The sequence below is a fragment of the Telmatherina bonti genome (genome assembly GCF_933228915.1).
Source record: "Telmatherina bonti genome assembly, chromosome: 2".
In the NCBI taxonomy this organism is placed as follows: Eukaryota; Metazoa; Chordata; class Actinopteri; order Atheriniformes; family Telmatherinidae; genus Telmatherina; species Telmatherina bonti.
The window spans coordinates 26,859,701-26,931,789 of record NC_136620.1 but is presented as its reverse complement, the minus strand read 5'-3'; the positions used below and the strand labels follow the sequence as shown (position 1 = coordinate 26,931,789).

At 36.8% G+C, this 72,089-nt stretch overlaps 2 protein-coding genes across 2 annotated transcripts in view; both read right to left on the bottom strand.

Annotated features, from left to right (window-relative positions):
- The window catches only part of cd82b (CD82 molecule b), a 22,185-nt gene extending 8,521 nt beyond the window's left edge, over positions 1 to 13,664 (bottom strand). Inside the window, exons 1-5 of the mRNA XM_079255591.1 lie at positions 13,575 to 13,664; positions 8,562 to 8,634; positions 7,395 to 7,467; positions 2,732 to 2,856; positions 1,629 to 1,703 (exon numbers count right to left, since the gene is read on the bottom strand). Of these exons, the coding sequence (XP_079111717.1) occupies positions 1,629 to 1,703; positions 2,732 to 2,856; positions 7,395 to 7,467; positions 8,562 to 8,624 (336 nt within the window). The 5' untranslated portion in view covers positions 8,625 to 8,634; positions 13,575 to 13,664. The remainder of the gene's footprint in view (positions 1 to 1,628; positions 1,704 to 2,731; positions 2,857 to 7,394; positions 7,468 to 8,561; positions 8,635 to 13,574) is intronic.
- Positions 13,665 to 19,825: 6,161 nt separating this feature from the next.
- tp53i11b (tumor protein p53 inducible protein 11b) lies at positions 19,826 to 63,711 on the bottom strand (the record flags this gene model as incomplete). Its single annotated transcript, XM_079259292.1, has 7 exons — positions 63,596 to 63,711; positions 27,539 to 27,676; positions 23,108 to 23,166; positions 22,872 to 22,920; positions 22,434 to 22,530; positions 20,758 to 20,859; positions 19,826 to 19,959 (listed from the first exon to the last, which is right to left on the bottom strand). The coding sequence occupies exons 2-7, from the start codon at positions 27,665 to 27,667 to the stop codon at positions 19,826 to 19,828; spliced, it is 570 nt and encodes a 189-aa protein (XP_079115418.1). The 5' UTR covers positions 27,668 to 27,676; positions 63,596 to 63,711.
- Positions 63,712 to 72,089: the final 8,378 nt, after the last annotated feature.

Below are 72,089 nucleotides of genomic sequence, written 5' to 3'. Positions count from 1 at the left end.
ACGAGCTTGCTTCCCTATCATTGATCTGACCTGTAATTGAAAAGAATCGGTTCAACAGTGTGAACCTACGTCAGACCTACAGTCTGCTACAGACTGCATGTTAACTCACCATACAGAGAGATGAACATCTTTACAGAACATAGGTGATGCTTCATGAAAAGCTCCTAGAGTTGTGTTCCTTATGTGCAACCAGGAAGTCTAAAATAGTAAAACAATGTTGTATCCTTTTTTTTTTTTTACTCTGGGTGAAGTGATTCCTTGTTCTGATAGTAGTCTAGACATTTTGTAATCATGAACAAAAAGAAATATAGTTAGACCCCTCAGTTTACTGTAAATAAGTAAAACTCTGACTAATCCAAGTGTTCGGCCCGAAATGGCGTTCATTTCTTATAAAAAAAAAGCCTTGGATCGTGTAAGGAGCTAAACCAGAGAGGGAGGAGTCGAGACAGGCCACTTTCAAGCTTCCCAACATTACCTAACCGAGCTTTAATCATAATGTTTTTTGTTCCTCATTCGATTTCTTAAACTGGTACCATTTTAATTCTATTAGGCTAGTTTAACTTTTCACATCTATGCACTTTAGCCATCTGTTATGGGAAATCTCTAAAAATTGTATTTTAAAATGCTTTAAAGTGCATATTTTCACTGTCCTATGGTGTGTATTTTCCTGTTACTGCACTGACTGTCTTGAATATTGATGAATAAATTTACACTGGGTTTTTTTTTGCATCTTAATTTAGGTCTTTTAATGTTTTCATTTATTTAACCCTTTATGGGGCAAGTGACTATTTTTGATCACTTCGCTTTCTTTCACATTCAGCATGAAACCATTTTTTTTGTTAATGTAACAACATAATGGAAGTCTTGGTAAATACCAGGACAATTTTAGGTGAAAATGTCAATTTGAAAATTTCAAGGGATTTCATTGAGTGTCCTGTAAGGGGTTAATAAAGAACAACTTGTCAACAGGGGGCGCTGTGTCATCAGAGTTAAGCTTTTTTTTTTTTTTTTTTTGGGGGGGGGGGTCTCTGAGTTGATAATTACCATCTAATAGGGTAATATTGGTAATGTCATTGCACAACTGTCAAAATCCGTTCTGTTGCTAAATGTCTGCCTTTTTTGTGAGTTACCCACAAATTAAACACAAAACATCAATTAAAGTCTTGAGATGACTATGAAAATGTTCAACACTAAAACCTGTGTGCTATTTCCCTTAAAGAAGTCCAGTTTTCTTCATTCCATCTGCTTCACCTCGCTTTCAACCAACACTCGCTTTCAACCAACACCTTAAGTGACATCAATCACAAACTGACATCCTGTCACTTTCCATTCAATGAACTGAAACTGTGTTTCTTCACAGGATGTAGTGGGGTCCCTTGTGGTTTAACAGCACACCTACATTAACGTTTTCACACGCTTGTGAGGGAAAAAACACAAGCCCCCGTAGATAAAAGCTGTACCGATGAAAGGAAAGATGGTGAGAGGCAAGAGCTATATGTAGAGTCAAAGTGGGGAAAAAAGACAAAAGTACAGCATTTAGAAGCAAATTAACCAAAACAAAAGGAACATGAGGAGTAAGAGAGAAAGGAAACATAAAAATAATATCTTAATTAAAGCTGAAGTCTTACCTGATCTCCCTGTAAGTAAATGAGAACTCCAGCGGTGACTTGGGCAATGAGGATGAGCAGGAGGCAGGTGAAGTACTGTGACGTAGAAGAATAAATGTCAGTTTACAACATTTACAATTTTCAATTTCAACCACTGATAAAACCACGGAAAATCTAAGAGAAACCAACAGCCAACATGTTTGGCTGCTGGGTGATGAGAGTGTAAATTTAGCTGAACAAATCACCTAAAAAAAAGCCATTTTAGGGAATAAACAAAAATAAATGGTTACCTCTAACTCCAGCTTTATTATTGGAGATTCTACAAAAAATCTAATGTTTGGCCATAGATAACTCAGATTAGATTCACCATACAGATTTTTCTCATTAGTAAATTAGTACTAATGTAAGATCTCTGTACGTCTTCCTGAAGTGCATTCATTTGTCAGTGAGGGTCATCTGCCAGATGGTCACTGTCACTGGGAGAAGTAGGTCACAGCAGTTCTTTAGTTAACCCCTTGCAGGTTTAACACTGTGGAGGTCAGGCACCCATCCCCACTCTTTCTGTACCCCTTACATTTCACTGGCTTTATCTCTGTCACCTCCCTCCCCTCAGTAAATCCACACATGCTGTGAGCTCCCAGTCCAACACATTAGCAGAATGCTGAAGGGCTTTACTGTCAGCAGGAATCTATCATGTGTTATTAGCTATGCCTGAGAGCACAGGCAGGTGCGTCCAGATGAATGTTTTATGCACCAAAAAAAAAAAACCCTGTTTAACAACACCTGTTTAGCACTTATGTACTTTAATTGATAGCTCAGTAAGTATAAAAGACTGGTATGAAGCAGCTCCTGCAGGTAAACAACATGCAATGCCTGACTAAAATTATTTGGGGTATTTTATCTTTCTGATAGTAAAAAAGAAAGATGAACAGCAGAGTGAATTTTAAAATTCACAATATTGTTGTGTCCTCAGCAGTCATGTAGGAACTGTCATTAGATGTTGAGCTAAATTGTTATGGGGAGAGGTGTTAATCCTGTTTCTTTGTCAAGGAGAATGGTTCTCCCTTTTGGCCCAAGCTTTCACATGTTGCATCAAAGCTCAAAGTCAATGTGAGAGTCCTTACCAGAACCAGCATGCAACGGATTTCGTAGATGGCTCCAAATAAACCAAAGAAGCCCATTGCCATTGAGAAGCCGCCTATTCCAATAAGAATGTAGGAAGCCACAGTCACTGTCTCCGATGATTCATCTACAGAAGATACAAACATAGAAAAGCACACAGGAAGCGTTAAACCTATACCAAATTAATGCAGCCAGAGCCCTAATGTAACATGTTAGTAACAGTTTATAGGTGAACTCAGTTTTAAAATGAAACATATCTGCTTTTTTTAAACAATAAAACACAACCCCGTGTTAATATCCGAAACAAATGCTACTCAGTCAAGCCTCCCTCCCATGCAAAACCATTTTAACACAGATGGTGTCGATGAGCCAGAAATTCTTCACAGAGTAAAAGCTTAATGTTAAATTCAGAGCATCCACATGGTTCTCTCCCATGAAAGCTTATTTTAATACAGTAGGCCACCAGAAGGAGTTGGACCAGGACAAGTCAGCCTGTGGTTGACTGTGGAGATTAATTTATTTCACTCTGGTATGCAGAGAGACATTGGTATGTAAAGACAGAGAGATTCAAGAGAAGGGGGTAGGGTCTAAAAATGCTTGCAAGGTTGGAGAGAAGATAAACTGGAGCTATTATGTGGCTCCTTGTTATCTGGGCTGGGGATGCTCCAGAGAGCCAGAGTGCTGTCTGCAGATGAAGCCAGAATCTGAGCTTTGAAAAATGGCTGCAAGTTATAAAGATGCCTGGCCCAAGCAAAGAAGGAAAAGTCATCAGATTGCTGATTCCAAATCATGAGAAGAAGCTGACAAGCACAAAAGCTCATCTCTACTGCTCTAATTCAATGCAGTGGGGGAATGCGCTGCAATGCAGATGTTCTGGGTTGCTTTTACGCAAGCTGATGGGATGCAGATATCTTAAAAACACCATACAAGATGATTCTTCAAGGTTGTATAAAGTATGCATCCTGTCATATACATGAACATCAATAAACTGTCTGCAACAGGTTGCTGTTGGAAGTGCAGTGGTTGCTTCTCTTTGGGAACTGAAAATATTAGTTGGTACTTAAATCTCTTTGACTTGCACAATGTTACTTTGAAGATGTCCTCGGTCCTTTTATTTTTTCCTTAAAAATAAATCTTGTGCGCTTGTTATCACAGGATGCAGGTTGTGTCATTATCAGAAAGACAAATAAGCCACTCGTCAGGGTCAGAATATTTTCCAACCAAGTGCCAACTATATTTAACCTTTTTACTCTGAACATTTTATGGGTCCAGCAATTAAACAACTGCCGACTTATGAAGAAGATTACTAAAAACTACAACCTCAACACAACTACATAAAAGTTTAATACAGCAGCAATTCCACATAGAAACTCCAGAACAGTAAAATAGCTAATATAGTACAAGGATGCACAAAAACATCCCCAAGTGCATGTTCATTCTACATGGGTTGCCATAGCGGTGAATGCTGTGGTGGTTTTAGAACAGTTGAAAGCTAAAGGATCTGGGTCAACATATGCTGAGTGTTTATGTGGCTACAGGGTAGCATTTAAAAGAAGGCAGACATGCATACTGTATGTCCTATAAGCAGCACACTGCTGAAGCATATCGTTTTAGTCTCTAATTCACACACAACTAGTCTCTGCAAAAGCAACAGATGTCCACAGGTTTCTTTAACACTGATGATGTAGAGGATTTGGGGAAAATAATTTAAAACTAACCTAACAATGAATGAGCAAAAATATTGGACTATAGAGGTTAAGTGTTGCCAAATCCAAGCACATTACTTCAGCTCTACTGTCAGGTTTAACTCTATCTATCTATCTATCTATCTATCTATCTATCTATCTATCTATCTATCTATCTATCTATCTATCTATCTATCTATCTATCACAGAGACAAAACAACGTGTGCATGCTACACTTTACAATTTCTGTCCCATTGATGAATAGATTTTACTGTAAGGAGCAAGGATTTCCACATAGTAATCATATATTTTCATATAGACTATATGTTGTTGTTCTATGCTTATCAATAAAGTGAATGTTAAGTGACGCCATCCTGTGTCTGTGGGGTTGATTTCCTGTTGGAGGAAATGCAATGAAAAACGGAAGCAAATGAGTATTAATTTTGTTTTTTTCATGTTGTCAAAAAAAATACTTGTATAGTCAGTGACACTGAAACACAATCTTCATCCATTCAGCTATTTCTATCATACATTCTTAACCTAAAGTCTGTTTAACTCCAAAAGTGTCTCATCTCAGTCGAGTGCACCTGCAAACATATCAATGTCAGAGAGCATCAGATACCAGATAAATACTGTCATGCAGTCAGCGTGGCTTTTCCTGGTTACCATGCTGTTCTGCTCTGTATTGTGGCAAGTTTCCATGCAGATCTATGCTAGATAGTCTGTAAACGTTCCTTCTATGGTTTCCAAAGAACTTTCCATAAAAAAATAAAGAAAAATATGACGCTCTTCAAGAAGGAGGCTGTGAAAGGATGGAAACTGTTTGGCATTGCAGGTCATACAGTAAACACAGCCAGAGCCACACATTCAGCTTGCATACAGATGGTGAAAAGCCAGAGTTGACATTATGTCCAGATTTAAAAAGTAAACACTTGTGGCTTCTTGGTAGAGATTTAAAATTCAGGACTAAATTTAAACGGTCCAATTAAAAAAATTCTCATAATCATGAACACTCTTTCTGTCTGCAAAACTTTGCACCAGTTTCTGCTTTATTACGAAACACATTTCCAAACTGTGATTTGGCACGTTCTAGTTCACATAAGGCCTTTCCAGGGCCTAATGTTGCATAAACACATGGCAAGCAGTAAGATGTGTTAAAGCTATCGAGTCACTGAAACAGACCGTTAGCATTGATGTACTGACAAAGAGAGCTATACAATAAGGAGATGATGTCCTTAAACTGAAAAAATACAGAGGCTTGAAAGCACAACATTTACATAGTTTCCCTGTCTGAGGTCACTGGGGCAGCTGCACATGCCTCTACTAATAGAACTCCTAAAGAATGGAAACTGAAAACACACAGATCCTGTTTATGGTCAGGCAAAAGTACCATTTCTGAGGGGAACACACAGAGTCAATAAACAGAGTTGCCTGCAGCTTTTGTAATTCTACACAGTAGTAAGACAGTTCCAGTCAGGTCACAATCCATGGAGGAGCTGAGGTTGACCCATACTAGGTACTGGCTACAAAAATACATCAAACCCCACATGGGAGGAAGGTCCTGAAGCTAGCTAGCTGATTCATGCTATCTACGGAGGGACAGCTCGGTTATCACAATATTAGACATAACCACCAAAGAAGACGTATACTGCCTTTGTTTTCTGAAGGTCTAAACAAGATAAGCAAACTCAGCTCAATAACAACCTCGAAGGGATTTCTCCGATGTTACCGGCCTCAGGATCTGCATAGTAAGACAGGACTCAGAGGGACTTTTGTAAGACCAAAGATCAGCTCCAGATGATTGCCATCATGCTTTGACAACTCAAACACTGCAAGTCTGAGTCTGCCAGAAAAAACTCAGGATGAAACACAAGTTATGAGGTAATTATACTCTTTTAATTATGTGCTACACATTTTTTCCATAGTTGCAGGTTAGATTACTACCACCTGCTAGATTGGAGCCCGTCATGTATTTTTAGACTTTATATCCCTATTGATCTTGTTCACATACATGTGAACAAGCATCTAATCTTATGTTGTTTTACTCCTTATGGTGTTCTTTGGTTTGTCCCTTTCTCATTGAATGTTACTTGTGTCACATGAAAAGCCATGGTCCAGATATATATATATATATACATACATATATATATATATATATATATATATATATATATATATATATATATATATATATATATATATGTAAAATAAAGAAAAATCTTGAGTGCTTCTGTTTTTGTAAATACTTACCTATGATGAATACACTGCAAAGTATTTATAAAAAGACTTGTGGCACCAAGCAGCTTCCATCTATTCTCCTCTTCTTCTGGTACACACAGACCAGAGTTTGATCAATCTTTCTCCTTTGTCTTCACTGTTAAGTCAAATCAAACACATTGTTCCCTTAAAAAGGGCTGATAACCTTTCCCCTTTAGACAGTACTATTTAGAGAACACATGTTCTTACTACAATCAACTCAAATATGTGGCAACATTTCTGAAAGTAGGAAATTCCAACCATCTTGACAGTCTGGGCAGGTTTAAACAGTGGAAAGTGGAGAAATAAAACTCCTAACCTCAGATGAAAGAACTTGAACTGCCCTGATAACCAAGAGCTTGTCACCTCCCACTGACTAACGTAAACACAGCAGATGAGCTTGCAGTGGCTTGTCTCTTTGTCTACAGAGCAGCTTTTACTTTGCTGAGAATGATCAAGTTTCATCAGTGCGTCACATTTTTATTTTGGTCCAAACATCCCGCTGCGATTTCATGGGAATGAGTACCTGGAGATAAATATTCCATAAACTGCCGAGAGGAGGCCAAGAATTTCTGGATTTTCCACATCCTCCAATCTTTGTTCGCATGTAAAATGTTTCCAGACCACATTGTTGAAAAGTGCTGAATATATTCATATGTAAATGTTATAACTGGATGTGGTAGAAAGCCAGCAGGTGTGTTTGCTTTTATATTTTTACACTTACGCAGAACAGATACAAAACTCTGCTTATCAAGGAGAACCCACAGTCCAAATCCAGCGATCACTGCGCCAAAGATCTGTTGAGGGAGAAAAATAAAGATAATCAGACACCAGCTCTTATGTAAGAGTAAAACAATGAATCCGAGCTGGCGCATCTTAAACAGAGGAACTTGTTTTTTTTTTTTCATTTTACATCTGGAACTAATCAAACTCTAACTCTTCTCCCTGTCTTTCTCTATGCTAGTCTTGTTCTCTCATAGCAACAGTTTGTGAGGAATGTGGATGCTGAAAGCATCAACTAAATCACTCACAATTAAATCCAGGGTCGAAGAACATCCAAAAAAATGAACTATTGTCAGCCAAGCATGAGAGAAAAACTCATTTGTAGACAGAACAAAGTTAAGAATATCAGTCAAATTAAGATGGCCATTTTCAGAAGACATGGGGCACTTTTGTAAGGGCGAAATCTTGTGAGGATCTGTTGATTAATCAGCTTGCTGCTTGTATTGTTACCCTTCCACAGCCCCACAACAGTAATTAGTGCCCTGGTTAAGAGCTGTTCATTTACAAAGACTACTGGGTGCCCAGCGGCCATCATTAGCCCACTACTTCCTGGCTTCCCCCAGTCTCACCAACCATAATATGTCCACATGGACAAACATGTGACACAGACCCACACGCTTCCTATTAGACACCAGTTGAGTGTTCACTTCAAAAGGTCTGTGTCAGGTTTATAGCTGCAGACTCATTGGAAAGGTCTGGACATCCTAACAGTCAGTTTAAGGGGCATGGGGGTTTATCAGGCACTGGACTTCAAGTTGTAGTCAGTTTAGAGAGGAGGAAACAAACAGAAACCATCTGCTGTTGTTCAGACCAGACTGAACTATAAAGTCTTCTCCTCCAGGCAAACTCACAGCAACGTTTCCTTTTGTATCCTCATTAATCAACAGTGGGATCTCAACTTGAAACAATTTTAAAAATAATAACCTGAAAGGACAAAAGCAGACCTTAATTTGTGCATGTAATGAGTGTATGATTCAGCGCAGATAGAACAAAGTATCTTATCTTGAAATCTAATGTGAACACAGGTGCTGAGAAAGTAAAAATTGAGGTTCACACAACTCTGATAATGGTTGCTGCAACCAGGAATGAACAAAATGTGATTACTTACAAAGAAGAGGAGGTTGAAGAGGAAGAGAAAGTACTTGGTGACTGAAACGCATCCTTTCCCCATGGCTGTGATTCTGGAGGGCAAACAAGTTGGGATTACTACAGGGCAATAAAAGGCTGAGATAAAACAGTGAGACAGAAAGGGAGAATAGATGAAGAAAAGACACAATAAAACAAAACCCAGACAGTTAGCCTTGCCGCAGTTTCGCGAGAGTCACAGAATGAGGACACAGGAAAATCTGCACAGCTGGACTCCTGGTTAAACAAAGCTATAATATTCCAAACAAAAACATTGGCTTTGTTTCTTCACAATAGCCATTTCTCCACTGGTAGGAAGCTGAACCTCCTCTTTAACTACCACTTTTATATGAGTAAAAGTACCTGGTGTCTTAGTTTGCAGGTTCTAAAAGTACACTTGGGGGTGAGTGAAATATACATTTTTGTTGTATATTTCACTAACAAGCCACACTGGTGTGTAAGATGAGACGAAAAACCACTTCAAAGTGATGAGTGGTAAACTTGTGGTTACCGTGCAGAGGACATGACAGCACATGTAAATATGCTACTGTCATCATGGGAAGAGGACAACACAAGCCCAAATATGGTGACAAGCAGCAATAGTCAGAATATAAAGTTACACAGAACAGGTATGGCTACTTGTTACTGTGAAGCACTTTGACCAGCAGAATACATCTGGATTGACATGAATATGACTGACCGATTGAGAACATAATTATTACACGAATCAGAAACACTTTAGCAGTTTGAAATTTTAAGTTGGAGCATGTTACAGCGACGTCAATCAGATGAGCTCATACTCACTCAGTACACTCTCCTGTCATACTGTATGACTGCATCTGAGAACTTTTCTGCAAGCAACACTTCGTCCTCAGAGAGCACCTGTGGGGCCAAGGCAGTGCCATATGCAGAGCGTACTTTACAACACTGTTCTAGGCAATGTGCCTGAGTGAGAACTTCACAGGCCCAATGAAAATATGACGACAACATTACAGCCCCTCCAGATGACAAAATGTCATCTTACTACTAACTGTTCTACAGGAAAAGATTTTCTATATGTATTCGGTATTATTAGGTAAATCATACAGTTTCTGTTCTACACATACAGCATCTACACTATAGCATGCACATAAAGATGCTTTCTGAAGATGCTGTATCTCTCCGTTACATGTAAGATTGTTATCTTTGTCTACTGTGTGTCTATGAATACGTGCAGTAGAAAGAGAAGAAATAACTTTACAGCTGCTCTTTCTGAATGCATCCACCACCATAACAGGAAGTGAGTTAAAGTTAAGTTAAAACATATGACAGTTTTTTTTTTTTAAACAAGCGGCACCTGTCTTAACATGCTGATATTTAGCTCACTTTCGGTCACAAACATAATCCATGTTCTTAACTTCTCATGCTTGACTGGCTTTTAGTTTTATGTTCAACTCTGCATCTCAGCAGAGCTCTTGACAGTCACCATGAATATTACCATTAGTAAGCATCTGCATGTACCTTATGACCTAAATACTAACTCAGCTTCATGATTTCCAAACTGAACAGTGTAAAACCTAAAGCACACAGCAGTTGCGCCTGTTAAGAAGATAATCCTCAGAGGAGATTGTTGTCTAGATGTTGAGTAGCAGTGCAGATTAAAAAAGGATTAGTTATGATAACCATTGTTTGCTTACTGAGCTGTGACCATTTCTAAACAGTTTCTTACATTGCCTCAGTCTTGCTTTGTGTGTTTTTTTTGTAAAACAATACATAAAAAAAGACTATTTTTACAGACAATGTGGATCATCAAAGGTGACAATGGCGTTTCAAACTGGTCTGATATTGGTCTGAACGAAAACCTTGCAATGATAACACTCCTGCACTCTGAAAACCACCCTGTTTGCAGTGGCTATTGAGACTGACACCAGCAAAAAAAAAAACTGATTTAAAACTCCTTAATTTAAACAGAATTGCAGAAAAGATAAACTGCTGGACAGAACAGATGCAGATATACTGAATTAACAATTTCATAATTTCCTTTGCAAAGGAAGTTACGTTTTTGTCCGCATTTATAAAAAAACTACAGGGTCGATTTTAGGAATTTTTTTTTTTCTGAGACTGTCTTGGTTGCAAAATTTTTATAGTGATCTGGAAGGAATCAAGGACATTTTCAACAGGATTCTTTACAATATGGGTTGAAATGCTTGGTGGAGGTCTTCCTGAGTTTTTTTTTCTAGTTAAACATGCTTTGCCGACTTGGCATGGCAAAGTATGGCTGAAGAGAGGAGAAAGAAAAAGAAAAAAAAAAGTTGGAAAATCCAAATGAGTCAACTAAACTTTTAAAACCACATTGACAGATCTAGGTTTTTTTTTTTTTTTATTATCTAATTCACAGACCAAATTTCCCTGTGGTTTTGTCAGGCTTGAATTCCAGCAAATGGGGTCTTAATTACAATGAAAGATTAAGCGTTTAACTGAAATTAGTGTTTGGTAATTGTTAGCTCAGAGGCAAGGTGTAAGTAGATGAAGATGGCACGAGTGGCAGATGGTAGCAGCTACGTCTGTAAAGGAAACTGGATTTAACATAGTATAATGCTATTAAATGTAAAAAGGCTACCAATTCTTCCTAATATACATATATGACCCATTTACACATCTGTGAGATCACGGCACTTGAAAAAAAAAAAACCTGCATACATCATCACGGTCCCCCGAAAGCTTTTAATACTAAGTCCAGAGTCCTGCGTGAACATCAGTAAGAATATTAAATCCTTCTGCACGAACATGATTAACCTCATTGTCTACACAGCATTTTAGTGACAACGCTGACTGTTGGAGCATTTGCATTTCTAGGAGGAGCTGTTGACGTAAATTCAGCTGCATGAAAAACATTGTTGCTTGCAAGCAGAGAGCGTGGGCTGCCCTGTCAGTGCTAGTAAGTTTACTTCAATCACTGCCTACACCTTGAAAAGTTTTCATTCTACGCCCCATTGTGTCTGAAGTCTCAACCTTTCAGCTGAGTTGCCAGTTGATAAATAGGGACTTACCATTTACACATTTTTATACATTTATGGGGGTTGTTAAACTGCATGACTGAAGTCCCAGGCTGCAGTGATGGAGGAAATGAATGGAATGGAAATAATGAGACATCAGTCATAACAACTGAAAGCTGAGCTGTGTTTGTTAACCACTAAATTGCTTAAAAACTTCCAATTATTGCAGTGTGAATGTCAGCTCACTGTTGTAACTGGGTGTTGCATAAAAGATAGGAAACCTAGTTGCTGAAGTGGTTTTCAGCTTTGACTGATGTTGTGAAGACTGCAAAAGAGTCAATCAGTAGAAGTTGTCAAGCATGTGCAAACTATCTAGTGATGACCAATATGTGATGTCATGGTTTTGACTTTGATCTTTCTAGTTGTTAGATATTAAACAGATTTAGATTTTATTTTTGTGTTTAATAAAACATCTAATGTACAGAGAAAAGGTAAATAATCAGTCTATCATTAGTTAGGAGAGCCATGTCATGGGGGGAGGACCACCCAAAGCCTGGAATTAAAACGTAGCCTTTAATCTGAGCTTATGAGGCACCTCCCAACTCAGAAATGTGCAAATGATTTGGTTCACTACTGCAGTGGGCTGGAAGGAAAAACAACAGTTCATTAAACAGTGACATGCTGATGTAGTAAAGAAAACCATCATGTTGGCAAACAAATGGAAGTTTTTGTTAGCACTACCTGACTTATTATATATTTTAACATTGTCAGAGAATTTATATAATAAGAATTAAGATAAAACAAAAGTAGCTCAGAGTACAACTTGAACTCATTTAAAGGACCATGTACTCTTATTACTGCGGCTGTCAGTAATAATCATTTCTAGCAGACATTTGCAGGGGTTTACACAGAAATAAACTTCAAGCAGCAACAAAAGAAAAAAAGAAAAAAAAGATTTCTTAAAAAAAATACATCATGACTGATTATCATGACCTCTGTAATTTCTAATAATAAATGTGAGCAACAACACAATTAAGAACTGTTCTATCATGTTATGTCGCCTTTATGTCGCTCTGTGTTAGGTGGAACACAATTTAGCATTAAATCTTTGTGATACAGAACATGACAGCACTCACTTTACACTAATTCCCTCTAACTCTGCACTGTCCACTCATAGCAGAACCACAACCACAGACTGTCCTCAATGAAACCAACATACATATAAAAGCAAGCTATTCTTATTGTGTTGCTCAATAATGGTTCACTCAGCACAAGAGTGTGGGGAGCTTAAAAGTAGGACACAATGATCAGGACAATTTCCCAAACACACTGGACATGCTCGTGGGAAGATGATATTAATATGAAGAGGAATAATTGCATTCCAATGTGATGATGAGTATAAAAGCTAATCCTGTATGTCTTTAGGGACCGCTATCCCATCTGTTTTTCTGTTTGTAGTCCAGCTGACAAATAGGTTTTGAGGACTGTCATTATGTTAATGTTTTATTCAGCTTTTTAGGACAGATGTATGAAAAAGCTACGATAAAAGCCAGAATCAGACGCAAACAGCAGGTTAACTTTGTCAACATGGCAGACAAGTAGCTTCTCCGCAGCCTTAAACAGTTTTCAAAAGTTGAATTTTATCTTCTGTATTTCATTCCTCCTTTTCTGGTTTACATTACAGAACTCTTTAATGTAAATAGAAAAGTGAAGAACTTGTGCAGAGGTTGGAGTCCAACGAATTCGGTTAATTTTGTACGTAAAGTTTTTGTTTTCTATTTCCACGTTTTACCGCTGATTCTCCATTCATTTCAGCTATCAGTGAAAGAGGACTTTAAGTTACCTCGACACAGCTAGCTGTAGCATTAGTTAGTGGTTTAACTCCTGTTTCGACCTAGTTTTACAGAAACTCGACGAAGTCGAGTCTAAACATGTCTAGACGAACTTACAAAGGCAGTTTGAAAACACAGTCTAGAGCTGATCTTATCCTTAGCTGCATTTTTAAAATGAGAAAAACTTACTTTGAGTTAGTTTCCAGAAGAGCTCGTCCACTGTCTTCTCTGATGGGAGACTACTGGCAGTCCTGTGACAAACTGTGAGTGTTTGTCCGTGTCTCTGCGTGGACCGTGTGTGTGTATAAGCGTTCACACTCCACCACGCGGCGGTAAGCTAGCTAGTCTTCTTAACCCCTTCCTGTCCTTGTAACTACATGTACAGTAATGGTGGAGGCGTGTTTTCCTGTTATTATAACTGAGTATTTAACTTTAATGACGTTGTTTCAACTGTTTGGTAAAATAATTCTTTTCTTGTTGAAATAAACGACTTATATAAAAATAAAAAAAAATCCGCATTTTATTAAATCTGTTGCCTGTGTCTAATTTGATAATAATAATAATAATAATAATAATAATAATAATAATAATAATAATAATAAAAACTCCACGCGCGTGCTCATTAAGGTTTTTAAATGCTTTCAGGTGCAACAAACAGGAAGAGATACAAAAGAGGCTTAGAGAAAATAGGAGGCTTTGCGGGAGAAAAAAAAGTACACCAAAAATTACTTTTACATTCGAGTTCCCGTAAAGGAAAATCTTAGTTTAGAAAAACGAAATGATATATGCGAGGTAACACGCAGTGTGAATATTTATCGAGCCACATTTTAACACAAGTTAAGAAAAACACTTGTTGTCGGAGATGAGGCTGCTCATAATTATTTTCTAAATCACGTTTATAGATGAGTAATCTGTACATTATTATCTTCACCCAAACGTTTGCTAAACCAACCACTCACATTTTTATCATGTTTATTGAAAAGATGCGCAAATCCACTCAGGTCTGTAGAAATGTGCTATTTTCCTGATAAAGAACTTGATCTTTTTTTTTTTTTTTTTTTTATCACATTGATAGATAATAGTTCACCAACCACAGGTCTACCTAATAGCAAAGCATTTAATCTCTTCATGCACAATGTATACCCAAATTTAAATAAAGGAGTAAATAAAGCGGATAACTGTAACAAAGTCAAATGTAAAATACAGCCCTCCTAAATTTTAACTTTTTTCATGTCATCCTCTCAGCTATGTTGCAATAGTAGGTGGAGAACACTTAATAACTCTGAATAAAATGTTTATCTGGCAGAATCACATGCAAAAAATAGCAATTTTATTGAGAATGGCAGAATTTTTATTTAATAAAAACAACAGAAAACACTTTTAAATTATAAAATGATTGTTCTGTTATCATAAAAGAGCATATTGTAACAATATAAGAACCAATAGATAATTAAACTTTTTTTTTTTTCATACATTTTCATGGAAGAACTTGACAAGATGATTTTCTGTTTTGAAATCACCTATTATAAGTAATTCTAAAGTACTGTTTACCAACATGCCTAAAGGTATGATGCAGGACTCATTAAATAAGAAAGAAGAATGCACACATACAGGGACACGTGGGAACTTTTAGCATATAAGCAACTGTAACTACATACATGTCCCATGCTGTACAATTACCTCTTTCACGCTTTGCCCAGTATGTATGTGTGTGCTAAAGGAAAGAAGAGTGAAGGCATAGGATGGGAAAAGAAAAGATGACATTGTGGCAGCTTATGCTATCTCTTCCCGTTTCCACCAGCGGATCCAGGTTAATATGGCACGGTTTGGTTTGGTAAATTCCTGATCCCTGTTGTATTTAAAGATTGTTGTGAAGAGTTGATGTTCATGCTGTAACATGTTCAACGTCTTGAAACAGAAAACACCAAACAAAAAGTAGGATTACATACCATTTCTACAGATTCTGCGTTGGGACATGTCAAAAAGGATCTGTAATTGCTACTTTGAGCAACAGAAAGATGAATTTGGTGATGTTTAAACGGTTCTTGAACCCTCTCCACAGGTAAGGTTATTTCAGGCAATGGGAAGGTAACCTGCAAAGGTTGCTTTAAACTACGTACTGTCACATTTATCTCTGAATGTAATTTTTTTTTCTTGCTGCTGGGATCAACAATTTGGCTCATGCCAGAGGGAACAAGCAGGAACGCTTCATGTTTTGGTAGAATAATAAGCAGCGTTGGCAGTAATGGGTGGAAACTGCTCATTCATCAGTTATATTATGCCTGGTATTCTCATTAAAAAAAAAAACACAAACCCAGAAGGGGATTAGTATGAAAAGCAAATGTGTAGGTGCCCCTGCAGCATGCAGTTTGCTCTTTCTCATATGTTCAAACTGACTGCAAACATCCAATGATTGCAAACAAACACAAATCTGATTGGCTCACAGGTTAAAATCAACTGTTTATTCAAGACTGAGGTACTATTGGGGGGATGATTTGAGTCTTTGCTATGCTAACTTCTTTGGTAAAAGAGGTTCATTGAACCAAGCTAAACATTATAAGATGTTAGGTTCAGACACTGATGACGTTTTAATAATTTGGACTGGTTCTAAAGAGGATCTTTGATGGTTTTATGAATTCTTGTTTACCAGCAGCAGAATATTGTGCCTCAAATACTCCAAATGTAAGATCAATATCTGAGATTTAACTGGTTTAAAGGCTAAGGATTGACAACTTTATACTACAATATAAAATAAAGCAACAAATATTAATATTCTGCTACTTCCAGTTATAATCCTTATTAGTAAAACATATTGATGCCAGTTTCTTTGATACATCTGTGAAACAGATCAGGAAACTGAAAAGAAGGCAAATGTTTTTAGGAACAATTTGCACACATTATACAAAACAAAAACTGTCCAGGATGCCTATTATGAAAAAAAAAAAAAAAAAATTTCCATATGGACAGGTTAGTTTCAAGCCATCCCCACCTAGTGTTAAGAATAACACTTTTAGACTAAACAGTTCATTTTGAACAGATGAAGGCCATTAATTTCCAATTTCCAGTTAATTTAAAACAAATTATAAAATCAGTTGCAGAACATTTGTTTTGTACTGGACATCTTATACCTGCAGCTTCTTTTAAATGGGAGGGGAAAGAGATGAGTCAGAGGAAAATTTTAAAGACAAATATACTTTTAAAAAACACAAACTTGTCTTACCTTATGACTAAAAATGTTCACCGTGGCTTCCAACCAGACACAAAACAGATTTTAAAATCCTACTGATGGTTTAAAACTCTCAGAATGGTTGAGGCCCAAAGTACATCTGTGATTTGTAAAGAGAGCATAAGCCAAGTAGGGCTCTTAGATACAGAGAAAAAGGTCAACTATTCCAGACCAGAGTCCAAACTAAATATGGAGAAGCAGGAGATTAAAATTTTACCAAATGTGGACACTTTGATAATCAGGTTAAAAACATTTGTTTCTCATGTGCCTATGCATGAAATCTGCTTGGTAACATTTAAACTTATCTTGCTTTCAAACATTTTAATATTTTATTTTCATTTTTACTGTTTATGTGTACTATTTGTTGTTGTCTTTCACTACTTTTTATTGCATTCTTAGTATCATTTGTAATACTTTTAATGTTTAATGTGGAGTACTTTGAATAATCTTCTACATGAAATGTTCTATGCAAATAAATTTGACTTGTGAATTTACTTTTTTTTTTAAAAATATGTATGATAGCATAAAAAAAGAACATTCATAACCATAAATACTACCAAATTGTGAAATGTTTTGCATACATCATACTGAGGGTGTTGGTTTATTTAAAGCCAAAATGAGGAAGCTACCTTTTCTGAAGTGTTTTGGAACTTACTTGAGACATTAATTGCAATGATATTTGTGGGTTTTTTTTTTCTGTTTTTTGTTTATTGGCTACCTAGTAGCTACATCCTCTGTCATCTGTTCACACATATGATATTTGTTTATGTATTTTTTTCTGTAATCAAGTTTGAGAACTTGCAAATGATTTATTCAGTTTTCTTCCTCATTTCAGATGTTGGAGTTGGGTATTCTTTGTCATATACAAAGTGATAGCATCAACCTTCAAGTGAATAAACAATAGTTTTCTTTATTTCATACTAATATATTGAAATCCATGACAATTTTTGAGGTACAATATACCACATATATACAGAAGAACACATTGCTACAACTTGAAACAGTGCGACAAGATATGCTAATTATAATAGAACAACTGTAGAATGAAGGGAGAAATAAAAACTAGTTTACCAGTGTAAAATCCCATCTAATTTATGACTTATCCAGGAGAATGAAAGAGTCTCTCTGCCTCCCTTCCTCTGCTAAATTGCCAATCTCTCCAAAAATAACCTGCCTTTCAGACTTTTAAACCTTTTGAGAGGCTGCTCATTTGAGGCCTGTCGTACTGACAGAAATGGAATGACATTTTCCTTGAACTCCATAATTATACTAGTCAGGACAGTGCAGTACAGTAGGGTTGGCACACACAATGTTACTTGGGAGAACTCCATCTAATTAAACACTCGGAATAGATAATTAGTACTCTTTAGGGGTACAGGAGACCTCGCCCATGTATCACATTCCCTATTTGACCTTAAAGTTTGCCCAAGTAACAAGCACATCTGCCTGCAATGTTGGATTTGCAACCACAAGCACTCTGCCCTCCAGTTCTCTCACTTCAATGGCAGGACTCCATGTGGTCGTCTCCAGGAATATGGACCACCAATGAAGACCTGCAGTACATTTTAGTCAAAATTATGTTTCAAGTTAAATATGTAAATGGGTGTAAGTCAAAGAGAGAACATTTAACCAATTAGGACTGCTGGCATCTAAATGTAAAGGTAGAAAAAATACTAAAACTGATTTAATAAAACTTGTGTTTTTTAGGCTCACTTCCTGAAAATGTCAGTAAAAAGATTTCTTTTAGCTTTGGAATTTGTTGATCATTTTGGTTATGGCAACCATTCAACTCTGCTTTCTGATTGGTTGCACATTGCTACAAAGTTTGTGCCATTTATTTTTATGATTTATATTGCATGCATTACATCAACTCACAATATAATTTAAACCAGTACAAAATAAGACATCAAGAAAAGGATTAACCTTAGATAATCATTTAACTAACACTGAACAAGTTCCCTGTTTGGTCCACAAGAACACCAGATTCTAGTAGATACATTTATTTACATATATACAAGTAGTACGATGCAGTGTGGATGACTGTTTTAAGTAGTTTTAAGGCAACACTAATGATGTGATACACATTAAAGGAAAAAAAAAATACCAGGACAAAAAAAAAAAAGCTTTGGTGCTACATGACTAAAGAGAAGCCAGCTCAGCTTTATTTATCCTGCACGCTGAAACACTCAACTTGTCATACTAGCTCAATGGTAAAGGTCAGACTTTCAGTCAGGCTCAAGTCCCTCATAACAGTTTACATGCAGAAGGCGTTTGATCAAACTGTCTCTTGTACAACTGTGCATTTAACTACATTGTTCTACCTTCAGAAAATATTCTATTTACTATAATGGAACCTGTAGAGTGAAAGCCTCAGAGCTAAAATGGTTTACTGCAAATGCAGCATAACATCAAGGCCATTCATGTGGCTGATGATCATAATCGTTACATTAAAAAAAAAAAAAAGTTTTTTTCTATGCTGGCCAAGAAAGCTATCAGCAGCGCAGGAAAAGGTTCAGTTTCAGTCATCTGCATTTATCTAATCTGAATTGCACGCTATTCAGTGCACAGCTAATGCATGTTCCATTTATTATGTTCAGTGGAAAGCTATCAGAAAACCCAGACTTTTGAACTTTGCTTTAGAAGACAGACTTCATGAATTCTCACCCACAGCATCAAACAAGAAATAAATGCTAAATGATAAAACTCTTAGTTCATGAGAATAATCGAAAAATCTGTCAAGATGCAACTTTTTATACATATTAAAAAAACCACAAAAAAAAAAAAAAAAAAAAAAAAAAAAATACAGGAACTAGTGATCATGGAGCTGTACATGAATAATATAGCCACGTGTTTGAAAGCATTCTGTCCTGTACACATTAAATCAGACAAATGCACTACATACTGCTAGCTCCTGTTTCATAATAACACCAATAGAAACTTCACAATATAAGAATGTGTGTCAAGAGGGGCTTGACCTCGCAGCCCAGTCAAAGAGTAGTTCACCGTTACTGTGAGGTTTGTCATTCGTGTTGTAGAGTCTCCACTGTGCTCATCTGTTAAATACTGGGGTTACGTTAGGCTATGTCCCATGGAAGGGGGCAGGGGGCATTTCCAGAGCAAAGAATGCTCCAGGGCCCAGTCAAATTATAATCCAAACCTTCTAACCCCACGATTGTGCTCTGGGCTCCCTTTCCTGAAGTATCGCATGGTCGACTCAGATTTTTTTTGGTTTACGGCCCAGGTGGTAGTAGTAAGCCATGGTGACCGCCAAGAAGAGCACCCGACTGAGGAGGAGGAGCACAGCAGTGTTTGGCAGGATGCCAATCTCCATTAAGGTGATGGACGTCACTGAAACCACAGGAAAATATTAACTGGGATTCCTATATTAGATTCTATTATAGACCTTTTCCCCAACATTGCCAACTGAATAAAAAATGAAAAGCAAAGGGCAAATCAATATTTTTTTCCATTACTGACATGTTCATAGCTGCAATAGTGGTCATAATTGTCAATCTACATTTCAAGCTTGCATCATTTAAAACCGTAGCCTTTTAGTACAAAAATCAATAATTGTGTTTTACACAGTGGTTTTATTAAGATGCTGTGAGGAAATAGCAATTCAAAATAGGATTTTGCAGTTTGTGACCAACTTCAAACGTAAACCCTGTTTACTTATGTACAAATACCATTTTCCAAAACAGTATGCAATGATTTACAAATTTGATCCCCGGATATGTGTTAAGTTTACATTTAAAATTCTACATAATCAGACCAGAGGACGAGTGTCCCTAATCTATCTTAGATTAGATTAGTCCCAGACAAGGAAGTGTTGTTTTTAAGATCTTGTTTGAAAAATTAAATATACATCCACTTATCTGTTATTAATTCTCACAACATTCACACTGATGGTGGAAACCGTTGTGTAACTGAAGACAGTTCACTGCATGCATGGTTTAAAAGCGTGACTCTGATAACTGAACACAAGAGGGCACTATCAACATGCACATAAGCAGTAAACTCAGCTCAGCTCCTTTCAACTCCTAGACTTTCTCACTAAGATAAAAAATAGAGGCTTTTTGAGGCACTGAGTCTCATAGCTAGATTAATGCATACATATCTTAAACAGTAAGGCTGTGTGGTAATCACCTAGAAACTGGACAGCAAAGTAGCAGGCTTCACTGAGCAGAGTCCACTGGATGATGACCTTTTCTGCTGTGTAGAGACCGTTCCACATGATGAGGGCCAGGCCTAGAAAGGAGTATGATAAAAGGGAATTTATAGGTTAAGGGTACAGGGGCATGGGAATGAAACCAGAAAAGAAAAAAAAAAAAGAGAGGAAGAAAAAGAAACTCAGGAATGAGAAAAGCGTTTCCACACACAAAACCACAACATGAACAGTTTACTTGCTGTAAATCTGGAGCTCTGTGATGGCATGTAGACATGGAGATAACTTATTTAGCCAAATGTTCTGACTCACCGCTTCTTATTAAAGCTTGTGCTCGGTCATTTCATTCCATTACTCTTCCTCCAGTCCATTTTCCTGTGTTTCCCTCCCACCGGCAAAAACCAGTGAGGCTGTGGAAACTAGAAGGGGTGGGCAGATAGGTGGGAGGGCTGATGGACTGCATCCTCTCCCTGCCAGGATCCATCTGTGTGGCAGATGAGACCCCCGTCCTTCGTCCCCACCACCACACCGTGTCTTGTAAGACATCACCTTCTCTCTATGCTAATCCCTACAGTGCCGCTGACATTTATAATAACGTCAGGCTTTTGGTGCTCTGATGAAGATTAAAGCCATATCCTGAACATCTTTCCTCACAGTGTTGTGTTTAAGGCTTTGTCTGTGCACATGCAAGGCAGTAATCCTTTAATTTTACATTGCTAATCAAGCTATAAAGTAATATGTTAGTACACTTGTATTTCTCGAGTATTCTTGAGGGAAATGTGAACACAGTTTAAGAGCTGGTCTTTGGACGTGTTGCAGCTTGACTTAGAAGATGTGATAACTTGATAGAATCAGCTTTTACTCACTCTTGCATCCTATCCTTCTCTTTCCTGATTAAATTCCTATCAAGGAGCAACATTTGTGCTGCCTGGGCTTCTCTCACAAGTTTCTTCATAGATCTCGCACAAACTCTTATTAAAACTGTTCAAATAATTATTTATAATTACTGCTGCTTGTGAGCAATGTAACATAAAAGGACAAGAAAAGGCTCAATATATTCCATTTTTAATGGAACAATTTGCAAAACTGGAATGGAATATAGCACATTTCCTCCTCTGAGTTTCAAGGCAGCTCACACTCATACAGCACACACACTGTCCTACCACACTGTTCTGCCATCCCCCACTGAGTTCCCACCAGATTAAAACCTGATATGCAACACCACAGAAACAAGAGGCGACTGGGGCTTTAGCTGCTAGTATTCTAGAAAATTGGTCTCTGTGCCTCTAGCACGCCTTTGTTGTAAACTGTATATACACAAAATAGCATCACATTATACACCCTCTTTCTGTTGCCTACGGCAGAAGCAGAGAGCTCTTTATACAGGATCTGAATGAGTGTGTGTAAGAGCCATAATGCATGCATTAGAAGCCATTATCTCCGAAGACCACATGCAGTCTAGGAGTATATATTTTTAGCATTTATATACATAAATAAAAAAAGAGAGTCTGCCAACATTGTTTGAGTACGGTCAAAGTGTTCACTCAAGCAGGATGCTCCCTGTGCTGTAGCCACTCATGATCAGAGCAAGAATATATTTTTGAATGTTTCAACTGGTTGTGGGGTTTTTTTTGTGCATTTTTTGACTGTGACTTACTAAGTAACGCTCCTCCATAAAGGCGAACAGAGATGCTAGTTGTGGAGAGCTCCTCCTCAAAAACAACTTCATATAGCTGGTTGGGGAACACCAGAGCCTGTGTGGGGAAAACAAAAGCACAACACAGCCCTGTCGTATCAACACAACAGCATCTGTCCTTCCCAAAGTCTTCCAGTTTTTGAGTGAGCATTGCTGTGCCTGCTTAGAACACTGAGGATATTGAGCATTTAGATAGAAGCTGACAAAGAGGGAGCTGTTTCTCCAGATGACCCTCAGTGATAAGCTGGAAAAAAATCTACAGTAACTGGAACTGCAAAATGTCTCTCGACTAGGTTCTAAAAACAGCTTTCCTGTCTGCTACTACATTTTTCTGATGATGGAGACCATTAAAATGGAAAACCTGCAAACAAGTCTATTTACAATTTAAGCAACACTCACCATCAGAGCCATTACTGTGAATCCCACTGCTGAGATCAGTATCCAGACCCTAGGAGCAGAGACATTACATGACATGCAGTATCCTTCCCACAACAAATGCAGATGGTACGTATGTTTGCTCAGACTTTACAAGCTGTTAAACCTTACTGGAAGTGATATCCAGATAACCTTACACACTCAGCTGTGTTAACTGTGAGCTGATTGGACACTGAGTAAATGAGCAGCAGAAATCTCACCTCAGCCCAATAGGCTCCCGTACTGCAAACTTCAGTTCGTTTCCAAGCATCTGACTGATCTACGAGCAAACAAGTCAACAGAAAACAAAAGGAAATGAGTTATGGGAGGGTAAATGTTATCACAATCTATTCATATTAACAGATTTTTAACATGCCTTAATCATCTACTGAACATCGTGTGTGTGTTATAACATGTCAGTCACCTATAGATGAACAACTACCATGACTACGCTTAAAGAAAAGCAATTCAATTTTATTTGTATTGTGCCATTTCACAACATCTTTTCAGGGCATTTTACTGACAAATCAATTTGAGCAAATTCATTGCCATCAGGTCTGTATTCATGCAAGCTCATTCATGACATATAATCGTTTTGATATGGAGAACCAAAATATTGCATTGAAGCAATATTGAAACAAACAATATTGACTTAAAAATTTATTACAACAGTACCATACATTACTCAAATTGAAAATGTGGAAGTTTAAGTAAGAAAACAAAATATTTGACAACTATTAAAACTCAGTGGTATCACCATCTTAGTAGTGGTTTATTTCAGCTTAACACAAAGACACAAAGTAGCTGATATTTTAAGGACTGTCACACGAAGCAATTTCATTGCACAATAGTGAAAAAAGTACAACTAAATATTTTTTAATGTAACACCTCTGAATTAATACTTTGTATACTAGTGGTTTATTTAATTTATCAGACAATTTTCATTTCTAACAAATTAGAACCATTAATAGTTTCATAAGTTTTAGTTATAGGCTAAAATTAGCTGTGATAAAATGTAAATTATTTTGACCAATTAAATAAAAAGAAAATGTGTTCACTCGACATTTGATAATTGATTATCTATTACTTCATTGACAAAACAGATAAGCTCGTCTGCCAATGAAGCCAAAATAAATGGCTAAAGTACCATGGCAAGTCATTATATGTTGTAAGAGTTTTAAGCGCTTCAATTCCTTTCTTCCATGTACGTTTCTAAATCCTACGCACTGCAACTTTATCTGCATGATTGGCAGAGTTTAATTAAATAAAACCATCATTTGCAAAGAAAACAGATTGTCAATGTATTTTCTGGATGTATTCAAGTGGGAAATGTAAGGTCAGAAAAACTGCCAACAAATTCAGTCAGACTGATTTTTATGCTAAATTCTCAGAGTAAGAGGCTAAATAAACTAAAAGGAAATCCACAGAGAGACTAAGTAGAAGGAAAAAATGTTTCTCTGTGGGTTATTACAGAGAGTAAGCCACATGCTCTCACCCACAATCTCCAGACACCATTGTGTCCCCGACATCAATGTTATGTCTTCATAATCAAATGTCTCTTTGGTGCCGTGTCGGAGTCAGACAGCATTACAGAAACAAAATACACACAGATGCATTAAAACCTCAAAGGCAGAGATGATGAATCACTTTCTGGACACCAGTGTTTATAGAAAAAACTCTTCAATTGGAAAGTTGTTTCTGTCTGAGGATACTGTGAGATCTCAGAGTGAATAAAACAAAATGACTTGTCATATCCTTGAAAGATCAGATCAGCACAAAGGGCCTCAAGGGGATTTGCCTGTTACCATTTCCCACTCTGTAAAATGATTAATACTTACTTAGCGAAACTATTAACTCGAAGGGAAGGCAAGGCAACTTCATTTATAAAGTGCATATGAAACAGAAGACTGTTGGCTAGTCTGCTGCACAAAAACACACAAAGGCACACACAACATCCTATGTAAAAGAGAAACACAAACAGAAGTAAAGAGCACAGAATGTAAAAGAAAGTAAACAACTGCGCATCAGGAAAGGCTAAAGAATAAAAATGTATCCTTGAAAAGCACTCCACCAGCGCAGATCTCTGCCAAAAAGTTCATTGTCACCCTACGTTATATTCCTTCATTCGTTTTATATGAAAACAATACTAGATTCTTAGGTTAGTTGACACGAAACCAGTGCCTTGGCTATATTGTGGTGTTTGCTGCATGCATATATCTTAACTTGTTGTCTTGCAGTGATGAAAATTCCCAAGATCCTGTTGTTTTTCTTATTCTGGATGGAAGTATCCAGAATTTTTCCGTGATCCAGATCTATCGTTTATATCTTGTAAAATCAGTCTGGAACTTCTGTATTTTTGGCCAAGGACCCTGACCATTTACTGCGGAGTTATTGGCATATACTGAAAATGGCCCCATCTCGCAATGACAAAGAGTCCTTCAAAAACTGCTGGATCCAGATGGTGGTCCTGATCACTCCCAAAACTTTTATTGAATTTAAGATAAAGCAAAATAAATAAATAAATAAATAAATAATAGTAATAACAATAATGATGATGCAGAAAAATATATTTAGAATCAAGTGATTGATTTGCCCTTAGCTGCTGTTATTTTTCATCTCATGCTAGGAGCTTTAAAAGGACTTACCTTGAAGCCAAACCACTAAAATTAGTACAGATGAACAGTTGCAAACTTAAGTCATTAAATTTCTCCCTGTACTGCAGCTTAAGTGCCTGATTATAAATCAATGTGTGGCAGCTGTGATCACATGACCAGATGAATCAGGCTTCCTGTGCCATGGTTCCAGGGGCTGCTTTTGACAGGAACACATAAATATTCATGACTGGCATGACAAATACTCAAATGGAACTGAACATTAACTGATGGCACTGGGTTGGCTCAGGGTATGAAAGAGAAACAGCAAAAGACACAAATACACACAGCTATTCGTGGAGAAACACACTTAATTACAGCTGGCAATGGCATCAGTCACTCAGTCAGCTACAGTACATGCAGCCAACAATGGGCCAGTTTTCAGCTACTAAGCCTGGAAAATATTCAGGATACTCAGCACATGTGTCAGTTTGTGACGTTAGAGTAAGCAGTCGTCATTGCTTCATGTGTCTCAGTGGTAAGCCCCGGGCATACAAAATATAGACAAAGCGTCATGTTATGTCAGCTTGTAAGGGCCAAGTCTCATGCTGCCAAAGCTCATTTGTTGAGACATTACAGAGGAACTAAAGTAATGTATCACTGGTTTAAAGAAGCTTTTAGTAACAGTAGCAACAAGTTGGGCAACAATTTTTAGTAGAGCTGCACATATGCAAATAGAAGTTTTCTGTTTGTCAGACTATATTCCAAAAGAATAATATTCTTATTAATAAAGAAGGCAGGAAGAGACAGGCAGTGGACTACAGGAGCACTTCCCTCCTTTGTTTACAAAGACCACAAGGATAAAGTTAACCGTTTCCTTTCCACGCCGTCTTGCAGCTAACTTTACTTTCAGATCAGATCCCATGGGTTGCTCTTCCAGAAAAACATGTGGCAAAGTTGAAAGGAAGAACAAGAGGAACAGTACAATGGAGGAAAAAATTACTTTGCGATACCACTATTTAATTATAAATTAGGGTCAATGCTACTGCTCAATAAAGATGTCTACTTTGCAAAACACCAAGTGCAACAGTACACATTATCTTTTGCTCTGGTTTTTTCAGCATACATTGCTGTTGAATCACTGCTGAAATAATTAAAGTCAGTGTCTAACCTTAAGAGCCCTGCTCTCAATAAAAAAATGTAACTGTCAAAGATATAGAGGAATTAAGTGTTTTATTCTTTGTCAGTATATCCATGTGTCTCCATGAATGTGCTCCACAGAAGAGATTTATGTGACAGATGTCTGGGTTAGGCTTCGTGCTAAAACATTGAGAGAGAAAACAAACACTCAGGAGGGCTGAGAAAAGGGGGCTGACATCTCATCACAAGCTATCAGCCACCACCGTATGCCTGTTCCCATCTCTCACTTGCCTGATTAATATTTCAGAGAGGAACTGTCTGCTGTGCCTAGTCACATTGTCAGGCAATCTTTTAAAAAAAAAAAAAAAAAAATCCTGATATCTGAATCTATTGGAAAGGAGGAAATTATTGTCAGTCTTCAGCTGCAATATGTAGGACAATGACAAGCTGACAAGCAATTTTGTTCCTCCTTCAATAAACCAACATGTGTGTTGTTGTGTTTTGGTATGCACTTTCAAATGCATGTTCACACACATGTGGGGAAGGAATAAAACACATGAGAAAGGCTGCCTCCCAGGGAAGTCGGTCACATCTCACTGGAACTGCTGGAGCTTTGTGGATTACTTGATCTAGATTCACTGAAGCATAAGCAGAAAATAAATACAATAAAGACATGCGTCAATTAGTTGCCCGCTGTGGCTTTTTATAAAGAACCAATAGCTCTGATCATGGTTAATAAATGAATTTTAACTTATGCAATGATGGAATATTACTCATCTGACTGATGATAGTTTAACTCCAGTGATCACATTTATAACCAAGCTGTTTGTTGCACTAACAACCCTGCTGGCTGAAACCCCCGTCTACATTACCGCCCATATTGAATAAACTGACTGTAATGTTCATCTGAAGTAATCTAACCTTGGAGCGATGGACTTCACCATCATCATCCTCGCCACCAACTCCAAGGATCTTCCGGCTCTTCAGACGGCTTATCAAGTCAGTCTGACTGTGCTTCTTCATCAGAGGAGGGTGAGGTTTAGACGCCATGGTGCACACCTGACACAGCAATGGAAAAAGAGGCATATATTGTTGTCAATTACTAAAAAGGGATGCAATGAATAATACATTATACCAAATAAACAAACACAGAAGAAAACAATAGATGAATTATTTATACAAAAAAAAAGTAATCTTTGTCTCTATCCCCTTTCTCTGAAGAATACACCTCTCAACTGCACATGGAAGAAGTGGCATCAAACAATCTACAAGTAGTTCCCTTGAGGACTTGACTTGTGTAACAAAATTACATAAGACAAGTTGCACAAATAAAGGCAGCCCTCTTAAAGGAGTCATAACCTGGTCTTTTCATGTCTCCACTGTCCTCTCAGTGTTTTTAAATAATTGTTTAAAAATGTATTAAACAAAAAAATGTTTAAAAAGTGCTTGTTTTGACCATTTATTCATAACACAACTTTTCTCGTGAGATATAATGCAACATTTTGATAAACATAGATGTTAGTTTAAATAATGCTAAACTTACACTACATGCCCTACCGAACTCATCAGAGTCAGCCTTGGTGATGCTGATCTGCAATATGAGGCCGCTAATTTCATTCAGCTTGTTTGGACAACTCTGAATGCTTTATTTTCAGCTATAAATGTCATTATAACTGTCAGATTTCAGACTGTTGGAATTGTAAACTGTAAACTCTTGCAAAGCTGTGCTATTGACCACTGAGTGTACTTCACTAAAATGTTCTTTGTTTCATTTTTATTTTTTTTAAATTTTATTTTATTTTTTTTACTGCTGCTAATGTACCTGCCCTTGGTTTAGAGTAAAAAAATGTTTACTTGGTATCATCTGATAAGTCAATTAATCGTTTCAATAGTCGATGACTGGTCAACTAACAAAATAGTCGTTAGTTGCAGCTCTAGGTGTTGATTTAAGCAACAAACAATCGAGCAGTGGATATGGAACCGCAGTTTCCACATCTTCACAAAGCTTGTTGATAACTGTGACTGAGGCAGGCCCAGCAGGTGTTTTTAGGTGTCGAAGAGGAGTGTGTTTAGGCCTAGAACAAGGGTGGGTTTATGCAATTAGCGCCCTGGGATTTCGTCATCCCGGGAGCAAATTTTAAAAAACCTGTTTGCGAGACTTCGGCCTTATGGACAGTTTTGCTGCAAACAAAGTGCCCAGATGGAAAAACTCGACCGTCTTCAAAAGAAAGGCTTCCGGGGAAGTCAACACTTTTGGTCTACGCCAATAAACACGTTTTAACTCGAAAAAGTGCAACTTCTGAGTGATGACCCCTTTAACTCAGGTTGAAAGCAAGAGCCAGATGTCGTCCTGGCCTGCCAAGCAGCCAACAGACAGAGATGCCTGCTTAGAATCAATGGATCTGATCGCGACACACAAAGTAACACAAGTGTAAATGGGACTAGATTGAGGACCTAAACGTCCATATTGATCCACAGTTCCACTGACTGCATTCAATGCAGGAGGTGAAAGATGGTTTTCATGTAGGCCAGCGGTCACCACAAAGCAATATTCCCCAAGGATGATTGTGCACACAATTTGTGCCTTGGTTGAAATGACTACTCAGTGGCCTTTATTTGAGCAATGATTCCATCAGCTGTACTGCATTTATTTTTTTCCTTTTTTTTTCCTGCTTTCCCCATAATGCAAACATGTAGCTGCATTTAAAGGTACAATGTTGCCCAAACTCACAAGCACAAAAAAGGGGGAGAGAGGTGAAAGGGAGTCTTATGAGCAATATGGTCCAAAAATAATGTATTTAAATAATCTCACTCTCTTGATATGAAATTGATTACATTTCCTATGTTTGTTCGCTAGTTTGTTAACTATGATAGCTGGATGAACTGGAGAAGCTTCATTGATGGGCATTAATGAACAGCACATGCAGACTGAATGGGAACAAATAACAGTCAAATTAAGAGATCACCACTAACTCAATAATGTACACCATAATTAAACAAGAGACTAAAAGGCAAATACAAACATGTGCACACATGCACACAAGGGGACAGTCAAAAAAGATTGATGGCTACTCCACAGGGCGGTTCTCTGATGAAGAAAAACAAGGGAAAGTATTGAGCTTATCTTCTAAGGATGAGGACAGCTTCTTTAGTAGAGGTTTTTATCCTCAGGAAAGGGAAAAAATAGCCAGCACTAACAGGAAGCAGCTCAAAGCGCATGATAAGAGATAGGCAAACCAAGTTACTTAATACAAACCAACACTGAAAATTTTCTCAACAAGGACAAATTACAATGCCAGGGTGCACTTACGGACAAAAGACATTGAAAGAAAAGCAGGAAGAAAATGTATCCAATACATTTTTTTTACACTAATGTGAATAATTGAATGATAAATCAGAAATACAAGAGCAGCAAAGAGTAAGAAAAAATTGCAGCCAGACTTAGATAACATATGTCATTACCCCCCTAAAACTTTGCTATTATCTTACACTTCATTTTAGCATATGCACGTTGAAAAGTCTTTCAATCTCACCACATTTCTCACTGTATGCCGATACATTAGTAGTTTGTGTGATTGTTATCATATACACTTTGGAGGGCCTGTGGTAACGATCCCCTACTTCTGTGTTTGGTACATTGCCATAGAAGGAAGGGTATCCTATTTCTTTTAGGGATCAATTAGTCATTTAATCTCATAAGTGACCTTTCAAGAAGGCTGCCCACAGTTACAGACGAGAAACAGAGCAGGAATTTATTTCAAACAAAAGATTTCAAACCATTGTAGTTTTATTCTGAAATGTCTATCCAGTCAGGGGGCACACCAAATCTTAGATGAGATGCAAGAATGGCAACTTGCTTAACAATAGGGCTGCAACTAACAATTATTGTAATAGCTGACCAATCTGTAAATTTTTTTGATTAGTTGATTATTTTGGTCATGCATACCATCTGTGCTTCCAGTTGACCCAGCTCTTTTTACAGACTCCAGTATGTTTGCATCATATGACTGTCACCCTAATTCCCAGTCAGTCACAACATAATGTCCTTTAGTAAGTTAAAATAAAAAGACTCCTAAACCAGTTAAATATTAATTTTAAGCTTAACAGCTTACTACTAATTTATTTCGAAACATTCAAACTTAGCTATAGTGTCATATCCAAGCTATACAGAATTAGCCTCAAAAGGAAAACTAAATAAATATTTTAACATCTTAGTTTTCATAGAATTGCACAGAGATGATTATATACATCTTGAAAAGGTAAACAAGGGCCAGAATCCTTTAAAAAATTTCCTGAATCCAAACGGTGATCCAGATCACCACCAAAATAAATCACTTCTTCGTTTTCATATTTCCAAAAAACTCCTGAAAATTTCATGAAAATCTATCCATAACGTTTTTAGGTATCTTGAACACAAAGAAACAGATAAACACTGGTAAAAACATAACCTCTTTGGCAGAGGTCAGAACAGCACATCACTACTTGGTAATGCTAACTTTGCCATCCGGAATGCTGGAAACCATGGCTCCGGGATACTTTCGTTTCAGATGCTCATGAATGACTGTCATGCTGCCGTGGTATGCCAACTCTGCGAGGCAGATTGTCTGAAAAGCCATGGTTGTTAAATGGCGTTAAGTTACCTGGTGCAGTCTTTTATTAGAGCAAAACTGTTGCAGGCGTTTATAATGCGACGCGTTGACAATGAAATTTTGCGTCGATGAATCTGTCATCAAATCGTTGCAGCTTTACTTAACAATAAACTATCTAATGCAAAGAGAATTGAAAACTTGAAAATCAGCCATAGCAATACAATAAAGGAAATTGTTTTCTTTTACTTCCCCAGAACTGCTACATTCCACCAAATACACCAAATACATATTCACTTTCCTAATTTATCTAAAAATAGAAGCAAAAACTTCTGAAATACTTAAGCACTCCACTGAGACTTGTACCTTGGGTTAAAGTATTAGATAAAAGCAGGCCTTTGGACAATTATGTTAATTGCAAATATCTAACTGGACTAATTTTACTGCATTTAAACTTAGGGCTGTTCGGTCAATTTTGTTTATTACATGAAGTACTTTAATGTGATTATTGCATCCAAATTATTTGCTTAACATCTGCAAACAATACCCTGCTCATCCTTTGAACCCTTCACCGGTTCATAAGACAAAATGCCAAATTGTATCTAGCAATGTTCTATTTAAAAAGAAATGTAAACATGCAAAGCAAGGATTTATATTTCATCACAACAAAAGATTTTCTAGGACATATGGATCACACCAATTTCCCATAATTCAAGCAAAACTTTAACAATATTGTTGATACCCCTTCACTATCTGTTGATAAAGGAAATAATGCACTACTCATTGCATACACTGAAAGATCAAGCATACCTTTACATGTCTTTCCTCTTTTGAATATCCACACCAGTGCTCCTTGACTTGGAAGAGTATTGCTGATACAGTTGCCTAGCAACAACCAATGAATAAACGGCTTCTTCTTAAGTGAGAGCACCTTTCCTGATCGAAACCACCTTTGACAATGACATCCACAAGTAGTGTCACTACTAACCCAGTTGCATCCTCTCACTGTCATAGGGGACATTCTTGAACAAATTGAACAAGTTTTTCATGTGTTTGTGTGCACTAGTGTGGACTCATACTTCCCTGCATAGCAAACTCTGCTCAGTAAAAGAGACTTTCATAGAGATTTACTCTTAAGATCTGAAAAGTAGCTTGATTTTTAATGATGTGACCCACTTTTTGATACTTAAAAGATAAGTGAAAAGTGTCATAAGAGCCAGGCCCAGAGTACTTTGGACATATTTAGTTAATAACCAACAGTGGCTAAAGAAACACACTACATTCTGTCTGCTCCATCTGCAGGTTTTGTGGCAGAGCATGTGCTGTAGTGATCAACAGCTGCTCAACGCAGGAAGAGGATATTGTGGGAAAGGTGTGATTTCCCGAGAGATCTCTGGTTAGCAACTAAAAAGATGTTCTGCAAAAAAAAAAAAAAAAAAGTGTATCATAGAAACAAAGTAGTGTGTGGGTGTGGAGGAACAACTGTGATCAAATGTGTTACTCAAAATAAAGCAGAGGAATCAACACCTGTTTCATCTCTTTTCCTATAAAGAACAAAAAACACGGATAGTTTAAAGACTTTGAATCACATCGCCATTGTGTTTGGGACATATTAGCACCTTATAGTGTCACGACTAGAGAATGTGTGAAAGGACCAAAAAAAGCACTTATTCTAAGACCTTAGAAACAAGCAACAACAGCTCGTCCTCAACAACCTGTTTATGTCTTGTATCCATTTACAATGACTTACGGTCTAATCTTAGATCATCATTTGTTAACTCTTAGTAAGCAAAATCTCTCATCAACCTAAGGAAGACTGGATAGTAACCTGGAACATAAAGGTGATAACCAAATATCTCAGTTTGTTTTGGAAGAATTAAAAAAAATAAAACATCATCTTTGACAATCTTGAACTATAAATGTTTTCTTGATATCCACATTGAATATCAAGATCATTAATCTGCCAACTTCTTTTTTTAGCACAACCAGCAGGTTAAAGCTGCAAATACCATTAAAAGACTAGTAACACTACTCATTAAAGTAAAGCAAATCCAACTTCTCAACATACCAGCATTCACAGCTGGTGCGACCTATTTTGTGATTCTCCTGCATTTGAAAATCAAAGAGAAATATGTCAAATGTTAAATGGATCACTGCTGTAATTTATATAAATAGCTCATCCTGATATATCAGGACCTAAAAGTCAGATGAAAATCATGGTAGGAGGTTTGCTACTTAGAAACACTGCTCAATAACTGTCCATCTGGGGAGGAATAGGGGGTGGGGGGGAACCATGGTTCAAAACCAAAAGATGGTAATAAACAAATTTGATACATTTACATTTTTAAATCATTTTTCACATTCCTCTGATTAAATGTAAGAAAACACTAAACACTGGTTCCCAGTTCTGAGTTATTTCCCATCTCAGAAGTGGGATTAAAGAGTACTATGAGTTGACATCAGGCCAGTATCTGTTGTTGCACCATCAGCAGAACATATCCACTATGGGCCACAATTTGCATAGCTTGAAATGTTAATAAAATAAAACCATAGTGAGAAGTAGTCACTATAGCTGCAAATTTTTTATGTGTTTTAACAGTCATTGATTAGGGTCTTTTTAGCAGGAGCCATGTACTTCAGAAAAGCCATGTCTCTTTGCTGGTCTGAAATAGGAGCCTATCAGGGATTTAAGTAGACATAGGGTGACAAATGAAACCAACTGCAGTATAACATGGCTGGAAGTAATTTTTGTAAACACTCCCTGCCCTCATCCCTTACAGCTGAATCAATAAAGATGACCAAGTCTTACTGACATCTGTTTCTTGATGTCCTATTAGAAACTGCAGACTGCATTTACTATAGGTCATCAGCACTCACTGAAATATGCTGCAGGAGTGGGATCTTTTCAGGGTGACAGACTTTTTTTTTATGATATTCTAGGAAAAACAAAAAGCAGATATGTGGTGGCTATAGATTTAAAAATAGTAATTTTTATACATTTTCCTCATTATGTTTATAAACATTTCCCCTTTTTCAAAAATGGAATTTGTGGTTACATGTGTAAACATATATACTTTATTTACAGGAGGCACCAAGTACAACGTGCATATTGACTAAATAAAATGTGCCATTTCCCTACAGAGCATTTAATTTAATTCATTGATCTATACCATTTAGTCCAATTAAGGATTATGGGGAAGCAATTATCAAGGGAGAGGTGGGGTACATCCTGGACAGGTTGCCAGGATTCATTTAGAGTGATTAATTAAAAATGCATGCCTTTGGATGGTGGGAGGAAGCAGCAGCACCTGGAGAGAACTCATGCATACATGAGAACATGCAAACTCCACACAAAAAGGACGAGGCTTGAACTAGCAACCTTCTTGTTGTGAGGCTGCAGTGCTAGCCACTGTGCACATTTAATGAACAAGATAAAATAGCAGGAAGACTTTCACCCCATTCAGTTTGAAGTCATCCCAATTTAAGATTTCAGTGCAGCTGTTTAAACGAGAAGTAACCCATCCAGATGTGCTGTGTACATGCACTAACATTTAAGCAGAATGGTCCTCCTGTCTGCCATGTGCAGAAAGATGTTTACATCACAGGATTACCAAAGATAGGTCGACAAACTAATTGTCAGTTGTGATTTTGCAGTACTTTCAAGCAGCAGCTTGATCCTCATGTGCTCCCACAGCAAAAAGTGGAGACAAAACAAGTCTCTCCAAAAACCAAATTTTCTGCCACTGCCCACTTGCAATTTAAACATGGTGAAACTGTCGCTGTTTTGGGTTTATTTTTTATTTTGTGTACTGCAGGGTTTGTATACTGCAGAAATACACTGCTACAATGGGCGCAGTATGACCAGCAGACGAACCAGAGGACTCAACGCAATAGCTGTGTTGCACTTACTGTATTGTATTGTAATGTATTTACCCACAATGCAATGTTACACCAAATATAGGAGGTGACTCTTTTTTGTAGTCTGCTTCCTTTCTTTGGTCAGCTTGAAACAGACTGAGACCTGTGTGTGTAGGCGGACCAAGTCTGCTTCTTTGATCTGAATTTGTTTGGCTCAAACATTTCAATAAACAAAATGGATTTTCCAAGCAAACAGAGTTTAACTAGGATTCAAATCATCATTCAAATCATAAAGGTTGATGTGAATCCGCCCTAAATTGTAAACTTCAGAATACCTTTTGTTTTTGGTTTGTTAGTCACATAAAATGATCTTAAAAAAAGAACAGCTCAAAAACAGCACTGAACTATGACTTGCTGTGAGAATTTAGTGACCCAGTGTTAAGTAATGTTCCAGTTTGTCAATGATGTTTGTGATTTTTTAGTAATTTAACAGCTTTTTCTTCCACCTAAATGTACTGAGCTACTAATCTTGTGACTTTACACAAAAGCGACTGCCAGGTCTGCCCTCAGGTAATATGCACTAATCTCAACTTGCAGTCATACCTTTATTTAGATAGACTTTGTTCGTTTAGTACTAACAGGCAAGTTGGCTGATTATACAAAATGATGTGCCTGTGGTTTGTTAAGGGCTGTACTCTGTATGAAAGAAAAAGTACACATTCAGTTGCCTTTAAATGAAGTAAACAAAGTAAAAAAGCATTACAACACACTGCACTCCATACACTAATCCCCCCACAGTGAATGGACTAATATGTGCTCTCTTTTATAACTTTCTCTCTCTCTTGAATTCAACCCTCCCGGCATTTGTTTTCATCCTGTGTTATTGGGTCAAGAAAATGGCAATATTTTGATGACTAGTCATGTGTCACTAATGGAACCATCATTGAAGTAAGAGCCATCATCAGTAAGATTTTATACTTTTGAAAACACCTGGGATAAAGTTGTGTAATGCTTCTTTATTTTAGTTTCAAGCTACACCATAAAAGGGCAGCAACCAGTCAAGACTTAAAAAGTCTGTGAAGAAAGAAAACGTTTTTTGATTATTTTACCAAGTAGAGCATGTAACAGAATTATTCTTGTAAATTATTGTTATTTTTTTTAACTAAATCTTTGAAACAATGTTACTGCTTCTAGAAGATTAATTTTACATAAACTTTCTTGCTTTTACTGACTGCTCATCATGGGGGCGAAGAAGGTTAAACATTAAGGGGAAGACAATCGCCACGATCATTACTACTGATTGGCAAGGGCAACTAGACACACAAATACTCTTATATAAAATTCTACCTATAACTCCCGTTGCCAACATATTTACTTTACTGAGACATGGCACAAACAGTATCATCTAGTGTTAATGGAAGAATTGATTTTGTAGATTTATACAGCTTTCCTGGGGTGCTGAAACTATGACTCCTTCAACTCACCAAAAGCAATGGTTTCCCTGTGTGAAATATTCTGATCCTAATGTACTGCTTTGTCTAATTTATATATATGTTCAGCAGTGACAAAGAGGTGGGATAAAAACAAACAAAAAAAATAAACAAATAGTGTACATTGAAAAATATAGGAGAGTCATGCCTTGGGTTAAAGCAGGCTATCAATGCATAGTGTGAAAGTTATATAACACAGAGAAGATTTGTTTAAGCAGATAATCTAAGAAAGAATTTCTACGTCATCGTGTGCATCTGCGATGAGCATAAAAGAAAATACTATTGGATCATCTGTGGGCATTTACCAAGGAATGAACAGGCTGTAAGAATTGCTGAGAATTTGAGTTTCCCTGCCTAATCTTCCATTATTACATCACATTCTAGCAAGGGAATTTGCTGTGTTGTTGACTGGGTAAGTCCACAACAATTATGTAAGGGTATTCTGAATGAAGCGAAAATTGCATCCAAAGCTTAGTGTTCCAGTTGTAACCATTGCTGTGATGAGATATTACTGGATGAAGTTTTTAGCATTGTTATTGTGTTGTGGTGTTGGAAAATTAAATATTAGAATCACAGCTAAGCTCTGTCTGATACAAATCTTTAAAATTTTCTTAAGTCACTGATGAGATCGTGGTGAATCACTAAAGTCAGAGTGTTATTGCCCAGCTTGGTGTCATACTCAGTGTGGTCAGTCCTCAACTCTGGATAATTGCATTTCAAGCAGTCCATGAATAGCTTACAACAATAAGCAGAAAAAATCTTCTTTGTAATGTTTTTAGCAATATTGAGTTTTTTTCCTTTAACTAGATGCATAGGGTGCAGACCTCCACCAAGTTATTGTAATTTATTCTTTTGGCAATAATTGTGGCCACTATTTTTGAGTTGAAAGCTTTAATGGCAAAACTGTCCCCATATCCCCATAGTAAGAAATTATTTTTAAAAATTCCTGGATCCAGGTGCTGATCCAGATCACCGCCAAATATCTAATCACTTTTCTTTATTCAAGTTTTTAGATTTCCCAAAAGTGTAATCAAAATCCATCTACATCTTTTTGAGTTGTGTTGCTAATATAAAAACAGACAAACAAACCAACGCCACCTTGGTAGAGGTAATAACAATAAGGAGCCAGTAGAATAATGAATGCATGAACCAGTGAATAGTACATGATTAGGGTAAAAAAATGAATGTGTATGTGAGTGTGCCATGTATTGTAAAGCGCTTAAGTGGTCAATATGATTGGAAAAGCACTAAATGCATACAAGTCTCGTTACCATTTTCTCAAAGGTCCTGAGGCTGCAACATCTAAGCAAGAGGCACTATTAACCAAATACAACCACGAAGGCCAAGAAAATCTCCAAACAATTCAGGGGCAAAGTTTGTTGATAAGTACAAATTAGGTATGGGTTATAAAATAATATCTCTAAATCTTTAATGATTCCCAGGGCCACCATTAAATCCATCAGAATCAAATGGGGAAAAATGTGGCACTACAAAAAAAAACCTGTCAAAGGGCTGCCCACCAAAACTCACAAACCCAACAAGGAAGGCATTAATATGAGAGGCATGACAGAGATCAAAGGTAACCATTCAGGAGCTGCAGAGTGCCAGAGCAGAGTCTCAAATGTCTATTCATAGGACTGTTACACTCTGCTAAAAATACAAAGGCATGTTTTAAGATTGCATAGGCCTGTGGGAGACACCCAGTATTTAAGGAGGAAGGTGTTTTGGTGAGATGAGGGTCAAATTTATACATCTATCAAGGAAATGCTACGTCTGGTGCACGTCCAACACTCATCATCCCAAGAACACAATACCCACACTGAAACATAGTGGTGGCAGCATCATGCTTGGCAACTGTAACAAGTGGAGGGATATATAGATGGTGCTAAATACAAGGACATTCCTGAGCAAAACCTACCAGTCTGTAAGTGATTTGATTTAGAAAAAGGTTCATCCCCAAGCATACTGTTAAAGCAAATACTTAAATGGTTTGATTGGAAACATACACTACGAAAATGGTCGAATCAAAGCCCAGAAGCCTCAAACCAATTGAGAATCTGCAGTCAGACTTAAAGATTGCTGTTCACAAACACAATCTATTTTGTTCAGAAGTTGTGGGACATTACAATGTTTTTTTTTTTTTTGTCTTTTATGTTTTTTAATCATAAATCTTTAAAGGATCGCTTCCTCCTATTTTTTATTGTACTTGTACACAAAGGTATTCTTAACAAAACACTAGAAAATGTCAAAGGGGCAAATTTGTTGCAAGGCACCCCATTAAATCTACAAAACTACAATAATAGTAAATTGCAGGAAACATTTTCAGGAAATTTCTAATAAAATTGTATGCTTGTCATGACTAATTCGCTCTTTTCATCTACAGTTAATGTCATGCAAAACTGACCACTGGTTTAAAATTACTGTTCTTGGTAGCAGTAAGCTTGTTAGCTGGTTCTAAGATGAATAAATCTTCATAAGAAAAGTTGCTTGACTAATTTTAGCAACTCAACAGATTCGAGGTCAACGATCATTTTTGCTACGGTCTCATAAGAATCTTTTGACTGTTGGACTGACTTGGTCACAGTCGTCAATACAGCTAGGTGATGCAAATTCCAAAACCTCATGAATAATCTGAATCCTCAAAACCTCAGCTGTCACAGTCTCCTCCAAGCAGCTGAATGGCAGGATGAAAATCAAAATAATTGATGCCCACAAAACAGAAAAGGCTATGAGAGACTAGCAAAGCACTTAGAGGTAGCCTAAGTCTGCAATGTAATTAATAAATGACATTTAGGAGGAGCAGTGGAGGTCAAGTTGGGTTCTTGAAGACCAAGAATACTTTTAAGTGAAGTAATTAGAAGTGCTCATTGGATCCCAAGGGAGGCAAATCAAATCTGCATGTGACCTTTGAGACAATTAAGCTGAGGAGCAGCACTGCACCATATTACTGGGCAGCCAAAATAAATATTTCCCTTTTTTTTAAGTTAATTTAAGAAATTAAGAAAAAAAAATATTGGTCTTTAAGACAATTTTAGTGTCCTGGCAAAGTTAAAATGAGATTATTTCCCACAATGACCAAAAGTCATGTTAAGAAAAACAAAAAGCCCATGATTTCACAAAAAGCCTGTTAAGCCTGGGGGAGGACTGATCATGCTGTGGACTTGTGCTGCGACCAGACACACTGAACATTTTACTGATTGAGATAAAAATGGTTTTTAATACTAGTAAAAATAAAAATCACACTATCTCTAAAAGAAATCTAAAAAAAAGCCTCTTTGTTCTCCAGTAATCTAAAACACAAGTCAAAACCCACAATGAACTGCCTGAAGAGGCACAAGTTCAAGGTGTTATATACTGGTCCTTGGTAGTCACTCAGACTCCTATTAAAAATTTGTAAAGAAACTTCACATGAACAGTGGGTTTTTTTTTGTTTGTTTTTTTATTTCATATATGCTATATTAGTGTTAAAAATCTAGGATAGCAACAACACACTGGCAACAAAAAATATTGGTTTGTGGTTTCATTTGGTAAAATTAGAGGTAGAAAGGTAGTTTATTTTTACCATCCATTACAATGAGCCCAAGGGGTTGAGAAGGAGAGGCTCGAATAGTATGAAGTCAAAGAGGCCTGCCAGGCGTTGTTTGGCATTTCTATCTCTGGAACCATCTTGACACAGCAGGCTCACTGTGAAGCCTATGCAGAAGTAACACAGATGTGGTGAGGTAAAGCAAAGCTGACACTCTGTGTGTATGCACAGCTGGGAGGTGAATGAGTTCTTTTAAGGTGCAAAACCGTCAGAGCTCAGCAGGAATCCAGCAAAAACAGAAAAAAAAATTAACTGAGCTCCCTCATTTAACTGCATGCCAACAAAGACACAATAAGGCCTCTTGGCCATTTCTACTCTACTGAGAAACAGTCAAACAATAATTATGTATGAACCATACATTCACATGTTGACAATGATTTTGTGAAAAACTGCCAGATACTGAATGCATTATGAACTGAAGGTCCTGGTGGTGTTGTGGGGCCACAGGTAGCATGAAATACCAAATGGAGAATGCCTGTTGTCCAGGCAACAGTTAGTCAGGACTAATTAAATTATCTAATGAAGCGGACTTTAATGACGCACAACAAATGGTTATTACAGGACAAAAAAATTTACACACCCAATTATTTTCCTTTTCAGACTGCTAGTGCAATGTAGAAGATCTTTTTGCATTTGTAAATGCTTTACAAACATCACAGTAAGAGGGGTTGTATTAATCCACTCTGCAGATAAAGACAAGTTTCCTTCTTTGCAATGGCATAGTAATTTACCACTTAGCTTAAAGCATTTGCTTTTAGTCCACAGCCTTTTAGAGTGCTGCAAGATTTAGTTTGAAAGAATCTCACAAGAATCATTACTATTATGAGAATGTGCGCCATTTGTGATTGCATCTTGCTGTGTGCTGTGAGAATTGTGAGCATTAATTGGACAGGAATAATCAGTCTATTTCATAGAGAGAGAGAAAAAAAAAATAGGAACACAGGATTACTTCATACTTGATAACATAATGCTGAACTTTTGGCTCCAGAAAAAAGTTGACAGAACCAAAAAGATGCTTCACAATTTATTCAACCAATCTTTATCTTTTGACACCCACTACTGTGACTTGTAGATAAAAATAATTTTCTTCCACTTTTCAGAAATTACTGAAGGAGTTCAGTAGCCAAACCTTTTCTAAATAAAGCCATGCTGTTTTAATAAATAGGGCATAAGGTTTTTGGGGTTTAAATTGTTGAAATATGCAAGACCTTCCATGAAAAAGTAGTTTCTGATGGAGCATCTGTAGCTCTAAAACCTGTATATACCATTCAGAATTGACAATGTCTTGTAGACACAAATGCAGCCCCTTACTACTTGGCATGTAGGTGTTTAGGCTGACACTGATAACATAATGATCCATTAAATAAAGTTTTAATCGTTTCAAAATAAAATTTTAATTCTAACCAAACAGTTTTCCATTTTGCCTTAGTGTATTTTAAATGAGTTGTGGCCAAGGGAAAGTCAGAAGTATTTCTTAAGCATGTTATCATATAGGTTTCTTTATCTTTGGCAAACATTTATCCAGAATTTGAAGAGAGCAAACTATGTTCACAAAAAATGATTTCTAGAAACACATCTGCACATCTCTATTGTTTTGGGACAACACAGGACATTAAGGACAAGAGATACAACACACTGTAACAATAACAACAAATGTGAAATAATGGTATTAAAGAGTAATAAGGTGTGTGTTGTGATAAGTGACTTGTGAGTCCAGAGACCTGTACTAGGAAACTGGATAAATGTGTTGGGGATATCTCTTTGCGATCCTGATAAGCAGCATAACCAAGCTGGTTATCAACTCAGTAATTCAGCTCAGGGTTTCCCAATCTTAATGAGTGCACGCTGACAAAAAAGCAATGTTTGTTGTAAATCAGAAACTTAGAGAAACCCTGCAGAGCGACTACTTTACCATGGAGGAGCAGACAATTACCTTCAAAACATGAAGAATTCAAACACATCATCTTGGTCAAAAGCAACACTGTTGCCGCAGCAAAAGCCAAGGAATACTGACAGAAAATTAAAGACTATTGATGTATAAATTTGTGAGATTATACAATAATAATTAATTGGACAATATAGATGAATTTAACTCTGATCATTCAATTTCACGTAATTAAGACAACAAAATCTTTATTTCCGACTCACAGTTTGGTCATGGACATTTTGGGCAGAGCGCTTCCTTTTTTCCCTTCCTTTCCTGCATTTTGTAAAGAATACAGAATGAAAAATAAAGTCAAAGAGGAAACGCAACAAGCAAAAGCAGCATCATGTGGTGACGAAAGCGCAAATAATAAACTCTAGATGCAAACGCTGCAACAGGTATTTACCTGTGAAACGCCATACGGTCATAGTTCCCGCAGATGGAAGGAGATTATTGCTGCCGTTGCCAAGCTCATCTGACAAATAACCAATGATTGACACTAAATTACATATAACTTTTCATATCGTTATGTATATCGTAATGGGGATATAAAATCAGCTATATCGGGATATGAGATTTTGGTCATGTTGCCCAGTCCTTGTGACCATTAGTCTCAAAATCATTATTTCCGATACAACCTTAATGGAACTAAATGGACTTGGGAAGAAGTCAGAAACACGTAAAAGTAGTTATAGACAAGAATTTTTTCCTTCACCGAAAGGAAAAATTTATCTCAAAACTCTATTTCCTAAAATAGAGTTTCCTAAAAAAAAATGCAAAAGAAAAACAAATGCTACCCATGTTTCATTGATTTGCACTAACAACTCATGCCAAGTTAGTGTGCTAGGGTTAAGACCAGGCAGCAATGTGGAAGGAGAGGAAGCCGTCTGTTCTGTGATTGGACAGTTTGATTAGTCACCATCCAATCGGACAGAACTGTAAAGGCAGGGACAAAATTGCCAACAGCAACTTCAGGGTCTTGCACAGAGTTTTGTGCTTCACATCTGTGGACAGGATGTTTGCAAAATAAGTTTTTTGCACAAGTGCAGAAATTTTTTACAACCATTCAAATTCTTTTCTGCAGCTTTATAAACTTGAATTTTCTGGCACAAGATGACAAGACATGATTTACACATATAAACTCTGGAGTTTCAAAGCAGCTGCAAATTTGGCTTGAGATAAAATCATTAAAAAATTAACTTGCATATATCCAACCCTATGAGACCAAGTGTGTCTTTTTTTTTCCTTTACCGAGAACTCTGAGAAAAAACAGGACAAAATAAAAGTCAGTTTCTAAAATGAATGTGGTCTTCTAGCTTTTCTGTTTACAGTGTTCATCCTCCTTAATACTGTTAACATTGTGCTGAAAAACTAAAAAATGGGGGTATGAAAAGGTAAAATACCAAAAAAGGTAAACCAGGCATGACACTGTGCTGTGAACCCACAAAACCTAGAAAATTATCCGTGTCTCACCGTGGAACATTGATTCTTTGAATTGTAAACTGTGGGAATAACGCATACATACACATACATTTAATATATATATATATATATATATATATATATATATATATATATATATATATATATTTTTTTTTTTTTTTTTTGCCAAATATATATGCCAAATTATAATTGTATTATAAAAATCTTTAATTATAAAGACAAAGATATTTAAATATCTTTATTAAATAATTAAAGATTCCATACTGTTCAAGTGCATTTATCTATGCTTATCAATGTAGATATGCATTATACTTCAATGCTAATGGAAACGATACATGCAAGGGAATATGTATAATTTACAAACAAATTAATTGAAAGAAAGAAAAAAAAAGCTGAAAATTAAAATTTTCTAAATAAGCAAAGTCTTTACTTCAAATTATCATTTGGGGATTATGAATGATAAATTTCAGCCAGCTGAGGAGTCAAGGGGTGCACAAGTCAAGTCCTCGAGATCTACCATACTGCAACCTTTAGATGCAACCCCATTGCAGCACAGCTGAGTGAAAAAGCTGAATTCCTCTTCTGCATGTCATTCAGCTCCGCAGAGGCCTGCTAACAAGCCATATATTTGATTCAGGTGTGTTGGAGAAGGGTTGCGCATAAAAACAGTAGATCTCGAGGACCGGACTGTGTAAAATAAACATAACTCTTCTGGACTACACACACCAGCTCTAAAGGTAATGTACAACGTTATACTGTATATCAGGGCTACTCAGGTTGGTCTCACGAGGGCTGCAGCGTTGCAGGTTTTCAATGTCTCCATGCACAGACACACCAGATCCAAATTCAATGGCTCTATTAAGTTCTGCACACTGACTCATTAATTTGAGTGTATAGTGTAATGCACCTACAGGGATTTCATATAGTCACAATCTTCAAGTGTGCAGTGAATAAAAACAGCTTTATGACTAAACTTAAACCATTATTTTTTGGTTTTACAGCAGATTTTCCATAATACAAAACAAAAAGCAGGATTAAGTTAAACTTTACCACACACTTTAAGCATTTTGATAAATTGAGGAAACAAAAAAGAAAACTACTTGTTTTTGCCAAATTTTATTCCGTGAAGCTGAAAATTGAGCTCTTTTTTGGTTTACCTGACGTGTACCCTTAAGAAATTTAAAGCTACATCCAACTATCTTCACTTAAAATCAATTAACCAATAAATTAGAGTGTAAATTGTCATTGCAATTAAAGAAAGGTATGAAGAAGTGAAAGTTAAGGAGCTGATTATGCAACAAGCAAGCAAGTTTAAAGTTTTAACATTAGAATTAGTTCTACAATGTACTTCTATAATTACATAATATCAGTGAGCTGTAAGACAAGCTCACCCTTTTCTCTCCAGAACTTTTCTTTAATGATGAAAAAAAACTGACTGGCTTTCCTATCGTCTAATATAGATTCCACAGATCAAATTACTTAGAATGTTTATTGGCTGATAACAGTCTGTTGGGTGTATCTGTAGTGTCACCCCGTGCTATCTGAATGGATAATGCTGAACCTTCAAAGGCCAAAGTTTGTCCCAACTTTATTAGATTAATGTAATCCAATGAGTATCTGTTGTAAAGTAAATGAGAAAAAGTTAACAGTACTGACCACAGTCTCATGAGTCTCCACACAACAATATCAGGCCTTCAACTTAATCCTACCTTTCTTACTTTATCTTGCTTGCAGAAATGTTTTTTTGGTTGCTAGGCAGCTATGTTGACAATGGAACACATTTAGGAGCTAAGCACATGCCACCTTACTTTAAGATTATCTGATGGACTTGTGCACATGTTTTATCCTTTCTACTCCTTAACCTGGGAGAGAAGTTTGTAATTCCAGGCACAGTGGTGATAATGGATGCACACAAATAAAGGCAGATTTGCACTTTTATTGCTGGAAAAGTTCAAATTAAGGAAGCAACAGCATCCAGTCTGCAAGAGAGGCCAGGTCAGCCTCTGAGCATTAAGCTAAGAACAAGCCCAACAAGCCCAAGCATGACCACTTTAAGTGCTGCTGCTGCACGTTTTAAGATAAGGTAAGATGGGTTCACATGGTGCGTGACCACATATACATAACAAGAGTACCTGCATTTAAATAATTTGACAAGAGTTCACACTCTAATACTACAGCAGTAACAAACACATATTCACACTTGTACATTTAAAAATGAGAGATGGTTAAAAAAAATTATATAATTAGCTGTTTAAAACATTTTTATAGTAATAATTAAACAATAAGTCTATCTGGTATAGATGTAATGTTACCAAAGAATTAATTACAACAACATCAAAGGCTAATATTATTAACCTTTATTATCTTAAGAGCTATTTAAATGAATAACTCAGAATGTGGAGGTTCAGAAGGATGAACAGAGCTGCCAAATGCAAATGGTGTATGCGGTCATTCTCATTTCACACTGCAAAATAATCAAGCAATTTATTTTTCACTGCTTAAAAAACTGACATGTGCCATGTCACCATGTGTTAAGGGTCAACTGGGGAATCGCAGTCAATAAGGGCACATTTACATCAGCCTTTTTTATTCAAATCCTAGTGTGTTTGCTCAGAGAGACCGTATCGTTTGGGGAAATGTGAATGTGTCAAAAATTCTGACTTGGTCTCAGACCATTTAAAATGGACCAAAAAGTCACTTCCTGCATTTGGCGTAGTTTTGCATAGTGGGTAAATATTAGGGGTGGGAAAATAGAATAAAAAATTGGGATTTTTTTGCTTCACAATTTTAAAATCGATTTTTTGTTAGAAAAAAAAATCAATTTTTTTTTCAAACAAATAAAAATAATCCATTATAAAATTTTTGTCATTTTTATTGTGTTTATTGATCTTTTTACTTGTCTTCATGGGCATTAGAGCAGCAGAATGATGATCTGGCGACTGTGTTGTTTTTTCTAATTGAAATCAAGAAAAATGATGAGCAAATAAATAAGTTTTATACATTTATTTTGTTTTTAATCTACAAAAATCAGCAATATCAAAGAATTGTTAGAATCGCAATTTAAATCGAATCGGCACCCAAAAGATCGGAATCGAATCGGGAAAAAAACATATCATCACAGCTCTAGTAAATACATAGCGATCGCTAAAGATGAGTCCTCTGCTTCATCTGTTGTTCAAACTGTGTCCATTGTTGCAGTGAATTTCTGCTGTATACTTACATAGGACAAAATAAAAACCACAAAACAGTGATCATTTTTTTCTCCATGTTTAGCTCACAAGTGGAATAAACTGAGTTTTCTTCTTCACGTGGGTCTTCTCTCTTTTACTAAATACTAGTGCCACACCACCTTTGGTGAGAATGAGGATATATTATTCTAATGGTTTGGCTCAATTGACCAATGCGGCGTGAACTTGATCTTGATCCGCATGGACACACCCCTCTACAACTGAGCCGCGTCCCCAATCAGACCAAGTCTGTTGGACTATTACTGAGAGAGTTTTCTTGCACTATCTCAAGCCACATTACACTTGAGAGTAATCTGCCCCAAGCCGGTCTCCCCAGAACAATGCAATATGTACATTTGTATGAATATGTCTGAAATGTAGTCATGATGAATGATTGTGGATTGTTAGATGTCGAGGTATTCTTTTATCTATGACAGGAATCAGAACTAAAAAGGTGTGGGATCTGTAAATGTGTATTTTACATATGTACTTTCAACTTGAAACCGGAAATCATGCCAATTCAGTCATCATCAATGACTGAATCAGCACTTTGTGTCATTTCCATTTCCTATTAAGCATTTTTGACAGAGTGAATACTGCTATGATGCGGAAAACAAATGTACAAGTAGCATATTGGTGTTAGTGACTAATTTGATCAAAATGAATAAACAATTTTAAAGCTTTGTAGAACTGCAACTAAGTGCTTTGGACCCACATGTTTTTTTTTATGTTATAATCACATGATCAGGATGCTGTTGTTGATTCAAGATGTTTTATAAACTTTCCAGCTGTACAACTGAAAGCAGTCCACACAGACTGACATGAGGCATGGCATCGAATGTTAACTAAATTATCATTCTGTGACCATTCTGAGGAAGGGTACAGGAAGGATACACATCAAGGTTATAGGCCCAAGACTTTAATTTCTCACCTGTCTTCCATGAACTGCAGTAAATTTTAGCTCATTTCATATTTAGCTTAAATCTGAAGATCATTCTGTTTGAGCCAGGTAATTATGGGAGTTCAGTGCATGTGAGTTTTCTTTATTTTCAAACAACAAGAGTCTGAAAAGCAAAAGGTTTGATGGATCTAATGCCAAACGCATGTGAGTTTAGAGGATTTTTTTGTCATTTGCGTAAGAAATGAACTGGATTAACAAAGCCATGACTTTTCTCCAACACTAAATAATGGCGATACATTTGTCTGCTTCCGATGTCAAAACATTGTTGACTTAGTTTATAGGCAGTAATGAGTCTATTTCTTTGATTTCAGGATAATTTTACTAAATGACTTTTATATGTTAAATATGTGAAAAGCAACGGTGATGGATATTGTTTATATCACTTGGCAGCTGGCAAGCATGAGAAATCCGTTTAACAACAACAGCAAAATAACAACATAAAATAACAACAGCAAAATAACAACATAAAATAACAACAGCAAAATAACAACAGCAAATAAAAAAATATTGGAGGAAAAAAACCAGAAAGCAATTATCATTGATGTGCTACTTCACCCTGATTTTAGAAGCAGCAGAGACATCATCTGTGATACAACCCAGCCTGGTCTCGGCTGTCATTGCTTAAGAGACAGAAGGATCCTGAAAACAGTCAAATTTAAAAGCTTTTTTACATTTTCTGTCACATAGAAAAAAAATGTTCCATACATGGCTACCCTTCCCCTTTGTGCCTATTATTTGTTGTGGTCTCATTTATCGTTTCATCTGAGTCTACAAGCCCGATTCCAATCAAGTTGGGATTAGGACTGCACAATTAATCAGATTTTGATCGTGATCATCATTTTGGTGGTCAAAAATATATAAATCTGATTGTCAACGACATTTACATTCAAAACGCGAGCTCTGCTGCTTGCATCTCTGATCACTTAGGTTCTCAACCAGTATTCTGCCAACCACCAGGGGGCAAACGGGAGGTTAATGCTAAATTAAGTCGCCTAAATACCAAGCATGCACACCTTTTACCAGCAGCTAGTTAAGTATCGTTGGATTGGTTGGACATATGAGGTGGGAATGGTTAACACGGAAAAGTATAAAGCGGTAAGATGCCGTTTCCGCATTTTTCCTGTTGCTGGTAAAACAGATTGTTTTGATTAAACAGCTGATCGAGGTGGTAAAAAAATACAAACATTTTTACAAGATGTGGCATTAAAATAAACGAACCCTGCCCTGTGCACAACCCACCCTGCAGTGGAAGACGTTGCCAGTTAAATATTAAATAGCCAGCTTCATTGCACAAAAAGCAGACACCGCCGCAAAGACAAAGCTTCTCGTGGAGGATGTAACAAGCTTTAGACTGATGAGATCAAGTCATGTCGAGAATAGAAAATAGTGCTGCATCAAAACACTGGATAAGAAACATGAGATCCCTTCGTGTAATTATTTTAACAAAGGGGCGTTGCCTGCACTGAATACATACATACAGACAGACAGAGTTGCCAGGTAGGTTGTTTACAAGTAGTGCAATAAAGATATATGTTTTTCCAGACTCAGTGAATGATCATGATGAATAATCATGATTACAATATTCGTCAATATAATCGTGATTATTATTTTGGTCATAATCATGCAGCCTTCTTGGGATGTTGTCTAAAATGTATATAAAAAATAAAAGATAAAGACTTGCAAATCGTTTTTCACCTATAATGAAATATATAATTTCACCCAACACTAAAACATAAGGAAAAACAGATAAAATGATCAGTTTGACCAAACATATTTTTTAGTGTATTCAATTGCAAATAGGTTAAAAAAAATTTTTTTTTTAATTATTTACATTTCACACAATGTCCCTACTTAATTTAAATGGGGGTTGTAGACCTCAGTTTGTTTTTTTGTTTATTTTTTCTCACATCTGAGTCACTTTCTATCTTGTCAATTTCATAGCAAGGCAAGTATTAGAATATAAATTTACATAGCAAGGGTTTTTTTTTTTTCTCTTGCATAAAAAAAAAAGATATTGGAATTTTCATGATATGCCCTCTATAGGTCAAATATTTTTTAATAAAGAAATAGTAGAGTTATGTTGGAAAAAATTTTATCGCAACAGAACTAAAGAAAAAAAATCATTTATTTACCCAAACAGGAGTGCAATACAATTAAGTGTTAACCGGATCCTGTATTGCCCTCCTGGCGACACAGGTGGGCCTGAATGAACAGAGTTGCCTCATTCTTCAAGAGATTTGAGATTTATGCAAGAATATGCTCCTGTCACTGACTGCCCATTCATTCTCCGCTAGTTTCTGAAGTAACTTGAACAGACATATTACCAGACAGTGTTTAACATCTGATCTTGAATGCATCTTTTTTTTTTTTTTTCCACTTAAGTCTTTATTAATTTTTTTAGAAATAAAATATAAACATATACAGAAGGCAAACCAGTGCCCCTTCGATGCATAGATTTACATTGTGTAAAATAACACAACATTAAAAGAAGAACAAACACACAAAGTGAGAGCAACAAAAAAAAAGAAAGAAAAAAAAAAAAAAAAAAAAAGGAAAAGACAGCAACCAGTATTCGAATATACAGGTATATACGAAGAATCGCAATAAATCGAGTCGGCACCCATACATTTTTCTTCCTTTTTTCTTCCCTTCTCCTTCTTTTCCTCTTTTTTTCCCCTTTTCCCTTCTCCCTTTTCCTTCCCTTTCTTTTCTTCCCCTCTTTTCTTTCCTTCCTTCCTTCCCCTTTTTCTCCCTTTTTCTTCTTTTCTCTTTTTCCCTTTTTCCCTTCTCCTTCCCTTCTTTTCCCATTTTCTTTCTTCCCTTTCTCCCTTTTTTTTCTTCCCTTTGTCCTTCCCCTTCCCTTCCTTTCTCTTTTCTTTTTCTCCTTCTCCTTCTCTCCCCCTCTTTTTTTCTTTTTAAAGTGTGTTCTTTGAAATTTTGTAGGCAATCCATTTGTCCCATTTTTCATGAAATTCACCCTCTTTAAGTCTCAAGACATAAGTCATTTTCTCCATGGTGAAAATCTCCTGAACGACCTCCATCCACTGAGTATGGCTGGGCGGTTCAGGTTTTAGCCATCGCCGTGTTATTGCTTTTCTTGCGGCTGTCAATAATATTTTTACTAAATACTGGTCATCCTTATTTACAACATCAGAAAGATAGCCAAGATACAATGTAATGAATGTCAAAGGAATGGGGTATTTTAACATCTCGCACAAGGTTACGTGAACAGATGTCCAAAACAATTTAATCTGTGAACAATCCCAGAAGATATGAGTATGATTAGCACCTATAGTGCCACACTGCCTCCAACACATTTGCTGACAGGATAATTGTTTACTTTTAATAGATGGCGTAATAAAGAACCGAATAAAGTTTTTCCAATTAAACTCTCTCCATTTTAAAGAATTTGTAGAAGACTGAGATAGCTCACAGATTTTATGCCATACCTCATCAGAAATTGTAGTAAGTGATTCCTTCTCCCATTTTTCCTTGATATACAGAGTTGTACGTTTTTGACAGGACATTAAGCTCAAATAAAGCTTAGATATAATTTTACGTGTTTTTTGTTGGTACGCATCGCATATTGTCTCTAAAACTACATGAGATACACTTCCTTTTACTTTAATTTCTTTGTTATAATATTCTCTTAGTTGTAAATATCGAAATAAATCCTGATTATCGAGACCAAATTTGTCCTTCAAATATTGAAAACTCCTCATCTCACCATTATTAATCAAAATACAAAACGCTGTAACACCCTTATAGTGCCAATACCTGAAGGTTGAGTCATACATTCCTGGTTTAAAATCCTTGTCGTATGCTATCCATTTAAATATTTTTCTTTCCTTTTTCAATTTTAATTGTCTTAGCACACTAAACCAAATTTCTAAGGTGAATTGTGTAATTGGACTTAGTATATCTTTCAAATTAATTGGTATAAAATCTTCACCTATAATTGTTTGGATGTTATGTCCCGGAATGCATGCCTCAATCTCTTTCCATTTTGCTAGATAGCCAGGATCGCACCAGCAGCACAAATACCTCAGTTGTGCTGCATAAAAGTACATTTTCAGGTTAGGGAGATTCATGCCCCCTCTATCCTTTGGCAACTGTAGTGTTGCGTACTTAACCCTGGCCCTCTTACCATCCCAAATAAATTTTGATATCAACTTATCCCATTCTGTAAATTGTTTAGGTGGTATGTTTATCGGGAGGGATAGGAACAAGTAAAGAAGCCTGGGGAGAATGCTCATTTTCACCACGTTTATTCTATTGCTTAAGTCGAGTGGATAGGTGGACCATCTTTGAATATCCGTTCTAATACTTTGATCAATTGGTTTGTAGTTAAAGTCATATAAAAGTAGTGGATCTTTAGACAGGTATACACCTAGATATTTAATTTTGTTGGCGTTCCACTTTATATTATATTTAAGAATGATGTCATTTGAGGGTGAGTGGTTGAAAATTAATATTTGGGTTTTAGATATATTCAGCTTGTATCCTGCATGGGTGTTATACATTTCTAGAAGGTTCATTAGTTTAGGTAAAGATGTGTTGATATCCTCAAGATATAACAACACGTCGTCTGCGAATAGTCCAATCTTTTGTTCTCTATGGTTAATTATAATGCCCTTTAAATCATCTTTCTGTCGTATTGCCTGAGCCAGCGGTTCGATGTATAAGGCAAAGAGGGTGGGACTTAGTCCACATCCTTGTCTACATCCTCTACCGAGTTTGAATCTTTCTGTAAGTGACCCATTCATTTTTATTCTAGCAGTGGGCTCAGTATAAATTGCTTTTATACACTGAATAGATTGAGTTGTAAGGCCAAATTTTTCTAATGTTTGATATAAAAAATCCCAATTTACTCGATCGAAGGCCTTTTCTGCATCAAGGCTAATCAAGGCTGCTTTAAGTTTTTTGTTAGTTATAGTGTGAATGATTTGTAAACTTCTTCTAACTTGAATGCATCTTGAAGTTGGAAGTTAAGCTGGAAGTTGGCAACTGTGAAAGGAGACATACAGTACTATAATTGCTGCAAAGCCAATGCACAGTATATTAATATTTGGACTATTACAAATTTCACAATTTAACTATGTGCATGAGGTTTACATTACACCATACAATAACCTACACACGTGCTAACATGCCCACACACACTCACAAGTTGAAAATGCAGAAATAAAAGAAAAATTGCTTGTATTACAACCCCTTTAAGCAAGTATAAACTCCTTCCACAAATGGTGGAATGCACATGAACTAGCTTATACTTAAAACACCATCACAAACAATTCACACTGTTGTTCGTTTGCCCTGCCTGCTCCTATGCAGACAGAGTGCAAACAATAAAAGGTTTGCTGCATCAGAAAAAAATTAATATCAGGACCAACACATATTACAACTCAACCTTACTTCCGACTGTCTGTAGACAATACACTTGAGACTCTGCAAAGGTTGTGTTCATGTCAGCATACTTCCAGATAGTATCAGTGACTTTAGCTTAATAAGAGAGAAGAAAGGAGTTACGCGATTGGTGACAGCAATGAATTGGACAACAGAATCTGTAATTTCCTCTATAAACTTCTTTCATCTGTTCTTGGAAATATCACGGACTTGCAGAGGAAATGGAAAATGGCCTACAGCCCTCCTGAGGTAGTGGACACAACCCACGTTACAAGAAAGCAGACAGGCATAAATACCTTCTTTGTTCAATCAGAGTATTTTGTTAGGTCCAAAGCTTCTAACAGAAGACCCCCCCAACAACTCCAACTATTCAGAAAGCATGTGTCAGCCCTATATGTAGGGATATTATCATCAGCCCCATAGAAGACTTCAAGCCTTTCTAAAGTGCAAGGGGGAAAAGCAGTCAGTCATTTTAATTGTGGGAATATTTTGCAGAACAGCCCACAGCACCAGCAATGTGCTAAGGCCTGAAGCTAAATATGTCCATTTTTTATTTTTAACACAACATGAATTAACAAAAAACAGAAAAAAAATCTAATAAAAAGAAAATAAAAAGGCTTATAAAAAGGCTATATAAACATTTTATGTATGAATACCCTCTCATCCCCTACAAAAAAAAAAAAAGAATACCCTTTCCTATTTTTAAATTGATGGAAATTACTGTGTGAAAAAAGTGTGTTGAATTTGTGTTTGCATGTGTCTCAAAATTAAATTGTTCCTGTGATAAAACATCTACTTTGATTGCTGTGTTGATGTGTCACAATTCATCTATTTGAATCCAACAATTTAAAATTCCCAATAAAACTTTTTACATTCCCATATTTTCTGTAATCTTTGTCAGAAAAATGGAAGAAAGCTGATTTAGTGATGCAAATTAACTGATTACATTGTTAACTTGTGGCAATCCAAGCCATTTCAAGGCCCATGCTCTGCTTTAATACATATCCTTATTTTACTAATGCATAATTAGGACAAAAATCAAAGAAATGGCTTGCTGTGATTTTCTCTATCTTTGCATGCTTCATGTTTTTTTTTTTTGTTTTCTTTTTGTGGGACAGTACTGGTAGTATTTGTCCAAGGAGCCATTGCAATTGCAGCTAAAACTCACGGAAGATAACAACTCATTTCTGCTGTTACAAAAACCAAGGCATTCAGGTCTGTGTGGGGAGTCGTAAAGACAGGCTCTGTATTGGATTAGGAAGAACCCAGAATACAATTTTTACTTGTGATAAATTGTGGAAGATTCATTCTACTAAAAAAAAAAAAAAAAAAAACACTTTTATGACTTTGAGGAAGGTGAGCACAATAACAACCCTACTTCCTGATGTAACACACAAGCAGAAAGAAAAATAACATCTGTAAGTCATCTTAGTTTTGTCCTAATATTTCAGTCATCTGTCAAGACCATTATTAAATTCCAAAAATCAGAGATATACAACTATGAAAACAAGGAAAAAAATGTGGTAGTACAGCTCACAGTTTGAAACCATCAGGGTTCCAGCAAAAGTATCCCAAAATATAGCTCAAAAAACAAGAATTGTAGAGTAATAAAATGTACAAGCTATGTCTAAGCTGAATGCCCAGTCTTGTCTGTGTGATTCTTGTTATGAAATAGTAAGACAACTTCTATTTTAATGAAAATTAAATATACTTTTATTTATCTACAATAGTAATTTCAATGTAGGTTTGCTTTTATCTTCAGCTGGCTCATTTGTGCATGTATTTTTTAGTATGCAATACTTGCTCTTTATACTCCTGTGAAGCTGCACTAAAACTGTATTTTTAACTCATCTGCAGATGTGCAAAGTTGCTCCCTTTGTAAACTTGGCTTCACCCTCGGCAGCCTGCTAATCAGGTTTTCACCAAGCATTGCAAATGCCATGCAGGCTCAGAGGAGTTTACACAGAAACAAATGAGGCAATCAACTTAAGCCAGTAGCAAATCAATGCCGGCACAGAATGGCGGATGTTCACGTTTGATAAAGCAGGTATCTCATCAGGAGAGAAGTTGCCGTTTTTCTATCAAATTTATGTCAAGAAAATAACAAACAGAACTATATTATGTTAAATTTGACAATCTTGAAGTGAAAAACATAATTTAGTTGATGTATGACTCCTAAATGTGAATGTGGAAAAATCCTGCCTTAAAAACCTTCCTATTAAACTGATTGATAAAACAGACACCAAGACTTCTTTTTTTTTTTGAAAACCGATTTAACAAAAATGAATTTGTAAATGAGAATTTCTAAATTAAACCTAAATGAAACTACAATGTGATTCCATTAAAATTCAAAGAACTGCTTTGTAAACCATGCCCATAGATGTAATGTACACTGTATCAGGGGAGGGATATCATTGGATGATGCTCTGTGGTAGGATCGTTATCCACAATTTACATCATAATTCTCTCTGCTTATTCAGTTAAACTTGTGCAGTCACATGATTAGTTATGTGTACGGCACCAATATGGTTCCAGTAGATTTTTCACTGAACAGCCAGATCAGCCAAAACAAATTTAAAAAAAAAAAAAAAAAAAAAGGAACCCGACAAAAAAGACAAACATGTTTCCAAAGCCTGGTAAAGTTAACAGTGGGACAGTACAGGCTAAAGTGATTATAATTTTAAAAAATGTTATCCAATATGGAAACTAAACCTCAAACCATTGGACAGGGAGAATGGGGCTGGGGTAATTTTTCATAAAAAAATAAAGCTGTATTCATCTGCAGTCATTTAAATAATTAAATCAGTCACTGCTAACTGACATGTAGTCAAAGGTTAATTGATAGCCAATTGATTGGTCCAAAATCACCATCACCCCCCCCCCCCCCCCCCCCCCCCAAACACCAGGGGGAAATAAACTACTTTTGATTAAATATTAGTATATTAATAATCCAATATTTTAAATAAAAATCCAACAATTTTTTTAGTTAGCTTTTTATCAAATACAGCACCAGAGTTGCACAAAATCATGTCAGTATTAAAACTGAGATAAAAATTTTCTGTCAGAAAAAATGTGAAGAAAATGGTGTTAAACTATCAAACCCATGAAAAAAGAAAAATTCTAAAAAACAATCTCCAAATTGAATACACTTCACTTTGGAGGATGGGTAGCACAGTTTCTACATGTGAACACAAGCAGCAAGTCTCTCCAGGCTGCATCCACCTGCTGTTATAACCCCCTTCTCCTGAACAGTAATTAAATACCAACAGGTGTTACCTGTCATGTGAGATTCAGGTTAATCTGAGGAAAAACGACAGCGGAAAATTAAATAAAAAGACCACAACATCAATAGGAAAAAAATTGCTTATCAGTGTAGCAAACTGAATGCATGTCGACCAGTCTTCCTTCTTTAACCAATCATCAGTTTAGCCAAAAACATATTCAGTTGGTTTCAATGTGTCTGAACTCGGTCTGAACAATATTGCAATTTAATCTGCTGCTCTGTGTGTACGTGCAAAAAAACATTTCTAAATAGATGATAACCACAAGAAAAGACACCAAAATACGAATTTAACATAAGATAACAAAGTTGAGATATAAAAGTTTTCACTTACCAACTGCACAATACAGCCTGTGGTCAAAACACCGAAACCCTAAGTACTGCTGGGCAATCACACGACATGACATATGCTTAATTATCATAATACATTTCTGGTAGATCATTGTGATCAGCTGTGAGCCTATTTATTTACTTGATCGAAAATGGTGGAAAATTTCAAGCCAATCAGAATCTATCATTTCCAGCAGCACTTCTGTTTCTAAGTTGTTAAAGAAGTAGAAGTTAGGCAAGTAGAATTGGATTGCAGACCTTAGGGAAGTTAAAAAGATATTACAAAAAATTTCCAAAATGAGGTTTGAACTTCACAGCTGAGTGTAAATGTCACATGAAGTTTAAATGACAATACCACAAGAAAGATGACAGAAATGGAAAATTAAGCAGTGGACAGTGCAGGTGTGAACCTGAATCAAATTATGGCTAACAAATATTTTTGTGTTACTTTGGGATTTGCCAGTTGCAGAGTCTTGAATTGTGATTTCAGTTTAACAACAATTAATCATTTCATCCCCAGTCTGAGAGAAACATGTGCCATGAAAGTAAGAAGTGGTATGATAGTAAGATGGTGCATGGGCCAGTTAGTCATAGATGCCTCACACTAGTCTAAAAGCTAAACCATTGAAAGGCCAAGTTGGAAATGATTGACACGCAGTGGTGTTACCTTGAATCCACGTATGGAGCCTCCATGCAAACATTGATGTGTATGGATGCCTTGAAGATGGATAAGAATATGCTGCCGTCGCCTACAATTTCTACCCATTATAATTAGTCTGAAAAACATTCAACCAACATTGAACATTTAGTCGATGAAGTCAAATTTTAGTACAATTTTAGTAAAGTACCAACAAAAGAAGAGAAAATAGAAAATAATCTTGAGACCAGTGAGGATAAATCATCTGTTGTGAGATATTTATGTATCAGATTTTTAAAGAAAATAAATAAATAAACTGAAGCACCAAAATAATCCATTGATTCAAAATCAATGATGCTTTAAACGCTTTAAGTTTCTCCAGGGTATGAAGTGACATCCATAACAATACCACATAACTGGAGTGCTGAATGGTTCGTTCAGTCAGCTTCAATCATAAGACTGTGATAAGTGATTAACATGATGACTAATTGGAGGTTGGTGGGTGTCGCTGTGTGAAATTACACTCTGCAAGAGAAGATGAGCTAAGATAGTATAAATGTGTTTTGTTGACCTCTAAATTTTGTACAAGTGTTTACTAAATCAAGTATTTTTCCTAAAATCTTTGTTAACATTAAGAAATAGTTTTAAACTCAGTGATGTTTGTGTGCCATTTATTTCTACACACATATTGCGCAAATAATGTACTATAGTCTACATGAAATTGTTTAAAGATGAAAAAAGTCGTGCTCAGAGACTTAAAAATCTCAGCCAATTACAAAGGGTGTGGATGGAGGGCTATCTGACATTAAAAAACATAAAAGAAAAAAAAGCTCATCATATTCATAAAAGTGGATTTTTTTTTAGATCAATCTGCCAGTGCCTGGGTGTTGTAGAAACATGAGCAGAGGTTGTGGTGTGTAGCTGATCATGACATTATGATGGTTTATTTCTCCAAATGGTGGGCAACTGAATGTAAATCTATGTGCAAACATTTCAAAGACCACCCATAAAGGGCAGCACCTACACCTACATAATCTAGTTCCCTAACGGTGTGCCGCGGCACACTGGTGTGCCGTGAGTCAAGTGCAAGTGTGTCCTGTGATATTGTAACAATTCATTGCAGTTATTTTTATCATAACAGATAATCTATCATATTGCTGACTAGCTAGCATTTAATTAATAATACAGGTGCAAACTACAAAAAAAATGCAAAATAAAATAAATCTTAAAGAGATCTACCAATTTGGCTGATCACGTATATGCGCTGGTGGGCATTATATGACTGTGACACATTCATCCTGAAAGCAAAACGAGAGGGAAAATGGAGCGCTTTCTTGTACGGAGCAAACCATCAACCATCCGTGCCAAGTCAGAGACGAGTGACAACATTTTATTTGGCATTAGTAAATAATGATGACAGATATTTTACATAATACAAGTGATTACACGTGTTCTTAAGGGGCTTTTTGGCACAAAAAGTGTGCCTTGAGATTTTCACTTGTCACCTGGTGTGCCTTAAGCACAAAAAGTTTGGGAACCACTGATCTAGTCAGTGTCTCGCATTGTCATGTAAACAGGATGATTGGTGTGGGGTCTCCCATAAAACTAAGTACAGAGAGGTATTCAATCTGGCCTTTGATACCCAGAGAAAAGTGTAAAGAGGTTTTATATTTTTACACCCCAACCTTTTCTCTAAAACCAAACGGTTGGTTTGTGATAGGACATGAAGTCCAAATCCAAAGAAAAACATGCAAAGGTAAAAACACTTACATTTGTAAGGACACGGCTGAAAGCTCTAAAATCATTAACAGACCTTAAGAATATGCTGCATAATTACCTTGAACTTAAATCATAAGATTTCCAAACCAATAACAAAGAAACTGCTGTAGAGAATCAACTTTTAGATAAACAAGCATGTTATAGGAATCATAAAGCACTGCACTTCAAGATGTGAGTTCTGTTGGAATGAAATGTTCCCAAACATTGAGCCTCACAGCTGGTGACTTGTTTAAAAACTCGGAGAAAATAAAAACGACAGGGACGCCGCAGCCTAAATGGCGTTGTTCTGAGGTCTGGGGAGACCATGAACCAACAGTGAGATAAAAATGCTGCCCTAATTCTTAACATTCAGCAACGAACATATTTCCTTCTGGTTTTTCTTGTTGTACATCTGATTTATGAAGTCAGCTAAAGAAATATTCCCAGCAAGTGTTGAAAATGTTAGGAATTATGTATGAGCACTGCTAGGGACGAGATGACTGTCCAAATAGCAAGGGGGAAAGGTGAAACCACGTAAAAAGAAAATCTCAATGCTGGGGCACATTCACAAACAACAATCTAATAATCAACAGTAATACCAATGCAAATGGATTACAACTACCAGTTTTGACAGCTTCACTTCCTAAACAGCACACTCACCCTCCATCTTGCTCATTTTAGATGATTGCAACATTTATTACCATGTTAGAAATTAATGATTTAATTGAATACATTGAAAAAAATGCATCTGTTTTTAATGGCTTCAGAACCTGCAAAGATTAACAGAAGATGTGAACCACCCAAACAAAAAGACAACACGCAGTGTTGAACAATATGATGATGTAAAGTGCTTATCCAACAGAATTAATGAAAAATTAGATTCTTCTTAGTTTATACAGACAAGCTGTGCTGCAAAAGGACATTATCTACTAAATAACCAATGAAATTGGCTGCAGTGTTTTGATGCCCTTTAACAATGAAATTGTTTTTCTAATCATTCCCAGTGATAATAAATAAGGAGCAACCATCACTGCTATAAAAAGGATCTGAAAATCTGAAAAGCAACAGATGTTTAGCTGCAATAATCTTGTCCACTGGAAATGCCCATGGCTAACCCTCATCACAGCCAACATTCGGAAATTGAAAGCAAAGATCCCAGGAAGAAAATCATTCTCATTGTCATAATATTGCTTGTGCACAGTAGGCAATAGAGGCAGGCCAGAAGTCAGTAGTGAGAGATTAAACTGTAGCTTACCATCTATTTTGCTGGGGTAAAACGTGTGATACTATTAAAGTCCAGCAAAAAATAAAAAAGTCAAAGCAACAAAAATAGCACAAGCAGATAAGGTTCAGTTATGGCTTTAGAAAAACTTAATAAGCTACCCATTTTCTGAGTATAGAAGAAGGAAAAAGAAACAAGTCATAACATGAAACTCTTATGTACTGTTGTTACTTCATTCAGAACATAAATATCGATTTATGCTTTCAAAATGTTTAAGTACAGCTTATCTAATATTAGACATCAGAACTGTGACACTTACAGACTGCTGTTGCTGGTGGACTGTGGTGAATACCAAGGGGCTTAAAAAAAAAAAAAAAAAAGGAGGTTACCATCTGCTTTGGTTAACCAGCAAAAAGCAAACAGGGTTTGTTCACCCAGCATATTGTATGTGTAGCACCTATGGGACTGGACTCAGATCTACAGTCTGCTTCATTTCCTTTTGACTGAATTACACCAATATGAACACCTACATTATGCTCGCGTGTTCTGCAACTCTCTAAGGAGTATTTCAGCCGCACAGCTAAGCTCCACTGAGACATGCTTAAACCTCCATGCACTGCGGTCCAGCACACACTAAAAAAATTGCAATTCTGCAGTGCACAGATTCTGGGGCCTCAAGGCATACTGTAAACCAGTCCTACCTCAACCGCCTCCAGTTGGTCCAGAAAATAATTGTACGTCTTTTAAACGGGTGCACGTAAGTTTGAACATATCACCCAGATTCTTGCATCTTTAGACAGGCTCATCATCAAGCTAAGAATTGATTTTATTGTTATTTTTATATCACTTTACTGTTTAGCACCCTCTAACCTAGCAGATCTTTTTATGCCATTACACTCCACATAGATCACTGAGGTTATTTGGGTAAAGACTCTTGACTGTCCCCAAGTTTATATAGAGCCTGCAGTAAAGTCATTCTTCTGCCTCTCAACTTTAGAGTGAACCCAACCCCACAATCTATCAGGGCTGCTCCTAACCAGCACATTAATAAAAGTTTGCTAAACACGCACTTTCATTTTTTAGTCTTTCATGATATGCAATAGTTGACCTTATTTTTTTTCTAGTTTTTAATTCTCTTTGTTTATTAAAATCAGGCTTCTTAAAGTCTTTTTCAAACATATGTTGTGTGTGTCTTTGTGTGTTTTAGTGTTACATGCTGACCAACAGTTTCTTTTTAATATGCTTTATAAATAAAGTTGCTTTAATACATTTTCTTGTTTTAAAAAAATGAAAAGGTGCGGTACTTCTGACATAGTTAACTGTATGCTTGTTCTACATTAAATCCATTAAGTGAGAAACTTTCAACAAAAGCTTAAAGGTCATTGAAGGCTTAGCAAAAGATGACAATATGATGTATACAAGAGAGAAAATAAGTAAAACAAATAAATAAATACTACCATCCAGTCCAATCTGCCCTCCTTACCAGACCTTTTTACTATCTCCACACAGAAAGTAGAGTGCTACTGTGTAAACACTGAAAATATCTAATGGTTTTGTTAAAAGCCCAGACCTTTTTTTAGAACATGTAACTGAGCCACAGAAACAGCTAATGGCTGCATCAAAAACATATCATGGAGATGCATGCACCGCAGCTCCATATCAATTTGTAATTCTCTTTAAAAGGGGAAGAAAAAAAAAACACGTCTGAAAACTTTATCACCAGTAGGAACAGAAATGGAAGCTCAATTTCATCGTTTTCTTTTCTCCCTGCCAATTAGAAACTCCTGCCCACTCACACAGCCTGTATGATGTGCCGATTTCTCACCACAAGGGGAGGAAGAGTGTTACTGCTGTCATGGAAATAAGGCTTTATTCATGAAAAAGACTAAACCAGCTAAGCAAATTAAATGGCAACACACTAAAATGGTAAAATAACTTTTTTGTCTTAAGACATTATTTTAAAGTAATAATCTAAAATAACATTATTAGGCCACTATTGTGCTTTTGATTATTTCATTGGATTGTGTCGGACCCAGAACGAGATCTGGTGCTATAGTTGCGTGTTCAGACACAGTTGGTATTTTAAACACAGACATGTCAACCAACAAGCCAGGGAGTCACTATAAGGGAAAAACACAACTGTTCATTGTCTGACCTTCCAACTATAGTGTTCAACAAGTTCCGCAGTTAATAGTGGGGGGAAAAGTGAAGCTTCAAATTCAATCATCAGATGAGCAATACCCATGAGAAGCAAGTTTGAGACAGACTTAGCCAAGAATCTGCTCAACACAGTGTTCGTAAATCTCACCTGAGACAAGTCTTGACACACCAAACACTTGAGTGAAATGTAAGCATGCTCTAAAAACCCATGCCTGAACTGCAGCTAACATACTAATTTAATTAATTTCAAGGGGGGGAAAAAAAACCCACAAAATTAAGTAGAACACTGTTTCGAATGCAGTTGTGGAAAATCTTGTCATTTTCATATACAGTACACAAAGACATACATGTCTACCCTTTTCCTACTGATCCTTACATTAAATTTCTTCACAATCTTTGTCACCCTAATAATGCTATATAAACCTGATTTGGCACCAATTGTCCAAACACAGGCTGGTTTGTTCCTACCTAACAACAGCATTTTCTTTATAAATGTATAATGTAAATTAATATAAACAGCAGAGGCACAAACACTGTCATGATACATTATAGCAACACATCATTTCAGAGGGATTTCAGCAGGATAACCAAAATTACTAGTTACTTCAACACATTTTCCCTCAGCTACATATAATAACTTGACAGTTGTTGGGTGGGTGGGGTGTAACAAATCAGCGTATTGAAGAAAATGTATGTTTGTGAGGGGGAATAGCAGTAAAAGAGGGGGTCCTGTTGCAATAAAGACCAGCGTTTGTTTTGGTTAGGTGTTGTGAGAGAAAACGTACTATTTGGACAGAACTGTCCGCCACGTTAAACTTCTCATGCCCAGCTGTGATAATGTTACTCACCCAAAAGATTTTTTTTTTTTAAATCCACAGGAACTAATAGCCTATCGCTTGACTTAACCACTTAAACACCAGCTAAAATTAAAAACCTCGTCCTCATTGAGCTTTTCCTATCACGCGGCGAAAGGTTATATTTTAGCTTCCCGTCAATAATTAACTGACGGACACGAAGCAAAGCGGGGAGCATTTCAAAGTAAAACTGCAGTTCGCTGCATAAACAGTGCAAAAAACTACAAAAAAGCTCAATATTATGGGTTTAACTTACAGCGGGAAGCAGAGCGGTATCCAGAGTTTTCTTCTGAGGGTAACGCTGGTGTTTACTGGGAGTGGACACCGCGGGTAGTCGGGAAGCTCTTCGCTGCGCTCCGCGCTTTCACAGACCTCGAAGCAGCAAACAATACAGTACCGTAATAACCGGCGCTCAGCACAATGCGCACAGGTAAAACCTATTAACGTAATTACTGTTATAGACAGGCAGTTGACCAGCCCTCTCGTCTGGAAAGGAAAAGTGTTATATCATTTCTTTATTACCTCCATATCGTATGGCAACTAAAATTTGCTAAAATATTAAATGAGTTCCCCAAGGCTCCATTTGGGCTATCTGTTGATCAGCATATGCATGTTCTCATAAACTCCCAACCACCAACCCTGAATAACATTTTACAAGGTGCCACAATCCCATAAAATGTGCAAGTGCATGCCTCGGTCAACTCAGTCCTTGGATGTCTCTGAATATTTTTCAGCTTAGGCTACAAAAGATCAATCTAAAGAACCAAAGCTGAGAATTCAAAGATTAGTGTCCTGGTTATTGAAAGTAACTGATCAAGCCAACTCTGGTCTCTGAACTACACTTTAACAGTCATTTTGACACAATGACCAAATCAGTCTTTTAGCTGTAGACTTTCACTAAATGTTTTCAGTAGACTTGACTACTGCCATGAAGTTTCAAAAGTTCTCTAATAAGTCATGAATGTATTACCTTTTCCATTTTTTGTGATCTGATTTTAACAGTTTCATGCTTGTATACAAGGCAGTGAATGGTTCTGGGTCAAAATATAGCATATCTGCTGATACCATGATACAAGCCACAATACTTCTAAAATCAGACTCATGTTTGTTTCCAACTTTATCTTCTCTTTATTATCAGAATTTAAAAAAAATTATTTTCCACAGATATAAAGCTCCTAATGACCAATTTCCATTTTATATTAAAGATCACATAGCTCCATGCATGGGTTTTTGGCTATCAGGTTCGTTCATGGAACCAGCTCCCAGTTTGGGTCCAGGAGGCAGACAACTTCTCAACCTTTAAGATTGGTCTGAAAAGAATGACATCTTTTGATAGATCTTATATATAGTTAATATTGGTAGGTTGACACTACTTAGAGACATCCCATAATACACGAAGCTCTTGTTTTCCTTTTCATCTCCCTCCCCTTTATTTTACATATATAGATTTATGACAGTATGAGCGTCATTACCTTTTATTTGTCTCTCAGCAGGTATCCCTGGCCAAAAGTTGTGGTGCCTGATGATCCTCTTTCCTGTCCTCTCCACCTCCAACCGGTCGAGGCAGATGGCTGCGCTCAATGTGCAGGGCACTGCTGGAGGTTTTCCTCCCAGTTAATTGTTTTTTTTCCATTGTCGACTGCTGCCCTGTGCATGCTCAGGATGGGGGATCAAACTGAAGACAAGATTCAGTGGAATCTGTGGGTTTCTTCACCCAGGCTGTTATGTTTGAAATTCACTTGTGTCAGCAAAATTTAAACCTATGTGGATTTATTTTAATTGGATTACAAGCAATTGGCTTGAACTGATTCTGTATGTAAAGGTGCATTTAGGTCATTTTTTTGTGAATTAGAGTTTTACAAGCAAAATTGAATTGAAATACAACTTTCTTATTTGCCATTGCTTTCATTGAAAGCCAAAGAATTTATTTTTAAAATCTGTATCTTGAATGCATACACTAATGATGATGTTGACAATGGTGGTGACATATCTCCTGTAATAAACAGCTGTTTGCATTATACATAACTCATTTTATGTTTTTCTCCTGTCTGCTCATTTCTTTTATGTTCAGTGGATTGGGTTGCCTTATGTAGCAAAGTGTCACATGAACAAATTTGTCTGGTCTTGTCTGAGCTAAAAGCAATCACGAAAGGAAGGAGTCAAGGCCCTGACAGGTCTTAAATTTTTGTTATTACCACTGCACTCCCATTTCAACATAGCTTTTTTTACATACAAAATCTTGTTAACTTAAGTAACAAAATTAGTAAGAATGAAAATAAAAATAGGATGTAGTTTACGAGCAGCGTTTCATAGTGACTGTGAGGCAGGGATCTCCAACTTTGGTCCTCAAAAACTGCTGTCTGTAAGATGTCACCCTGCATCAACACACCCAGCTCAAAGTAATGGGTCATTGTGCAAAATTTGACAACAAGCCGTTGAATCCATATAATTTAAATCAGATCTGTTGGAGCAGGGAAACAATCAATTGTTTATAAACAATTATAGACAGAAACAACTGTCCATAATTACCAGATAATTGCAAATCTATTCTCAGTGAAATGACTATTCTTCCCTCAACATCCAAATAATTTCTCATTGTTTAATTAATCAAATACAAAATTATTCAATTAAATGTCAACATGTCATACGATCTGTTCCATAGACCTGTTTGGGATTTAAGGACTAATCTCGCAGTAAAAGAGCTGCATTAGAATGAAGGGGATGACTGGAGAGTACCACATGTAAACAAACTCTTTTCAACATATAACCTAATTTTTTACTGCCTTTTGAAGATCTGCAGCAAATGTTTTAATGCTATTTGAAACAGCTGGGGCAGTGGCACCTACTGTTTTAGAAATATTTAAGTTAAATAGTCTAATTCTAATGTAGCGATACTGCTTGAAGTGCTTGGATAAACCCCACAGAAAATGAATGAATAGTTGACTATTGTTACATTATTTATCTCTCAAACGCTACAAATATATCTGACATGTGTTTGTGTATGTGTATATCTAAAAGGTACAATTACACATTAACAAACATATGGACAAAACATAATGAATGTAATTGTGCGCAGCATCAGTATGACTTCTCATTTACATCTTTTGTCTTTTGGCAGGTCAAAGTCAAACATCTAACAACACACCCATTTAATAAAACAACATCAAGGAGAAAACATAAAAGTAAAGTACAAACTGGTTGTAGTACATATTGTACAAAGTTCAAGCCTAATAAGTATATATTTGAAGTACATAAGGTTTGTTTGTACAAGATCAAACACTACCACTTTAACTCAATAAAACCTAGTCCCATATAATTTGATTACACAGGGAAAGTATACAAATAAACAGTGCAGCACATGCAATAGTGTGCACATGTTCATACCTGTAAACATGTCCATGTGTGCAACAAGATATAAAAAGAATGAAACACTCAAAAACAATTGCAAGGCAGATGCTATATAAATATTCAGCATATATCTGTGCACTGCGAGCATCTCTCTTGCTGTGAGAACAGGTTTAGTTGCTAATCATGTTCTTTTGGTAATATGTTGCAGTTATTACCCCATACTGAGAGTACAGATTGTTCAAAAGTAATGCATCTGTGGGGGACCTCACAGTCTATTCTTGTTGTGACTCTAGCGGTCCTTAAAAGATTTTAGTTTGACATGTTCCTTCATAGATGGTGGTGGAAGTGCATTTACAGTTGTTCTCGTATGCATTGCTGCTTTTCTCACGGCAGAATTAACATTCTCATAACTATTAGTTTAAACTCCACAACAATTAGTCCATTTTGCACATCAGAGTAACGTTTTGATCTGCATCATCAAATTGCAAAAACCTTTGAACATGTAGCATATGCTTTAATACAATTCCCCCAGTTTTAGATTTTATAAAATTTTACAGTTTGCTTTGGTCACATCAGTGAAAATGAGGTATAATTAGAACTGCAGAGTCATCAATCCCCATATAAGTAATAGTCCTCAATTCATTGCATAAGTCATTACGTGCAAAAAGACTTAAAGTGTATCAAAACGTCCTGCAGAGGTTGGATTTATCACTGCAAAAAGATCATTTCCTCACGATGCTGCACAGGACGTACCAGTATGATGTAGATGTATCTGGCCAGACGGAGAAGAATTAGTATATACTATGTATATAATAATCATCCTCCTTCTGCAGCAGTGTAAGGGAGCAGGACTCGAACAACCAACATTTAGGTCACAAAACGCTGTACCACCTGAACCCCTGAATTTTCAGCCAAAATCTGGCTGTTTTTTTTTGTTTTTTTTTTTCAAAAACAACTACAGAGCAGACTGTCACAATGAAAGCATGACAAAGCCATCTGAGAACTTTGTACGCATTCAGTGGTGATAGGACTTTTCATTTTGATGGCTTTGATGGTTTCATTGACATAAATACATGCTTTGCAGAATGAACAATATATTTTTAGCAAGTCACTTGCTTTTGCTGGTTTTCCACTAGGTTCTGCAGTTTGTTTTGAGAAATGCACAAGCTGCTGGGCAGCAGAGGGGGGGGGGGCCCTGTGCTACCCGGTGCTCCTGCCTCGTCGCGCCGGGTGGCGCCTGCCTGGAGGCTTCCACTGCTCTGTGCTCGGGGGACGGAGGCTCTCCCTGCTTTTCCTGTCCGGGCTGTGTGCGTGGAGGGCTTGCTGGGCCCTGGGGGCCTTGGGTTCCTCCCCTACGCCTCGGGTCGTGGTCGTGTTCCCCTACAAGCAGTCAGCTGATCTTTGATTGCATGATCACAGGTTGAACACTCACATGTGCACGTCCACAAAGCGCTCATCTTCCCATCTGCTTCCTACTGAATCTTGCTGATGACTCTCTGTAGGTATGTTTGATAACGGTTGGTATTGTAATTGTTATTTTATTAATTCATTTACTTTTTTTACTTTTCTTTTTCTTTTTTTTTGTCTGTTTTTGAATATTGTCACTATCCTACTTATGTCTTGTTGTATCTTTTCAGTACTTTATATTGTTTTGCAAATACTGTAACCTTAGCAGCTTAGACACGCCTTTCTTTTCTCCCTCTCTTTTTCCTCCTTTCATTTCCTCTTGTTTTCCCTCTTTCCCTGCCAGGTCCAGCTCGACCATTTCAAGACTGACAATGATTGCAAAATGAAAAAAGGAAAAAAATAAAATAAAATAAAATAAAATAATTATCACAATAATAAAAATATTCAGATTATCAAGGGCAGCTATATACATGAGATGTCTCCCTTGACAGAGCAAATCTGTCTGGCAAAAATATGGCACGCAGATTGCTGTTCTGTATGCTGAGATGCTGGACAGGACAGGTTAAAGAAAAAAAAAAGATATATAGATAGATAGATAGATAGATAGATAGATAGATAGATAGATAGATAGATAGATAGATAGATAGATAGATAGATAGATAGATAGATAGATAGATAGATAGATAATTCAGAGCTTGAGAAGGAACCATCAGTTATTTGTCTGTAATCTTCTACCTCTCTAACTGCAGCAACAGTACTCATCCAGGTGCTAATAAAACAGGCTCCTCGGCTTTCCACAGAGGTGTTGAATTAGTGTTGGACAAAATACCACTGAGGATTTGCTTCAAGTTGGCAACCAGATGAAATAGAAAGGCTTTTTAGCAACATTCAAAATTCTCCCAGAGCAGAGCAACACACATGTTTCTGTATCTTTCAGCTGCTGATAAAACTGTTTTCAGTATGTTTTGTTGATGTTGTTGCTTTTTTTTTTTTTTTTTTTTTTAATATCTTTTGGCCCCATGATCACAAGACATTCCTTCAGTGTGTCCTTTATTCTAATTGGTCCTCTTTCTTGTTGAGGCTGTCCTCCCCCAAAAATGCTTTACCATGGATCCTTTCATTCATTCATTCATTTTCTAAACCGCTTAATCCAATTCAGGGTCGCCGGGAAGCCTATCTCAGCTGGCTTTTGGGCAAAAGGCAGAGTACACCCTGGACAGCTCGCCACTCCATCGCAGGGCCACGCATAGAACACCATACCATAGATTCATGATGGATCATTTTTTCTAATTTGAAACTGAGTGGAAAAATAAAAACAGTTGTACAACACATGCACCAATGATGATCAGTGGAAGAAAGAAATATGTATTACAACTTGCATGTTTTTTTGCAGTGACAAAGGAAATATTGAATGGAGAGTGTTGAAAACTTTGCTGAAAGTTGAATGCTCCAATGTAGCTCCAGGACAGAAGGAATGATTAAAGATACCGGTAAATCTGGAGAATCACAAGTTTAAAAGAATGATTGATTTTGACTTTGTGTGCATCCAGATCATCACCTTGTACCGACATAAAACAGGCTCAGCAACACATTGAGGCATTTTGAAAGGATAAGCCAAACATTTGCAAACTGTCTTCGGGGAATTGTGTATAATTTCACATTTAAACATCTACTATCATTGATCATCCCAGCCATGGTGATATTGATTTAATTCATTTGAAATTGACTGATAAATTGAATATACGCCTGTGGTCATGTTTCAGTGGTATATTTCCTGTGTGCATGATTATAACATCGCTTTCCCGGATGTTTGTCAAGTTATTGGCCACTCAAGGGAAACAGTGACATTTGAAAAGGTGCAGGGATGGCAGGAGGTGGTTGTCACAAGTGAATGGCATTCTGGTCTGTTTATAAAAGCAAAGAAAGGCAGGAAATTGTGGGGGAATGCTGAGTTAGGTCTATCAGAATGATAAGAAGAAAGATACAGGCACACATTGAGAGAGAATATGTTGTGGTTGAAAAGACATGAGAGTTTAAGACAGGGTTGTATTTTTCTCTGTTATTGTGTGCACTGCAACCTCTGTCTGTGTGTGCCATCTTTAGCTCGGAGACACAGAAATGTGCAAATGTGCCGTGTGTGCAATGAACAAGAAAATATGGGCTTTAAGAAATGGGGGCTTGTATATATGGAGGAGGCACATGCGCTTTGTCTGCACCCACACTCAAACCTGTCATACAAACAACACTGTTCTTCCACCCCCATCAACAAGCCACCAATCAGATTCCAGCTTTGCAAAACTCAATTTACTTCCTCCTCTTTTCCAGCTGCAGTTGTCTGGAACAAGGTGTTTGCTGATTGTGGATGAAGACAGGCAGCCTTAATATGTGGGGTTTTTTTTGTTTTTTTTTGTGATGTCACAGACTATAATCGGAAAAAATCAGGGTTCCTGCCAAATGTACTTGATCGTAAAGCAAGAGGGTGGCTATGAATTCCATTTTAACATGGTCTTGTTTAAAATAGAATTTGCTTCCCATACTCCAAAATAAACACAAGTGAAAGTGGATTAAAACATGGTGCGCACAAATCCTTTAAGAGGAGTCTCAGGTCATTAGCTTTATACACTAAATACCTCAGTAGCCTTTTGTGACACCAAAGTCTTGTTATCAGCTCCCTTCCAGGCATCCTACCTCCTCAACTAATCATGTTAAACAGCCTCCCAGGCTTTCGTCTCGAATTCTCCTGCTGTGATTCATCGCACTTCACATGTTGCAATTTTAGGATGTCTTTGAAAACACAATGTATTCTTTGCATATGGTAATCACATGGCCTCAAAATTCATTAAGAGCCCAACAATTTCCTCATCCCTTTAAATCCTGCCATCTTTCAGATATAGCAGGATATATTTAATAGAAGCGTAAAAATGTGATAGTTGCTTCACTCCAATCCAGGCAGTCATCCAAACAGGAACTCTGTAAAAATCAATAGCAGCAGAGAAGAACGAGAATCAGCCAATACCGTTCACAGCGGATCAGATCAGGCGTAAGGATATGATGAAACAGACACTGAAATTTTCAGCAGATGGACAAAAGTTTGCTGACGCACGCTCATTCATCTTTTTGTTTTCAGCAGGAAATATTGCACATGAAGTTCGTGCAGGGAGTGAGGCTGTGCTATATCGGCTACAGCTTCAGTCACACGTGAACACAAGTAAGAGTACAGCAAAGGATGAGTGGAGTGGAGGCTACACAGTAAGCAGGAGTCAGCTGTGCATCTTCTTTGGCTGTTTAACACTAACAATCTCCCAAGAGACTCAACAGTTGCTTTAAAGTGGACAGAGGAGAAGGTCATCATACAAGAGCAGATATGAGCCAGGCCTCCCCCACGTCTCCTCTGCTCTGTCTGCATCAATGCTTTTCAACCTGACTTCCACGAGCTTGGACAGCTGCAGTCAGTTAATAATTTCCTCAGAACCTTTACTTTCACGTGTATCCACATCTTCTCATCTGATTTTGCAGTGAATTAGATGCAGAACAGTACATGTATTCCATACAAATATAAAAATGTACCAGAAATTTTAGCTTGTTTATTTCTTCTAACCGGATAAGTGAATAAATGTAAACATCTTAAAAATGTTTGTAAGCTAAAACAAAAGGAATGTGGGATGTGAGTGTGGGGTTTCCATTATTTCTTGGTTATTTTACTGCTCTGACCAACTGGGAACCAGATTGCACTGCATGTAGTCCCTGAACTAAAGTGTATATTGACAGTCCTGCTTTAGGGTCCTCCAGTTGGGTACTGGGCTAAGAAAGTATGTTACAGGGATACAGTGTTGAAAAAAGGTTGAGAACCACTAAATTTGTGAAACCAGTAAACTCATAATGATCAGTAGGAAAATTGAAATATCTCTCCACTAGACAACCTCCACAAAAATAGTTAAGAAGTATAATTATATTTAATTTGCAAAATATGAACTATTCTTTCCAAATCGGGTTGG